This window comes from Saimiri boliviensis (assembly GCF_048565385.1).
Source record: "Saimiri boliviensis isolate mSaiBol1 chromosome 2 unlocalized genomic scaffold, mSaiBol1.pri SUPER_2_unloc_4, whole genome shotgun sequence".
In the NCBI taxonomy this organism is placed as follows: domain Eukaryota; kingdom Metazoa; phylum Chordata; class Mammalia; order Primates; family Cebidae; genus Saimiri; species Saimiri boliviensis.
Window position 1 is genome coordinate 1 of NW_027412491.1, and position 72,089 is coordinate 72,089.

Genomic DNA, 72,089 nt, shown 5'->3' on the forward strand with positions numbered 1-72,089 from the left:
CAGCATCTTCACCAGGACTAGATTCCATCTCAAGAAACCTTTTTTTTTTGGCTCTTGCATAAGAAGCAACTCCTCATGTGTCCAAGTTTTATCTTGAGATTGTAGCAATTCAGTCACATCTTCAGCTTTACTTCTAATTCTAGTTCTCTTGCTATTTCTACCACATCCTCGTGACTTTCTCCACTGAAGTCTTGAACCCCTCAAAGTTATCCATGAGGGTTGGAATCAACTTCTTCTAAATTCCTGATAATATGTTAACACATTGATCGTCTTCTGTGAATCACTAGTGTTCTTCCTGGCATCAAGAATGGTGAGTCCTTACCATAAGTTTTTCTATTTACCCAGGTCCATCAGAGGAAACACAATCTATGGCAGCTTAGCCTTACAGAATGTATTTTTTAGATAAGACTTGAAAGTTGAAATTGCTTTTTGATCCACGGGCTACAGAATGAATGCTGTGTCAGAAGGCATGGAAATAACATGAATATCCTTTTACATCTCTGTCAGAGTTCTTTTTTTGCTGAGTAGATCTCAACAATGGCCTTAATATAGTAAACTGGGCCAGGTGTGGTGGCTCATGCCTGTAATCCCAGCACTTTGGGAGGCTGAGGCAGGTGGATCCACGGGGTCAGGAGTTTCAGACCAGCCTGGCCACCACTGTGAAACCCTGTCTCTACTAAAGATACAAAAAATTAGCCAAGTATGATGGTGTGAGCCTATAATCCCAGCTACTTGGGTGGCTGAGGCTGGAGAATTGCTTGAACCTGGGAGTTGGAAGTTGTAGTGAGCTGAGATCATGCCACTGCACTCCAGCCTGGGTGACAGGGTGAGACTCCATCTTAAAAAAAAAGTAAACCATGCTATGTTGGATGACAACAGATGTGCTGTCATCCAAGCCTTGTTCCATTTATAGAGCACAGGCAGGGTAGACTTAGTATAATTCGCAGAACCCTAAGACTTTTGGAATGGTAAATGAGCATTACATTATGGTAAATGAGTCACCAGTGGCATTACATTAGTCCTTGGCAAGAGAGTTAGCCTGTCCTTGGAAGCTTTGAAGCCAAGCACTGACTTCTCCTCTCTAGCTGTGGAAGTCCTAGATGGCGTATTGTTCCAACAGAAGGGTGTTTTGTTTACGTTTGAAAATCTTGTTAGTGTCACCATCTTTTTCAGTGATCTTTGCTAGATCTTCTGGACAACTTGTGGCAGCTTCCACACTTTACCTTGCACTTAGGCTGTGGACATGGCTTCTTTTCTTAGATCTCATGAACCAATCTGGTAACTTCCAACTTTTCTTCTGCAGCTTCCTCACCTCTCAGTCTTCATAGAATTGAAGAGCCTTAGGGTCTTGCTTTAGATTAGGCTTTGGCTTAAGGGAATGTTGTGGCTGGTTTGATCTGTCTAGACCACTCAAACTTTCTCTGTATCATCAATAAGGCTGTTTGACTTTCCTATAATTTTTGTGGTTACAGGAGTAGCACTTTCAGTTTCCTTCAAGGACTTTTCCTTTGCATTCATAACTTTCCTTTTTAGTGCAAGAGACCTAGTTTTCAGCCTGCCTTGGCTTTCAACATGCCTTTCTCACTAAGCTTAATCATTTCTAGCTTTTGATTTAAAGTGAGAGACGGGTGAATCTTCCTTTCACTTGAATACCTGCAGGCCACTGTGGGATTATTAATTGGCCTAGTTTCATTAGAGTTGTGTCTGAGGGAATAGGGAGGCCTGAGGAGAGGGAAAAAGAAAGTGAAATAGCCATTTGATGGAGCTATCAGAACATATACAAATTTATCACTTTAGTTCACCATCTTATATAGGCCCAGCGTTTGGTGCCCCAAAACAATTACAGTTGATGCTTGGACATCACAGGTTTGAAATGTGTGGGTGCAATTATTTGCAGTTTTTTTTTTTCAGCGAAACATGGATGGAAAATATAGTAGTCACAGGATGCGAAACCTGTATATACGTAGGGTTGACACTTTGTTTATGGGGGTTCTGCAGGATTGACTGCAGGACTTGAATATGGTCAGATTTTGGTATATGCAGGCGTCCAGTAACTAATCCCTCTTGTATTCTGAGGGACATCTGTACAGTAGTTACGTCAAAGGTCACTGATCACAGATCACCATAACATGTATAATAACAATGAGAAAGTTCAAATTTTGTGAAAATTACCAAAATGTAACACAGACAGGAAGTAACCATATGCTATTGGAAGAATGGCACTGGTAGACTTGTGCTTGCTCCACCTAAGTTTGTCAGAAACTTTCAATTTATATGAAAAAAATGCCGTATCTGGGAAGAGCCATAAGGGGAAGTGCAGTAAAACAGAATGTGCTTGTATATCACTAGGAGAGATACTGGTTAGTGAACTGCTAGTTCAAAGGGTGTGAATATTTACAACTTTGATAGAGACTATTAAAGTACTTCTCAAATGGTGTTTCCAATGTATCTGTACACCTCTCTTCTTGTATCCTTTGCCAACATTGGATGTTATCAATCTTTTTTCTGCCAAATCAGTGGGTAAAACAATGCCATCCTGTTGTATTTCACTTCCTTAATTAGAACCTCATATTGAGCAATACCTCATGTGTTTATAGGTCAGCTTTAATATTTATTCTTCTGTCAACTGCCTTTTCATATCATTTGACTAGTTTTCTTTTTTTCTTTTTAATTGTTTTATAGGTTTTATTCCCACAGTGTGTGTTGGGTGTAATCCTTTGTTGTACATGTTTGTAATCTCCAAGTCTTTTAATTTTGTTTAGGATATCTTTTATAGTACCTGGTTCTTTTTTTTTTCTTTTTTGGCTAGTTGTGTTAACTAAACACCTGTTATAGTACAAACATGTTATATACTTGTCTCCTTATAATTTTTGGTTTAGGACCCTATTCTGTGTTCCTTTTATGATTATGAAATGTTCATTGCTGGGCCAAGAAGTATGTTGTGATAACATTTTCATTCTTAGGTAACTTTTTCCAGGAGTTAATTATTGCTTTATGGTTTTTCCTTTGTATCTAGCTTTATTTTCATTTTCTACAAGAACTCTGTAGTGTACTTTTTTTTTTTTTTTTTGAGATGGCTTTTCGCTCTTGTTACCCAGGCTGGAGTGCAATGGCGCGATCTCAGCTCACCGCAACCTCCGCCTCCCGGGTTCAAGCAATTCTCCTGCCTCAGCCTCCTGAGTAGCTGGGATTACAGGCATGCGCCACCATGCCCAGCTAATTTTTTTTTGTATTTTTAGTAGAGACGGGGTTTCACCATGTTGACCAGGATGGTCTCGATCTCTTGACCTCGTGATCCACCCGCCTCGGCCTCCCAAAGTGCTGGGATTACAGGCTTGAGCCACCGCGCCCAGCCTGTAGTGTACTTCTTAATACAGTATTTCACATAAGCAAACCTGTCATATATTATAGCATTTTTACTTTTCTGGAGAAGTACATCCTCGATCACAGCATCTTTATAGTCTGGACTGGAAGCTGTCTAGGTACAGCTATTATTTTGTACAGCTGTAATTTTTGGTCATTCCTTTCTTATCCTGGTAACTATCTTTTTATCTCTTTTATATTGGATCTGATTTTCTGAATCTCATGTTTGCCATGTTTTTGTAGGTACAGCCTCTGGTATCTGTTGGTATTTTTATTGTGATTGAGACAAATTAGAAAATTAGAGAGGAATTTTACATTTTTATGATACCAAATTTTTCTACCAAGAACATGATTAATCTTCTATATATTTAAATAAAAAGTTTAATTTTACAAGTGTTTTAAAGTTTTTCTAATAATAATTTTGTTAATTCTTGATATTGCATTCTTTTTGTTATAAATGGGGCTTTTTCATTATATAGTTCACTTTTTGTATGTAAAAATGTAAGTATTTTTATGTATGTATATTTTCCCATTTAAGTAACATACTGTACTGCATTTTAGACTATTTGTTCACATATGTATTAAGATACAATCAGGCAGGGCTTGGTGGCTCACGTCTGTAATCCCAACACTTTGGGAGTCCAAGCCTGGTGGATCATAAGGTCAGGACTTTGAGATCAGCCTGGCCAACATGGTGAAACCCCGTCTCTACTAAAATTACAAAAATTAGCTGGACATCTTGGTGTGTGCCTGTAATCCCAGCTGCTTGGGCAGCTGAGGCATAAAAATTGTTTTAACTCAGGAGGCAGAAGCTGCAATGAGCCGAGATCACGCCACTGCACTCCAGCCTGGGTGACAGAGCAAGACTTTGACTCCGGGCAGGGGGAAACACAGCATAGGTACATATCCTAATTTAGTTTGTAGCATCAATACTTTAGCAGTATATAATTGGTATGTAAGGGTGTATAAGGCTGATGCGGTGGCTCACACCTGTAATCCCAGCACTTCGGGAGGCCAAGGTAAGTGGATCACTTGAGGTCAGGAATTGGAGACCAGCCCAGCCAACATGGTGAAACCTTGTCTTTAGTAAGAATAGAAAAATTAGGTGGGCATGGTGGCACATGCCTGTAAATCCTAGCTACTCATAAGGGTGAGGTGGGAGGATCGCTTGAGCTTGGGAGGTGGAGGTTGCAGTGAGCCAAGAGTAGGCCAGTGAACTTCAGCCTGGGCAATGGAGCAAGACTCTGTCTCAAAAAAAAAAAGAAAGAAAAAAGAAAAAAATTGTTATTTAAAAATAAATGGTCATCATTTCTAATGCCAACTCTTATATCATATTACATAGATTTCTAGCTGAGATAACTGGTATGTTAGTCTAAGAAGGATATTGGAAAATAAAGTAAAATGATGGATACAGAGTGAACTATAACTGGGAAGGTATGATTGTCTGTATTTAGGAGGATGTTAAATATCACACATAAGAATTAAATATCAGACTGAGCCATAAAAGACGTGAACAATTTAGAAGAAATTTTATTTAGGAGAATTACTGTAAAAACATGAAATTAAGAAAATTTTCAATATTTAACATGTGGTTGACTTTCTGAAAGATGTCATTTCTTTTTCTTTTCTCTGATTAGGAAATTGAACTTAGCTCATTAAGGGAAGCTTTGTCTTTCGTGTCATTAATTGACGGCTATTATAGATTAACTGCAGATGCACATCATTACCTCTGTAAAGAAGTAGCACCTCCAATGGTGCTTGAAAATATACAAAGCAACTGTCATGGCCCAATTTCGTGAGTAATATAGACTTAAAAGTAAATTATATATTTACAAAGAAAAGTTAATATAACAGAGTGATACATGTATGTTTAGGAAAAAAATAGTTTGACAAATTTTTTTAAACAAAAGGCTATTTGCAATCAGATTACATAGTAATTAGAATTATTTAGTGTATAATTTACCAACTATATCCCAATCTATAATATTTATAACTTGTAGAAGTTTAAATAACATTTGTTAATCATGCCTGGGTGTGATTGATTCACTCTTGAGTGTTACTAAAAAAGACCTCCAATTTATGTTTTATTAATTTTAAAATATTGCAAAGGAGTCAGTGCAAAATTTGAAAATTCTCTTTTTTAGGATAGTCCGTCTCTTTATACTGAAAGGTGCAAACACAAGATGTATATTATGTCCACATTTCTAGATTAGTGCTATGTAGAACTTAGTGCAATGATGAAAATATTCTGTATCTGTGGTGTGTAACACAGTAGCCACTAGCCACATGTGGCTGTTTCGTATTTGAGATGTGGGTAGTGCAACCATGGAACTGAATTTTAATTTAATTTAAATTTCTTTACATTTAAATAGCAACATGTGGCTAGTAACTATCGTACTGGCTCACACAGTTGTAAATCATTACTTTAATACTAGGTAAAGCGAGTTATCATGCATAACAGCTGTTTGGCTTAAGTCCTAATGATATCTCAGCTAGGATGTGCTTTATGTTGATAACAGATTTGAATAACTTGAACAGAGGGGAAATCTGGGATCGTGAGCATATTATGTTCCTTGCATTTAACCTACCCCTAAATATTTGAGAATATAAAAACTTGATTTAATCTATGCTTAATATTTATTTAGTAATGAATATGGTTGCTATGAAAAAGCTGCACTCCTTGCCTTTATTTATGTATCCATCAATTCATTCAAACGTTCTTTTATTTATATTTACTGAGTACCTACTATGTGCAAACATTGGTTTGTATATTAGAAATAAGGTGATAAGTGAAACCAAAATGATTATTGCTTTTGTATAGATTATATTTTGATTTTCTTTCAAGATGTGCAGCTTCAGAAAACATCACAAATCTTAAAAATCAGTAGTCTTTGCCAGTTGCCATGAGTCTTCTCTTAGAATGTGTTATTATACTAAATAGTAAAATCATGCATTCAGATTTTTATGTCAGTAACTGCTATGGTAGAAGAGATGTAAGTATTTTCTGATATACTATCTGTATAGTTAAATGAAGTTTTCTGAGAGTGAGTATGGTTTAAAAAATACTAATGTTGAAATCAGTAGGCAGAAAAATCAAATGAACAGATTGTTCTTTGTGATTTTGTCTTATAATACCTTTCACTGGTTTTTAAAGCTATATAATTGCCCCATGTAGTGGTTTGAACTTACTGCAGAATAGCTTGGTACTTTGATTTTTTTCCATTGGAAGATTATTGCTAAACATATAAAGTAGAGGAGACAATTCCGACAAGTTTTAGATTTGACTTTTGATTTTTTTTAGATGACGTTTGGTCCTAATATTATGGTGCTTGCCGTATTATCATTCAGATTGCTTCTTCTTTACCTTTAGAATGGACTTTGCCATCAGTAAACTGAAGAAAGCAGGCAATCAGACTGGACTGTATGTACTTCGATGCAGTCCTAAGGACTTTAATAAGTATTTTCTGACTTTTGCTGTCGAGGTTAGTATGTCACATTTATTAGTAGTAACACTTTATTTAGTTCATTTAATTTCCTCTCCATATTGATTTACCATATTTCCTTTTTAATACTCACAATTATAGCTTTGGATATGATAACAAGTGTACTAATGCTTTATTTACCTCAGAGATTCTGCACAAATAAATAAGATGTAATTCCCAGGGTTTATATAAAAATTTAAAATAATTTATAATGTCTTTTTATTTTGCATTTATTTTATTTTCTGATGTTTTGGTGTTACCAGTGTGTCAAAAGGTATTTCATCAAGTGTCTTGATTTTTTTTTGAAAACTGGAAATCTTCACCTTATCATGTAGAACAAAATTAACTGGAAGCAAACTTTCTATTAACAGTGGTTACAGAATTAGAGAAAAATAGGGCAATAACAAAGAAACAGAAACATTAAAGTACTTTTAACTAGTGATTTTCTAATATTAAGAATATTGATGTACAATGTATGTTTTGAAGGTAAAACTGCAATGAAACCCCACTGTCAATACAGATCATCTTGGATCTTATTTATGATTATTTACTATCACTTACAAAGCAATTTCATGGTATAAATCCTAAGAAACTTTATAGCAGCTTTCAAGTTTATCTTGCTTTTTAAGAATAGAGAAAGTAAGAATTTTATTATTCAGTTATTTAAATTTTCATAAAATAGAACTTAATTTAGCATATATAGAGGGTAGATTAATTACAGAAAGTAGGTTACTCCATTACTTTACCTTTGTGTAAAACTGGTAATCTCTCCTAATTTCAACATATCTTCTTACTGTAACACATAATAGTATATTATATTCAAGTTATCAATTCAAAATATCTCTCTATATATTTTATGTTCACTGTATGTGCCAAGGCTAATGAGGGCTTTGTATTAGAGAGTTTATGCTATAGCCCTACTTTAAAGAAACTTATCTACTGGAGAAACAAAAATTTTAAAGTATACAAAAAAATTCTAAACTGAACATTGTAATTGTCTAGCATAGGCAAATACTGACAGTAACAAACAGGTTTACAATTTTTAAGAAAGGTCATTTGGCATAGGAAGGACTTGACTGACCTTGAGGTAATGGTAGATTTTATATAAATGTTTCTAAGTAGAATGAATGTGTTTATAAAATGCACCTTAAAAATAGATGAACAAGTGCATAATATAGTACATAAGACAAATATTTTAAAACTGCAAAATATTTAAAATGTTCTGTTAAAGATAATTATACAAGTACAATGGTGGTTCAGTGAAATGGCTTTTGGATGTTCACCTTTGCTTGTGCAATAAGGTAAGCATTAGAGAGGACCTCATAGAAAAAGTGGTACTTGAACTGAGTTTTGATGATTGAATGAAGGTTCACTGCACAGAAAAAGTGGGTATACATTCTTAGGTAGACAGATAGCATGAGGAGTTATCTAGGCATGAAGCAGCATAGCAGTTGCTTGAAATGATTTAAGTCATTTAATATGGCTGGAAAATAGGTTGTATGTATGTTGGCAGTGGCAGGAGCTGAGATTGGAGATGGAGGCAGAAAGCAGCTCATGGAAAGCTCTATATTGCTACATTCATTTTAGGCTTTATCTTACAAACAGTGGAAAACTATTAAAGATGGTATTATTAATTATCATTTCCTTCTTACATGCTTTTTTATAAAATCAACTTTTAAACCACTTTGACAGGCTGAGAAATTGTGAAGTGCCCTTTTGAGGAGCCAGGTACTTGTATCACTATACCGACACTGCATCAGGATTCATGGTTCAGATGTTTATTCTATTGCTTGTTCTTGTGATAGTCTTTTGTCAGAATAATCACTATGATGTCTATTGTGATTTCCTTGCCTTTCTTTATAATTAAACTTATACAGCGAGAAAACGTCATTGAATATAAACACTGTTTGATTACAAAAAATGAGAATGAAGAGTACAACCTCAGTGGGACAAAGAAGAACTTCAGTAGTCTTAAAGATCTTTTGAATTGTTACCAGATGGAAACTGTTCGCTCAGACAATATAATTTTCCAGTTTACTAAATGCTGTCCCCCAAAGCCAAAAGGTAAAATAGTTTTCCAGTTATTTTAAAATTACTGGTCATGGATTGTGTATGTGGTGTGAAGTATCTTCAGTACACTGATTTCAAAGGATATATGAAAGCAGCAGCTCTAAAAGTCAGTTTTATCTTATTCTCTTGTACAAGCATCAATCAAATAAGATTGTTTACTTTGGTTTCAGTGGTCTAGAAGTGACTTGAAGTGCAATTATTCTAAAATAAGATTTTAAGGATAATAATGGTGTGGTATAATGTCACTTATTTATGAGCTGGAAGACCTCACTACTAAATTCTCATGTTATTGTAAGTAGAATTTTTAGGATTTTAATTTGTTGTTGTTGTTGTTGTTGTTGTTTTTTTTTTTTTTTTTTTTGAGACAGAGTCTTGCTCTGTTGCCATGCGCCAGGCTGGAGTGCAGTGGCGTGATCTCGGCTCACTGCAACCTCCGCCTCCTGGATTCAAGCAATTCTCCTGCCTCAGCCTCCCAAGTAGCTGGGACTACAGGTGCACACCACCATGCCCAGCTAATTTTTGTATTTTATTAGTAGAGACGGGGTTTCACCATGTTGGCCAGAATGGTCTCGATCTCTTGACCTCGTGATCTACCTGCCTCAGCCTCCCAAAGTTCTGGGATTACAGGCGTGAGCCACAATTTCTGTATTTTTAAAGTAAAGATAGTAAAGTTGGAATCCCTTGAAATAATGAACCTTATTATTAAAAGTTATTAAAATTCCTGAAAAATGCTATGAGTTAAAGAAGTGATTATAATTTTGAATTAATAAAATAACTGGCAGGGGTACACCAAAATTCAAATTACATTAATTAAGGAAGTGATCATAATTTTGAATGCATTAAGTAAGAATAAGACATCAAAGTTCAATGAGTTAACCTTTAAAATAATCTTGTTATAAAAAAGCAGTTAAGCATTTCTTATATATAGAATACATTTCATTTTACTCTTTCATTTTCAATGTATTTTGACATGATATATATATTTTATTTTTTCAGATAAATCAAACCTTCTAGTCTTCAGAATGAATGGTGTTTCTGATGTCCCAATCTCACCAACATTACAGAGGCATAATAACGTGAACCAAATGGTGTTTCACAAAATTAGAAATGAAGATTTGATATTTGTAAGTCATTAGATACTGATTACTATCTTTTTTGTCCTTTTAAAACAACATCTGTTTTCTTGATTTACATTCAGGTGACATTTGGATCTATTTTGTTATAACGTATACAAATTTAGTTGTGATTTAAGTATTTTTCTTAGGAAAAATATACAAATTTCATGTTAGAAGTGAGCAAAATTAATTATCCTAAGAATGTAATTTAAAATTTCTTTTTGGAAATTTAAAAATGATTTTTCACAAATCTTAAATTAAAAATTAAAAATCTACAAAAATTTATATCTTAACTCTCAAGTTCTCAAGAAAAGGGAATTCAAGGGATTAAAAATGAGAACAAAATCCAGCCATCTTTCAGTGTCTTGGAGGGACTGGTTCCAGGATTATGCTTGGGTACCAAGGTTTGAGCATACTTAAGTCCTCGATTTGGCCCTGTGGAACCTGTGGATATGAAAAGTTAGCCCTCCATATATGCAGGTTTTGCATCCCATGAACACTGTATTTCTTTTTTAAAATAACTAAATATTTTCTAAAATTATTTATTTTTTTTTTAGAGGTGAGACTTGCCCTATCTCCCAGGCTGGAGTGCAGAAATACTGTATTTTCCATCTGGGTTTCTTCGCAGATGCAGAACTGCCTTGCCAGTACAGAGGGCCCACTGCATTTACTGAAGAAAAAAAAAAAAATTCACATATAAATAGAGCCGTGCACTCCAATCCCATGTTGTTTAAGGGTCAACTGTAGTACCTAAGATCTAATAATTTGGCTGCCAGCTGATTAGGGTTGGTGATTAGCCACACTTATCAAGGAGGTTAAGATTTAAAAGGCCATGTCTCAGACTTGGGCAAGGCCAGGAGTTAAAAGTGAGACTATCCCTGAATAAAACCAGGACTATTAATTAAATACATCCTCAGTAAAACAATATATACAATGTGAAAAATTCACTCACTGGCAAGCAGAGAAGAAAGGCAATGTCATCACTTTTAATTGGGCTTCTAGTGAGGAAAAGGATTCTTTCATAAGAATTTGTCATCATGAGCTTTTGAATTTGGGCTTCATTATACTACCTACATAGACTCAGAAATTCTATATTAAAAGTGGTACTCTCCTAATATTGTGTGGTTCTTGAAAGAAACAAATAAAAAATGTTTTTGGAACCATATACTCTTAACCTAGGCAACCCATGAATTCCACAGATAAAACCATTCCAAACGTGAGCTTTTAAGAGAAAATTTAGAAACATACAAAGAAGTAATGCAGGATTAAGTAAGAGTCAGCAGACCAACAAACATCAAAATTAGAACTCCAGGAACTTTCTGTCAGAATTTTCAGATACAGACTATAAAGTACATATGAATGTTTAAAGATAGAAAAGGAATTGAAAACATGGAGAAATAAGAAGACATTGTTTTAACAAACAAAAAACATTTCAGGAAAAAAAGCATAGAAATTATAAATATGCTCATTGACATTAAAACAGAATATACAGGTTGAAAAGGAAATTACTTAACAGCTGAAGCAAGAATTAGTGAATTGCAAGATAGATCTGAAGAAACTATTAAGAATGCAGCAGTTAGGGAGAAAGAAATGGAACATATGAAAGAGGATTAAGGAACATGGAAGGCATTATGAGAAAGACCAACTGATATCTGAGCTCTATAAGGAAACGATAGAATTAGCCAGAATAATAAAGACAAGAATCCTCATGTGAGTAATAGGAAACAGAGTGGCCAGGTTACTTGACTAATATTAAAAAAACTAATAAATAGTAGAGCTTGGATTTGAACAAAAGCAGCCTTACTTCAGAGTGCAGGCTTTCAACAATTACTTTATAAAGATATGCAAGAAATACTAGTGCTAGTGGTAACAGCTAACACTTAATGCACATTTACTATGTGTCAAGACTGTACTAAGTATTTTTATGTATTTATTCACTTACTGTTCATAACAATCCTATTGGAAAAAGAGTTACTATTCTCATTTTTGACATGAAGAAACTAAGACAGCTGTAGCACAGAGATAAAATAGCCTGTACAAGGTCATACAACTAGTAAGTGATAATAAGAAAAAGTCAGATATTCTGCCTCTATAGACCACACTCTGTTGCACTAGTAGGAAACGCAAACAAATGATTCTCATGTAAGCAAATATAGGTAAACAATGACTCTGTTTTTTAAAAAGTGACAATTATAGCCCATTCAGGAAATTTCAAAACCGAGTAGAGTCAAAATACACTTAATTCATCAATCCTTGTTTTCTGTCTCATTACTAATTAAGGAAGCAGAATAAAAGAATTAATTTGGAGTCTCAAATCTGGGTTTAGATTGTAAGGGAAATACTTGCTTATGGATTTAAAAAATTCTTCCTCATTGAACATATTTTCTTGTTCTGACCTCTTTCTCCATCTTTACTCATTCTTTTCTCTTACCTCTTTCTCTTGAAGAATGAAAGCCTTGGCCAAGGCACTTTTACAAAGATTTTTAAAGGCATACGAAGAGAAGTAGGAGACTATGGCCAACTGCATGAAACAGAAGTTCTTTTAAAAGTTCTGGATAAAGCACATAGAAACTATTCAGAGGTGTGTATGTTCTTTATGTAATTCATGTAGTTTATGCTGTTTAAAGATGTGCTCTCATATGTATACAAGGTACTTGTGTGTAGCTTTCCAAAATTGTAATTTTTAAATATGTCAAGGACTTTTCTGAGGATATATTCTTGTGGGCTACAGAATTACAGGGTTTTTAAATTATGGAATTGTTTAAAAAATGATAACGTGGGGAAGAATGCTGGATATAGATTGAAGGGGGAATGGAAGCAGCAAACCACCTAGTTATGTATGCACCTATGCAACAACCCTGCATGATCTGCACATATACCCCAGAACCTAAAGTACAATAAAACAATAACTTAATTCCAAACAAATTATATTTAGCATTATGTTTGGAGTGTTACTACATTTCTGCATATACTGTGGCCATGGATTTTCAAACTTAGCTCTGCAGAGCTTTCTTTATGGTTTACACAGAGGTTCTTCTATAATTTCATTTATTTTTTTACAAAAAGTGTGAAAGGCACTGTACTAAGGAACATTCTTAGTGAATCTGGATGTCTCTGGGCATCATTCAGAGATGCTAGCAGGCAGACCACGTGTGCAGTTGCCAGAGCTCTGAACATAGCAAGATATGATAGTTACAATATCTTAAAGGGTGTTAGTGGAAGATTATGTGAAAAATTCAAGCCAAAGAGTTGTTCTAATCCAGAACACCACAGTACTGGTAATCGTGATTCACTGAACAGTCATACCCAGGGGTTTTAGTCAAAGTTTAGTTGAATTAAAGTGAAGTTAAAACTATGCTAGTATCCTGACACAGATGTCGTGATATTTTATCTGCACATTCTTAATTCTTTACAAGTACTATTTAAAGCAGGCGTCCCCAAACTACGGCCCACGGGCCACATGTGGCCCCCTAAGGCCATTTATCCGCCCCCCCCGCTGCACTTCAGGAAGGGGCACCTCTTTCATTGGTGGTCAGTGAGAGGAGCACAGTGTGTGGCAGCCCTCCAACGGTCTGAGGGACAGTGAACTGGCCCCCTGTGTAAAAAGTTTGGGGACGCCTGATTTAAAGGCTGCATCCATCTACCTCAGTTCTATCTCTAATATCTACCTCTAGTTGTATGTACATCTCTGCTCTATCTCAGATGTTACAGGTCAAGCCTGTTTGACTGGCATCATTCATGGTTCCCGTACCACTCTCGTCTCTCACTTTGATTTCCGTATTTCAGGCTTACCCAGGGGTTTCTTCAGAAGGTTGATGGCAGTTGCAGGTCCATATAAGGGGACCAAAGCACTTTTATGCCTAATTATTATAGTCATACTGAGAGTAGGAGAAAGTTCATCTTTATTATGGCAGAGAAATTTTTCTGAACTATGAGTACTTGAAGACACAGTCAAACAGTAATTCTTCATACTTTTTGTTTTTCTTTTCCTTAGTCTTTCTTTGAAGCAGCAAGCATGATGAGCCAGCTTTCTCACAAGCATTTGGTTTTAAATTATGGAGTATGTGTCTGCGGAGAGGAGAGTAAGTAAAACTACAAGCTTTCTTATGCCTTTCTCAGAGGATCTGTTTTTGTTTATATAGAAATTTCAATTTCAGGATCAAAGCTAGGTATCAGTGTAAACCGTAATTTAACAGGAGTTATTTTTGAAACTGAAAACACTGCAGAACTGTTCAGTTACATCTTGTGAAAAAGGAAACCAATGAAGGAAGTTAAAAGTAGAAGGTTACAATGCCCAAACTAATAGAGTATTATAGTCAAAAAAAAGTCTAATAGAGCTAAATGAAATGACTATGTTGATATGATACTAGATATATTTTTGGCTACATTTAGATTGTTCATAGAAACTACCAAAGGTAGAAATAGTACCCATGCTTTAATAGTATACAAGCATGCCTCATTTTATTGCACTTTGCTTTATTGTTCTTCTTACTGTATTTTTTACATATTGAAGGTTTATGGCAACCCACTGTCTAGCAAGTTTGTTGGCAACATTTTTCCAACAGCACGTGCTCATTTCATGTCTCTGTGTCACATTTTGGTAATTCTGGCAACATTTCAAACTTTTTAAAAAGTATATGTTAAGGTGATCTGTGATCAGTAATCTTTATTGTTAGTATTGTAATTATTTTGAGATGTCCCAAACAAAGCAAATGTAAGAAGGCAAACTTAATAGATAAATGCAGTGTGGGCTCTGACTCCTCCATCAATTAACCTGTCCTTTGTCTCTCTCCCTCTCCTGAGGCCTTCCTGTTTGCTGAGACAACAGTATTGAAATTAAGCCACTGAATAATCCTACAGTGGTCTTTAAATGTTCAAGTGAAAGGAAGATTCACCAGTCTCTCACTTTAAATCGAAAGCTAGAAATGATTAAGCTTAGTGAGGCAGGCATGCTTTTAAAAAAATACTTTTAAAAAGGTATATTCATTGATTTTTTTGGAGATATAATGGTGTTGCACATTAAATAAACTCCATTATAGTGTAAATATAAGTTTCATATGTATTGGCATACCAAGAAATTCATGACTTGCTTTATTGTGATATTTGCTTTATTATGGTAGTCTAAAATGAAACTGGTAATATATTCGAGGTATGCTTGTGTTTTAGTGCCTGCCAAAGTTTACATTCAAGAAAATTGTTTATATAATTACCCATTTTTCAATAATAATACAGATTAAATATACATCTACACTTATATAACATTTTTTCATGTCTTTGAAAATTGATAGTCTTTTCAAAAGCAGTGGTTTGGAACCTGTTATATGGAGGTATCTGAGAGGCTCCTGTGGACCACAAAGGAATCCAGGAATATTTTTGGAAGCCAGTATTTGTTTATCTGGCAAAATATGTTTTATTTTATTTTTTTAAAGTTTTAAAGATAAAGCAGTACAAAACATTTTTGTATTTCTGCAGAATAAATTAAAAGAACAAATGGAGCTAGAACTCAAATTCTCCTTTATGTCTAAAATATTATAGACATTGTTAGTAATTTTTGTGTGTACAAGAACTTTAGGCAGGTTTGAATGTCTAAAAAGTTATGTGGAAGAGAAATCAAGTGAGAAATCTTCATTTATTTTTAAAAAGCAGCCATAATTCAGTACTAATATATAGAGGTGTGCTGGTTTATTATTATATTACACATATATGTTACCTGTAATATAATAATATATAATTTAACTCCTACTCTTGCTGTTGTAAGTAAACTAAAAACCAAAAATATAATGCTGTATATCCATTAAGTTTTCTTTAAAGCAGTGAGTTTTGTTTAATTTTCTTTACCTGTAATGTAAGTATAAATATATTTATAAAGATTTAAATTACATATATTTAATTATATTTATACTTAAGGCTAATTATTATTACTTATATTTTAATGCAGATATTCTGGTTCAGGAGTTTGTAAAATTTGGATCACTAGATACATATCTGAAAAAGAATAAAAATTGTATAAATATATTATGGAAACTTGAAGTTGCTAAACAGTTGGCATGGGCCATGCATTTTCTAGTAAGTAGTATATCCTTTTTATCAAAAGATACTGTTTTATTTTATGAAACAATATACAAATTATCTTTACCTGGAAACAAGAAATAAATCTGTACTTGGATGCCAATTCATGTAAAGTAGTCTGTGTTAGATGATGAAAGAGGTTACTTGAGGCATGTGTTTATGTATGTAAAATCACTTTTGAAAAAATAGTTTTGTCATCCTGTCAGTATCTTAGAACTACTAATAGACAATCATGATATTTTGTGTCTCTTGGATTTAGAAAATTTAACCAAAAATTATGCAGAAACATCTGCTATATTTTTGGCCCATTGTACATTATGTCCATGAGAAAGCAGTGTTGTCAGAGAAGAATACTAGAGGGCCTGCCAGTGATCAGACCCCTCAGGGTGCATCTATGTCCTGCTGCAGAACTGAAGTAATATTTCTTAATGTCAGCTCCTATCCAGAAATACAAACCATCCTAACCTTAGAATTCATGTGAAGTGTCACTTGGTAGTTTTAATTTATTCATTTCTTCACAAGTGTAGATTATTATGTTATTTAAAATGTAAGACAGCATAGTTAGGAGTCATAAATTTCCTTTTATCTCAATGCATGCCTCCAAATTAATATTTATTATACTATCTTAGATATATTTCTTCTTTAAATCTGTTTTGAGGTCTTGAACATACTAAATGCTGAAATATTTGTGGATTGATATTTGAATATATGTGTGTTTAACTCTAATAGGAAGAAAAGACCCTTATTCATGGGAATGTGTGTGCCAAAAATATTCTACTTATCAGAGAAGAAGACAGGAAGACAGGAAATCCTCCTTTCATCAAACTTAGTGACCCTGGCATTAGTATTACAGTTTTGCCAAAGGACAGTAAGTTCTGTAGAAATACATAAAATGTTACTGAGCTTTACTTGGGCAGTGGTGTAAAGAACATGTTATTAATTTTCCTTGAACTCCATTTAATTAATATGTTCCTGACTAATAATAAAGTTATCACTTTTAGCAATTTAAATTAAGTTAGTTAAATCTTAGTCTATTTTTCTTACTTATAAGCATATAACCATGGACTGTGAGGTTATTTTTTTAAAAACAGTTTTAATCTGTAATTATGTGTGAAGAGTAGGATTTTATCCATTTTTAATATGAAGTTTTCTAATATTCCTTGAGCCACAAGTAAATTTTCTAACTATTCTTCTAGTCACTAAATAAAAACTTATCTAGCCTGAGATCTTAGGGTTTTTTCTGCCCCCTGTGAAGAAATTAGTGTAATTATCCAGCTAACTGTGACTCCTTAAAACCTTAAAAAAAACCCCTTTCATTTGTATCTGTTAATCTTTACTACTTAACACTTAACGCAGTGTTAAAAATAGAAATTTCAGTCAGATAGTTGAGAGGGATTTTTTGGGCTCTAGATAATTGTAATTAAATTTGGTAACTTAGCTAATTTCTCTAACTGGATGTTCTAAATTTAGAATATAAATTGATCAATTTTTGTGCATTGATGTATCCTGTTGTAAGTCAATAGTACATAAACTTGATGCCTTATCTGACAGTGAAGACAGTGATAACTGGGCAGTAGTACAGGAGTATGGAGTATGGCAGAAAAATAGTACAGGGTCTTAAGTCTGGTATTCTGGGAAATCTTATCCTTTGGAATGGGAAGTGAAGATGGAAAAAAATGTATTCATAGGGTGAAGGTATTTATCTGTCAATCATTGTTTTTGTCTGTCTGTCTATGTCAGAATACCGGAAAGTAAAGTTATATTGCTTCCTCCTTTCTTGAATACTGTCTTTCTGGTGGAATCAAAGACCACAGAAACTTTACTTGGAAATTCCATGATTTGAGCAGAGCCCACTTGTATCAATTCCATCCCTAGAATATGTTGGTGCAGTTTAGCCATCCATCCGCCATAAATGCCTGTTGGTCCTTTTTTTGTTTTTTTTGTTTTTTTTTATCTGCAAGTGAGAATTGCCATGGCTATTAAATCATTAGGACAATCTGAATGATGTAACATTATCTTTACTACGTAAGCATTGTAAAGAAATACCAAGAAGTATCAAGGGGCAATTTTAGGATAAACTAGATAGAAAAAATTTTTTGACTATTTAGTGCAGTGGCTCATGGCTGTAATCTTAACAACTTTGGGAGGCTGAGGCTGGTGGATAGCTTAAGCCCAATAGGTCAAAGCATAGTGAGCTGCCATCATGCCACTGCACTCCAGCCTGGGTGACAGAGTGACACCCTGTCTCAAAAAATTTTTTTTTTTTTGTAAGGTAAAACTAATGGAAAGAGGTTGAGAAAGTGATATGCGAATTGAGACACTATAAGTTTAACGGAAAGAAGATGAATTGATTCAGAATTCACCGTACAGGATTCTAGTTCTGTCTCTGCTTCTAACAAATTGTGTGCCTCTGGGCAGATTCCTCAATCGTGTGTCTCCATGTTGTCACTGTTAAAGATGAGGTATTGAATTAGATAATCTTGAAGGTCCCTTCTGGCTCTTAAGTTTATGCAGTCATGTGCACGTCATGTGCACATCCCCTCCAAAATAAATAGGCCTGATTATTCAAATGAACTTTAAGCTATTTACATATAAAAGATTGGTTTACTTGCAAATTATTTAATCCTACTCTGTTCAAATCATTTAAAAGTCCTTCAGGAGAGAATACCATGGGTACCACCTGAATGCATTGAAAATCCTAAAAATTTAAATTTGGCAACAGACAAATGGAGTTTTGGTACCACTTTGTGGGAAATCTGCAGTGGAGGAGATAAACCCTTAAGTGCTCTGGATTCTCAAAGAGTAAGTTTATACAGATTAAGTTAGAATTATTCTCTCTCTGAATTTTCATAATACTTTCACATGATTTAATACTGTTTAGCCCATCTAATTTTAAAAAGAAGGTTGGTGTGGCATTATGCAATTTATTCCCAGTTTGTGGTTCTTTAATTATAGAAGCTGCAATTTTATGAAGATAGGCACCAGCTTCCTGCACCAAAGTGGGCAGAATTAGCAAACCTTATAAATAATTGTATGGATTATGAACCAGATTTCAGGCCTTCCTTCAGAGCCATCATACGAGATCTTAACAGTTTGTTTACACCAGGTATGTATTGATGAAGTGATCTCACTGATTTTCCAGGCTTCTCTCTTTATTTAATGAATCTTTACTAATTTTGTAATTCCTTTAAAAATTTTTCTTAATGTCCTTTGGACCCTCTTAGTATCTTATGTTCATATGCCTTTCATGATTTATACATATTCTAATCTTGACTGATAATTATTTTCATTTTTTAAAAAACAGGCCTTTTCCTCTTTCAGTAAATTAATTTTAGTTTGCCATTTAATGAGTTATAAACTATAGCGTTTTTGTTTTGCTTCAATTGACTTTTAAAAAGCAGTTCTTTTTAACATTTCTCATATATTTTATAATTGGTTTTCTAAACATGAGCTTTATTTGTTTTGGTTTATTTTTTCCTTTTTCAAAATACTGAGCTGATATACACGTGTTTGACCTATAGGTGCTTTCTACTCCAGTATTACTCACCTTTCTCACAATAACTTTCAGCATATTACCTTACTTTATGAATATTAAAACTTATTTTGGAAAACAAATATTTATCCTTTGTAAAATCTCTCTTGAAAGCCTGTCAGATTATGGGTAATGATAAAAGGCTTCCATTAATATAATCTAAACTATTTGAGCTTACCTGTATCATTTAGTATTTATAACTCATGATTATTTTCGTCAACTTGAATGTATATCAGTATAGTCCAGAGAATATTTTGCTAACTAAAGGTGGTAATATTCTTTATTTCTCCAGATTATGAACTATTAACAGAAAATGACATGTTACCAAACATAAGGATGGGTCTTTCAGGGTTTTCTGTTGCTTTTGAAGACAGGGATCCTACACAGTTTGAAGAGAGACATTTGAAATTTCTACAGCAACTTGGCAAGGTAAATTGTCAGAAGTTTTTCAAATACAGTATAATCATTTTATTTAGGAAAAACTTAAGAGAGTTTCTAAAGTTCACTTACTGTAACATTTTAAGGAGTACTTGTAGAAAAAAAGGTTTGGTTGTCAGATGTTGAAGTGCTGTGTTAAATAAACAGCTATCTTTACTGAATAACTTTTCAGAGGCTTTAACATGTAATGTGCATTGAGTCTTCAAGAGGATGATAAATTAGGCAGTATTACTCAAATTGACTTGACCAATAGACTGTTTCTTGATAGCAGGAGTTCATTATAAGTGATTCAGTGAAATAGAGAAAGGAACATGTATGCTTTTCTACCTGCCTTTCTGCCTGTAGTCATCTCAGGGAGAATTAATCAGACTTGCTGCTTAGGGTCTAGGATTTTGACTGTGCCATATTCACTAGCAGTCTCTGTCTATTAAAAGATCAATCATGTATAACCTACATATTCTAAGTAAGACCAGGGAATGCTCCGTTCTTAGAAGGTCCAGTCATAGTGGTAAGCTCTCTCTTTCTCCCATAAGCTTGCTAGGATAAGGTTCTATATCATGTGGCCTTAGGAATTGGATTTTGGCATGGACACAATATAAAGTTCTCACTTAGACCTTGTAATTAAGCTAAATATTTGAATCCAGTTTTACTAGGGTTATATTAAGTATTGGTTTAGTTATCTTAATACTTTGCTGTTGTTTCCTGTTTGTAACATATTCTTGGAATATTTTATTCTTTGAAGGGGGTTGTAGCAAAGCCAACAAAACATACCAAGTCCAGGTCTTTGGGTGTATTAGTTATCTCTTGCTGTATAACAAATCACCCCAAAACTTACAACTGAAAACATTTATTTTCTCCACTTGCTGTGAGTCAGGAATTTGGGAGCAATTTAGCTGGGTGGTTCTAGATTAAGGTCTCTCACAAGACTGTAATCAAGGAGTTAGCCAGGCCTTACATGTCATCTTAAGGCCTGACTGAGGGATGATCTGCTTACAGTCTCACTCTACATGGTTGTTGACAGGACTCAGAAAATCTGCTTCCAGGGTCACTTACATAGGCATCTCCATAGGACTGCTCACAACAGGGTAGCTGAGAGCAAACACCCAAAGTGGAAGCCATGGTCCTTTTATAACCTAATCTTAGCAGTAGCACCTTATCACTCTTGACATATTCATTTCATTATAAGCAAGTCAATAAAACCTGCCCATAATCAAGAAGAGGTGATGATAAGAGCATGACTGCTAGAAGGTAGGAAATATTGGGAAATATTTCAGAGGCCACATGCCTAACTGGCTGACCTTGGTGATAATTCCATGTTGATAGCTTCAAATTCTCAGTAGTATGCAATATGTCCAAAATTTATTAAACCATAGAAACATTTTTACCCTTCATTAACTATGGACATTGCATGGAAAGTTATTCTCTAGAGCAGTTTGCTAAATGATACTTTAGACTTAAGAGTAATCTCTTCATTTTACAATTAGAAAAACTGAGGTCTAGAGATACTATGTAATTGCCTATGGCCACAGCTAGATATTAGCAGATGTGAGATGAGGACCTTGTTTCTGTACTCCTACTTCCACACTATTTCCACTGTTCTATATACGTATTTGATTGTGTTTGTGTGAGTATGCTTCAGTTGCATTATCATCTTCTATTGTCTTTATAGGGCAAATCATGTATTTTGCCATTAAGACATAAAGAAAGTAATTTTTGTATTCCCACATAGGGATACATTGTGATCACAAAGCAAACACTCATTTTTTTAATAGAAAAGGCAAAAATTAGTATAATATGAATTATTCATGGGTTTCTGGTTGAAATCTGTTTTAATTTGTTGTTAATTATATGCCAATATTTTCATGACTAGAAACACTAATCACTGGATTTATGACTATAAATAATGGCTCAAAAATCATGAAAACCTTACAAATTACTTTCTCTGTGATCTTAAATAAACCACTTAATGTTTCTAGTCCTTAGATCCAACCTTTAGTAGATAGTATGGTATTTCTCAGAATTTGTGTTTGTGTGTCTGTGTGTGTGTGTGTGGACTATAGAGAGTGTTTTAGAAAAAGTCCAACTTGTTTGACATAAAAGGAAGGAGGATAGTGAAATTCCATTATCTTCAGTTGACATGGATATTTTCACTTAATTTTTAATTTTCTTCCTATGTTTGTATCTTTTCTCAACTTTTTTTCTTTTTTTTAATTTTACTTTAGGTTCTGGGGTACATGTGCAGGTCTTGCAGGATTGTTGCATAGGTACACACATGGCAGTGTGGTTTACTGCCTCCACCCCCATGTCACCTACATTTGGCATTTCTCCTCATGTTATCCCTCCCCAACCTCCCAGATCCCCCACTGTCTCTCCCTTGGACCCCTGCAACAGACCCCAGTGTGTGATGCTCCCCTCCTTGTGTTCTCATTGTTCAACATAGCCTGTGAGTGAGAACATGTGGTGTTTGATTTTCTGTTCTTGTGTCAGTTTGCTGAGAATGATGGTTTCCAGATTCATTCATGTCCCTACAAAGGACATGAACTCATCATTTTTTATGGCTGCATAGTATTCCATGGTGTATTTGTGCCACATTTTCCTTGTCCAGTCTATCATTGATGGGCATTTGGGTTGCTTCCAGGTCTTTGCTATTGTAAACAGTGGTGCTATGAACATACATGTACATGTGTCTTGATAACAAAACGATTTATAATCCTTTGGGTATATACCCAGTAATGGGATTGCTGGTTCAGATGGAATTTCTATTTCTAGGTCCTTGAGGAAGTACCACACTGTCTTCCACAATGGTTGAACTAGTTTACACTCCCACCAACAGTGTAAAAGTGTTCCTATTTCTCTGTTTTTCTACATCCTCTCCAGCATCTGTTGTCTCCAGATTTTTTAATGATCGCCATTCTAACTGGTGTGAGGTGGTATCACAGTGTGGTTTTGATTTGCATTTCTCCAATCATCAGTATGATGAGCATTTTTTCATAAGTTTGTTGGCCTCATATATGTCTTCTTTTGAAAGGTGTCTGTTTATATCCTTCTCCCAGTTTTGGATGGGTTTGTTTTTTTCTTGTAAATTTGTTTTCTTGTTAATCTGTTTTAGTTCTTTGTAGATTCTGGATATTAGCTCTTTGTCAGATGGGTAGATTGCAAAAATTTTTTCCCATTCTGTTGGTTGCTGGTTCACGCTAATGATTGTTTCTTTTGCTGCACAGAAGTTCTGGAGTTTAATTAGGTTCCATGTGTTTATTTTGGCTTTTGTTGCCAATGCTTTTGGTGTTTTAGTCATGAAGTCCTTGCCTATGCCTATGTCCTGAATGGTTTTGCCTAGGTTTTCTTCTAGGGTTTTTATGGTGTTAGGTCTTATGTTTAAGTGTTTAATCCATCTGGAGTTAATTTTAGTGTAAGGTGTCAGGAAGGGGTCCAGTTTCTGCCTTCCGCACACTGCTAGCCAGTTTTCCTGACATCATTTATTAACAGGGAATCCTTTCCCCATTGCTTGTTTTTGTGAGGTTTGTCAAAGATCAGATGGTTGTATATGTGTGGTATTTCCTCCAAGGCCTCTCTTCTGTTCCATTGGTCTACATCTCTGTTTTGGTACCAGTACCATGCTGTTTTGATTACTGTAGCCTTGCATTATAGTTTGAAATCAGGTAGCATGATGCCTCCAGCTTTGTTCTTTTTGTTTAGGATTGTCTTGGCTATGTGGGCTCTCTTTTGGTTTCATATGAAGTTTAAGGTGTTTTTTTCCAGTTCTGTGAAGAAGGTCATTGGTAGCTTAATGGGGATAGCATTGAATCCATAAATTACTCTGGGCAGTATGGCCATTTTCAGGATATTCTTCCTAACCATGAGCATTGTGTTTGTCCATCTGTTTGTGTCCTCTCTTATTTCCTTGAGTAGTGGTTTGTAGTTCTTGAAGAGGTCCTTTACGTCCTTTGTTTGTTGTATTCCTAGGTATTTTATTCTCTTTGTGACAGTTGTGAATGGGAGTTCGCTCATGATTTGACTCTCTGTTAGTCTGTTATTGGTGAACAGAAATGCTTGCGATTTCTGCACACTGATTTTGTATTCTGAGACTTTGCTGAAGTTGCTTATCAGCTTAAGGAGATTTTGGGCTGAGACGATAGGGTCTTCTAAATATGTAATCATGTCATCTGCAAATAGTGACAATTTGACTTCTTCCTTTCCTAATTGAATACACTAAATGCCAGGTACTCTGTTGGTCACTATAGATATGGGTTATAGTCACTGGCTCTGAAGAGCTTACAACTTAGTAGAGGTGGATAGCCAACTAATTATAGAACAGTATGATAAGTATATACCGTATTTAAACTTCACACATGGTGTCTAAGAGTTTTGTAAGATGTGAATTGGAACAAATGTCAACATTATACTTAACGTATATTTGTGAATTGTTTATATATTGATTTTTGAGATAGCAAAACATAATTACGGGTTTCCTTTTCACACAAAATTCCATTAATGTGTTTGGTTATAGATTTAATTATTTAAAAAAAACAGAATGCAACAGGATGCAACAGTATTGTTATTCAGTACTTAACTGGGAATTTCTTTAGCATTATTCATAAAGTACCCCTAAGTTAAATGGTAACACAGTAAATTATAGTATATGTTTCTGTATCAACGTAACCAACATTGGTTAGGCACTTAGGCTCACTGGTTTTATTAGTCTGTTCTGATGCTGCTAATAAAGACATACCTGAGACTAGGTAATTTATAAATGGAAGAGGTTTAATTGACTCAGTTACCCATGGCTGGGGAGGCCTCAGGAAACTTGCAATCATGGCAGAAGGCACCTCTTCACAGGGCAACAGGAGAGAGAATGAGTGCCATCAAGGGAAATGCCAGATGTTTATAAAACCATCAGATCTCATGAGAACACACTCACAAAACCACCCCTGTGATTCAACTGCCTCCCACCAGGTCCCTCTGATGACACATGGGGATTATGGGGATTACGATTCAAGATGAGATTTGGGTGAGGACACTGCCAAAGCATATCACTGGTAGTTCTTTTACTCTCTCACTTGATTTCTGTGTTCCTATCTCAAACCCTTTTCTCTAGTCCTATCTCAAACCCTTCAGGTTTCCTATCCTAAATCCTGCTTTTTGTTACCAGTAATTTTCTTCATGCTCTTCTTCCATAAGAAAAATAGAGGCATTCCAAATTAAAAGGGAGACTGATTTTTGCCTATCAAAGTGACAAAGATTTAGAAAAAGTATAATGACCATTGTTAGTAGGGATGTGATAAAGTACACATTTTCCCACTGTTTATTGGAACATCAAATAGTAACTAATTCGAGAGAGCTTCTAATGCAGTGTGTGTTAAGGGCCTTTGAAATGTTTGTATCTTTTGAACAGCTAATTGTTAATATTAGCTTATAAATACTTGTGTACGTCTTAATAGAGATGTACACAAGTATTTAAAGAATATTGCAATGACATGACTATTAATTTAAAAATTTTTCTTAATGTACATTTGTTTTCAGTGTTAAAAAATTAGTGCATTTGTGTGACAGTATACCACAGTTAAAAATCATTAATTTCAAGGAATATATAGTGGCACTGGAAAATAAATTTTATGGATACACTGTTTAGTAGAGGAAAAGAAGATAAAATTCTTCCTACTTTTGGTTTCTAAAATATGTTTTGGAATAATTTCTCACAACAGCCACATGAGACAGACATTTTATTATACTCCACTTTAAGGAAGAAAAAAAGCCTCCTGTTAGGGAGAGGTGAATTGTCCAAGGTCAGAGCGACAGCAAGTTATGCATCAAGATTCCAATTCCCATCTGACTCGAGAGTCCTGGGTCTACCCACGTTGTTGTGTGGCCTTTTAAACTGTGTACAGATTTAACTTTGAGCCTACGTATGGTCTAGGTTTGTTTTTTTTTTTAATTGACTTCAAGTATGTAATTGAAAATATAATCACTTAGAATTTTGTATTTCAAGAACTACATTGTTTTATCCTTTAAGAATGCAGTAATATCCAAATACACTAATTTGATTAATACCAAAAACCTATATTTTAAGTTATTGCAACTTACCAATTCTATGTAGTTAATGAGTCTTAGGTAAAAAGAATGGATTTCTTTAAAGATAACTTTAAACAAAAAAAGTAGGGCCATCCACAGGCTAAAAGTTTCTTTCTTCTTAATCTGCTGAAATTAACAAAATACCATAGACTATGTAGCTTAAACATCAGACATTTACTTCTCAATTCTAGAGCCTGGAAATTCTGAGATCAAAGTACTGGCAGGGGTTGGTTTCTGGTGAGGGCTCTCTTCTTGGCGTGCAGATGGCCATCTTCTTGCTATGTCCTCACATGGGAGAATGATTGCTCTAATGTCTCTTCCTCTTCTTATAAGGGCACTAGCCTTGTCACGTTAGGATTCCATCCTTATAACCTCATTTAACTTGTATCACCTCCTCACAAGGCCCTATATCCAAATACAGTCTCCACATTCATCATATAAATTTTTTTTTGGCGGGGGGGGGGCAGTCACAGACATTTAACCCATAACAGACACATTCCATCAAGATCACTGAAAGTGATATCAAGATATTTTGCAGAAGAGGAAAATCCTTTCTGGAAGTTAGTGACAAAAGTTTAGGAATTCCTCAGCATGTCCCTTGGCTTATTGTGATAATTAATGTTCATCATTTATTTAAATGTTTTTTTGAAATAATTTATATTTTGGCCTGTAATTTGTCCAGAAGAAGTTAAATTTATAGGTTTACTACCCACCAGTTGAGATAGTATTTTCTTATCTTGTTCTAAGAGTTAAAGATGTGTCTACTAATTCTAGCTACTAGAATATTCTATAAAATTTATTTGTAATTTGCCTTGAAAACTTGTTATTTCCATCGTAATGTGACGTGTCATTTAGGGTAATTTTGGGAGTGTGGAGATGTGCCGATATGACCCCCTACAGGACAACACTGGGGAGGTGGTGGCTGTAAAAAAGCTTCAGCATAGTACTGAAGAGCACCTGAGAGACTTTGAAAGGGAAATTGAAATCTTGAAATCACTGCAGCATGACAACATTGTAAAGTACAAGGGAGTGTGCTACAGTGCTGGTAAGTTGACCATTGAAACCTATTTTATATTGAAGGTATGGGCCAGGCACAGTGACTCAGGCCTGTAATCCTAGCACTTAGGGAGGCTGTGGCAGGCAGATCATGAGGTCAGGAGATTGAGACCATCCTGGCCAACCTGGTAAAAACCTGTCTCTACGAAAAATACAAAAAATTAGATGGGTATGGTGGCATGTGTGTGTAGTTCCAGCTACTAGGGAGGCTGCGGCAGGAGAACTGCCTGAACCTGAGAGGTGGAGGTTGCAGTGAGCCGAGATTGTGCCACTGCACTCCAACCTGGCGACAGAAAAAAAAAATTCAAGGTATGCTTGGCATCTTGTGTAACAGAAACGTACAGTGTCTAACAATCTGGACTTATGCCAATGCCCAGAGGGAGAAATATTCTATAATGACTGGAGATTGTGTTTGGTGATCATGGACGTAACTAGAGGAAGTATTTGGCTAGTTAGGCATTCTTTTCACCTCTTAAGTTTACCAAGAGAGTATCATTTTTAAAGAAATTGGTTTTGCTTACATTTTCTATAAAAATATTTTTGAATTTGATGATTTTTGTTTTGTGTAAATGAAGAGAAAGGAAATAGTCTCATCAGTTTATTTTGTTTTGCCTAAAGAGTTACAGAAAACAAACACAAATAGTTTTAAAGCTTTTATTCAAAACGTTTTGTTTTTATTCAAAAGTTTTTGATTCATAAAGCTTATATTCTTAACAACTATATCACCTTTAATGTATAATAGTTTTGTCATCTTAGATTTTATATATGTTTGAGTCATTTATGATTTCAGTATAATATGGCAAAGTAAAACGTTGTTTCCATCTCTGTTAAAAGGTCGGCGTAATCTAAAATTAATTATGGAATATTTACCATATGGAAGTTTACGAGACTATCTTCAAAAACATAAAGAACGGATAGATCACAAAAAACTTCTGCAGTACACATCTCAGATCTGCAAGGTACCTAATATCCTGATTGTTTGCTGTAGCTGAAGCAAGCATGTTGAAGTAATTGTTAGGAAATCATCTAGACTTTTTCTTAGATAATAAAGGGAATAGGAGTAAGACAATTTAAATTGTTTATGTTCATAAAACTAACTGAAAGAAAAATGTTTTATCCATAGGGTATGGAGTATCTTGGTACAAAAAGGTATATCCACAGGGATCTGGCAACAAGAAATATATTGGTGGAGAATGAGAACAGAGTTAAAATTGGAGATTTTGGGTTAACCAAAGTCTTGCCACAAGACAAAGAATACTATAAAGTAAAAGAACCTGGTGAAAGTCCCATATTCTGGTGAGTACATTTCAGTGTAAGTGAAATTTTAGAGCACAGATTTCAAACTTTGTTATTAATAGTTTGTCATTTATATTTACAATAACAGTGAACATTTACTCTGCTTACATTGGGCTAAATGCATTTTATAATCTCATTTAACCTTTATAACAACCCTTGAAGAACATGAATGATTATTATCTCCATTTTAAGCATGGAGAACTGAATAGCCTACCCAAGGTGAGATGACTAGTAAATCACTGAACCAGGATTCAAACCCAGGAAGTCTGATCCCAGAGTTCGCTTGTAAGCCTTCCTAAACATGATAATGCTTTAATCTGGCATTAATTGAATATTTTAATATGTTGCAGCAATTTGAAGCTAAAGGTGTGTGTGTGTGTGTGTGTGTGTGTGTGTGTGTGTGTGTGTGTGTGTGTTTTTTGAGATAGAGTTTCGCTGTTACCCAGGCTGGAGTGCAATGGTGCGATCTCGGCTCACGGCAACCTCCGCCTCTTGGGTTCAAGCAATTCTCCTGCCTCAGCCTCCCGAGTAGCTGGGACTACAGGCACGCGCTACCATGCCCAGCTAATTTTTGTATTTTTAGTAGAGACGGGGTTTCACCATGTTGGCCAGGATGGTCTCGATCTCTTGACCTCGTGATCCACCCACCTTGGCCTCCCAAAGTGCTGGGATTATAGGCTTGAGCCACTGCACCCGGCCGCTAAAGGTTATTTTTGATATGAATTAATTGTGAGGAGCATTCAAACCTAATTTTTTATGTGGAATATACTGTTTCTTTTTATCTGTGCTTTGATGGAAGATTTCCTTTTTTATGCCTTCATTCATTTACAGTGCATTTTCCTTTCTAGGAATGATTTGGTGGAATTATATTAGAATATTTTGGTTTTGCATACATTCTAATAGGCTTTCATTCTGATTTATTCATCTGCTAAAATACTTTTAAGACAATGTTATTTGAGTCAGATGTTAGTGTTAAAGGAGGGGTTTTTATTTTGGCTAAGTATGTTTTATTTACATTCTTGATATTTAATTTGAAAATCAGAATTACTGATTCAAATAATATAACTGCCAGTTTATAAATATTTTTCTGTGGATCATCAGAATGACTAGAAATGTATACATTATTCAGTTTGCTGCTGCCATGTTCACAGATCATCTGCATGTGCTAGCTATCTTTATTTTGTATGTGTAAATTTTTCAACTAATTCCAATGATTGCAAATTATTAGTCTGGAAATAAATCAGGTAAGAAAGCACAAATGATTTAGAACGGATTATTTCCACAGGTGGGTAACTTATAATGCTATTATGAATGTGTTTTAAATTAAGAGTCTTTTATCTTTTAAAGATACATCTTGAAGTAATTTATGATTGAAATACTATGATGTTTGAGATTCACTTTATATAAATTCACTGGGGTGACTGGGGTGGAGGTGTGGAGTAATACATGAAACAAGAGGGGCAATGAGTTTAGCTGAGTGACAGGTACATGGTTGTTCATTGTTGTCTAATTTGTGTAAGTTTGACATATTTCATAATATTAACAATACTTTTTGAGGAATGTCCTCCTGCTAATCATTAGAACTGCTTTCATCTAATTATTTTTAGGGTATTAGTTAAACTGAAAAGTAAAACTCATCTAAAAATAATCATCTGTTTTGGTCATATCCCCAGTGGTATATGAATTTCTTTTTATTATTTTCAGAATGAGAAATTAAAGAGGTTAAATAAAACTAGCTGGCAGTCAGTAAATATTAGTTATATGAAGATCCAGAGATATGGATATACATACTCATTATGTTAATAAACATTTATTAATTCTCTACAGTGCTCCAAATACTATATAGGGACCTAGGGATATGAAGATAGGATTAGCATAAGAAGAGATGGACTGTCCCTTAGCAGGAAGGCTGAACTAAAAGGAAAAGTTGGATGTGGTAGGCAAATTTAACTGACAGCTCTGCTACCCATAGCCCCTTCCCTTTAAGGCTTGTAATCAGGAAAAGTCAAACGTATAATCAAATCATTGCAACCATTTTTTTTTCCCTCCAGGATTCATCTTTAAATGCATCTTTGCATCTTAACTTGCAAAGAATAGCTTATTTTCACTTCTTAGAAGGGACTCTGCAGTTAACCCTGGTATTGTCTATAGAGACAGAAATAAATTTATTTGGATTTCTGTATCAGAGGTTCCCAAGACCACCCCCATGTTGACAATTTGCTGGGAAGACTCACAGGACTCACAATATATCCATATTCATAGTTATGATTCATTATAGGGAAATAATACAAAGCAAAGTTAGCAAGGGGAAAAGGCATATGGGACAAAGTCTGGAGGAAACGAAGCACAAGCTTCCAAGGGGCCTATTCCAGTGAAGTTGTGTGGGACACATTTAATTCCCCCAGCAATGAATTGCAACAATATATGTGAAATACTGTCTATCGGGGAAGCTCATTACAGACTCACTGTGCAAGATTTTCACTGGGACTGGTCACATAAGCACTCTTTGCCTGGCACATACTAAAATTACAGACTCCCAGAAGAAAAGCAGATGTTAACATAAACCGTATTGTTTGTACAAACAATCTAGGCATAGTGAGTCACTCTCATTTAGGGAACTGTGGAATCCCTCCTGAAATCTAAGTTCACAGGTGCCAGGCAAAAAGGCCCTTCTACTCATGGAAGCCTCAGGCCTGCTGTGTTAACTTTTTTCTCTACCCCCACCCCCTTTTTTTAATACAATGATTTTGCAGGTAAAATCAAGAGTCCACATATTAAATAACTGTCTTTTAAATGTTCTTCATATATTACAGGTATGCTCCAGAATCACTAACAGAGAGCAAGTTTTCTGTGGCCTCAGATGTTTGGAGCTTTGGAGTGGTTCTATATGAACTTTTCACATACATTGAGAAGAGTAAAAGTCCACCAGCGGTCAGTGTGCTTTTTATTTACTTTCAGTTTTCTGTTTGTTTGATTTGTATAAATTTATGGGGTACAAGTATAATTTTTCTACATGCATGCATTGCATAGTGGTGAAGTCAGAGCTTTTAGGTATCCACCACCTTAATACAATGCATTATACCCCTTAAATAATTTCTCAGCATCTACGCAGCCAACTGCTCACCCTTCCAAGTCTCCACTGTCTGTCACTCCACATTTACGTCCATGTGTATACATTATTTAGCTCCCACTTATAAGTAAGAACATGTAATATTTGTCTGTGACTGATGTGTTTCACTTAAGATAATTACCTCCATGCATGTTGCTGCAAAAGGCAAGATTCATTTTCACGGCTGAATAGTATTCCATTGTGTATGTGTATCACATTTTCTTTATCCAGTTATTCACCGATGGACAGACACTTAGGTTGATTCCATAACTTTGCTTTCGTCAAGAATGCTGTAATAAACAAAAAAGTACAAGTATCTTTTTGATGCAGTGATTTCTTTTCCTTTGGGTAGATACCCCATAGTGGGTTTGTTAGATCTAGTGCAGGCGTCCCCAAACTTTTTACACAGGGGGCCAGTTCACTGTCCCTCAGACCATTGGAGGGCCACTACATCCTGTGCTCCTCTCAGTGACCGCCAATGAAAGAGGTGCCCCTTCCTGAAGTGCCCGCGGGCCGTAGTTTGGGGACACCTGATCTAGTAGTTCTATTTTTAGGTCTTTGAGAAATCTTTTAATGTTTTCCATAGAGGTTGTACAAAGTACATTCAGCATTTCTCCAACAGTGTATAATAGTTCCCTTTTCTCCACATCCTCCAATATCTGCTATTTTTTCTTTTCATTCTGACTGGAGTAAGACATATCTTACTGTGGTTATTTTTTTTCTCTTTTTTTTTTTGTAATTCTGACTGGAGTAAGACATCTCATTGTGATTTTAATCTGCATTTCTCTGATACTAGTGATGAACATTTTTTCATATGTCTCTTGGCCTTTTGTGTGTCTTCTTTTGAAAATGTCTATTCATCCATCTCCTTTGCCCACTTTTTAACAGGATTATTGGGGTTTTTGGTTGAACTGTTTTGAGTTCCTTATAAATTATGGAGAGTAGTCCCTTGTCATATGCAACGTTTGCAAGTATTTTCTCCTATTCTACAGGTTTTCTGTTCATTCTGATTATTTTCCTATGTAGAAGTTTTTAGTTTAATGAAGTCTCATTTGTCTGTCTTTGGTGTTGCTTTTGAGGTTTTTGCCATGAATTCTTTGTCTACATCATTTCCACGTAGTATTTTTAGAGTTTTAGATCTTACATTTAAGTCTATAATCTGAGTTAATTTTTGTATATGGTGAGAAATATAGGTCCAGTTTCATTCTTCTGCATATGACAATCCAATTTACCAGCACCACTTAGTTAAAAGGGTATCCATTGGCTGGGCGTGGTGGCTCACACCTATAGTCCCAGCACTTTGGGAGGCCGAGGTGGGTGGATCACAAGGTCAGGAATTCAAGACCAGCCTAGCCAACAGAGTAAAACGCCGTCTCTACTGAAAATACAAAAATTAGCCAGGCCTGGTGGTGGGTGCCTGTAGTCCCAGCTACTCAGGAGGCTGATGCAGGAGAATCGCTTGAACCTGGGAGGCAGAGGTTGCAGTGAGCTGAGATTGCGCCACTGCACTTCAGCCTGGGTGACAGAACAAGACACTGCCTCAAAAAAAAAAAAAAAGGTATCCTTTCCCATACTGCCCAAAGCAGTCTGCAGATTCAATGCAGTTCCTATCAAAATACTAATGTCCATTTTTTCACAGAATTAGAAAAAAATCCTAAATAGCAAAAGTGATTCTAAGCAAAAATAACAAAGCTGGAAGCATCACATTACTTGACTTGAAATTATACTGTAAGGCTACAGTAACCAAAGCAGCATGGTACTTACATAAAAACAAACATACAGATCAGTGGAACAGAATAAAGAACCCAGAAATAAAGCCACATATCTTTGACAGAATCGATTAATATATGTTCTTTATATGTTCTTTATGTTCTTAAGTTTTTTTTTAAATGAGAAAAGATTTATCCAAATAATAGTAAGTGTAGGATTCATTTTAAAGCTCTTATTGCTTAATTTTGAGGCAATATGCAACAAAATAACCTCAAACTTAAAAAAGGGGTTATTCAGAAACTAGTTAGTATATTCTCTTAATATTATTTTTATTAAATTCAGTAAGCTCGTTCATTCTAGGAATTACTGCGTGAGTCAAAATAAACCTTCTAAAGTAATTTTTCTCCTAGTCATCTTATAATTTTTTTTAATATGGAAAAGTATGAAAAAATAAAAATAATCTCTAATGCAATTAGTCTGAGATGACCACCTTAATATTGTGGTATGTTATCTTTCAGGCTTATTTTTATTTTTTGTATAAAAGTATATAAAAAAAGGTATATAAAATTTTTATAAATTTATAGAATTTCATTTTTATATATAAATATATAAAATATATTAAATATATTAAATATAAATATATAAAATATATAATATAATATTAATAAATATATAAAAATATGTAATTTTATAAAATTAAGGTCATACTGTACAGTTTGCTCTTCTATTTCATGAAGTATTACAGCATGGGTAAAGTTTACAATATTAGAAAAATGTAGATCCGACTTTCAAGATGGCCGCCTAAGAACAGCTCAGGACTTCAGCTCCCAGTGAAAGTGCAGAGGGTGAGTGGACGCCGCATTTCCAGACGAACTCTTATTGCCCACAGACCAGGAGATACCCAGGCAGAGGGGTCGCCAGCGTCGCAGTCCCAGCCGGTGCGGCTGTTTTGGCCCCCGCGGGGCTGATTCCGCCCGCGCGGCTGCTGTGACCACTCCCTGTTGCTGCGGTTCTCCGTACAAAAGCCACTGGTCTGGGAGCCCTCTTAGCTGGCGAGCAGAGCCTTGAGATGGCAGAATAGCCCATTCATCTGAAATAGCGAGCCAGGCCAGGAGATTCCTAGGCAAAAAATCCGCCAGGAGCCGGCGCCGCGGGTCGAGCCGACTCCGTGAGTCGCAGCACGGGAGATCCCGGCGCCTTTTCAACAAGCGACCAGAACGCGGGGTCGTTCAACTTAAAAGAAAAGACTCTGAGTCAGGGAGCCAGGTGATCAGGCTCGGTTGGTCCCACCCCTCCACCCCCAACAACAACGAAAACAAAAACAGTAATTGGAAACCCTCTGGGTTGAGCCCTTCAAACCAAGCACAGCTGAACGGGGACGGTCCGGCTCCGTGGGGGAGGGGCTTCCGCCATTACTGAGACTCTCCACCGCTACGGAGGCAGGCTGCCGTTGCCGAGGCAACCCGCCGTTGCCGAGGCAACCTGCCACAACAGAGAGAGTCCGCCATAACAGAGGCGGGGCCACCATTGCCCAGACAGTTCTAACTACGCCCATATAAAAAGGACTACAGGGAAGAGCTCAGGGCAGCTGGGCGGAGCCCACAGCAGCTCAGCAAAGCCCCTGCGGGCAGGCAGAGGCTAGGCGTGCTGCTAGCTGGGCGGGTCCGACCTGAAAAAAAAAAAAAATCAAAAAAGGCAGTAGTGCAACGGAAACTCATAAAGCTCCAACTCCCTGGGACAGAGACAGACAACAGGTGGATAAACCCACAAAAATGGGTAGAAACCAGCGTAAAAAGGATGAAAACTCCCGAAACCAGAACACCTCTCCTCCTAAAAGTGATCACAACTCCTCACCAGCAAGGGAACCAGACCGGATGGAGAAGGAGGGTGATGAAATGACAGAATCAGACTTCAGAAGATGGGTAGTAAGAAACTACAATGAGCTAAAAGAACATGTTCTAACCCATCGCAAAGAAAATAGGAACCTTGAAAAAAGATTGGCCGAACTGCTGACGAGAATGGACAGCATAGAGAGGAGAATAAGTGAATTGATGGAGCTGAAAAACGCAACACGAGAGCTTCGTGAAGCATGCACAAGCTTCAACAGCCGAATTGACCAAGCAGAAGAAAGGATATCAGAGGTCGAAGACCAACTCAATGAAATAAAAAGAGAAGGCAAGAACAGAGAAAAAAGCGCAAAAAGGAATGAACAAAATCTTCAAGAAATGTGGGACTATGTGAAAAGACCTAATCTACGTCTGATAGGTGTACCTGAATGTGATGAAGAGAATGAATCCAAGCTGGAAAATACTCTTCAGGATATTATCCAGGAAAACTTCCCCAACCTAGCAAGGCAGACCAATATTCAAATCCAGGAAATACAGAGAACACCACAGAGATATTCCTCAAGAAGAGCAACCCCAAGGCACATAATCGTCAGATTCACCAGGGTTGAAATGAAAGAGAAAATGCTAAGGGCAGCCAGAGAGAAAGGTCGGGTTACCCACAAAGGGAAGCCCATTAGACTCACAGCAGATCTCTCAGCAGAAACCCTACAAGCCAGAAGAGACTGGGGGCCAATATTCAACATCCTTAAAGAAAAGAACTTTCAACCCAGAATCTCCTATCCAGCCAAACTCAGCTTCATAAGTGAAGGAAAAATAAAATCCTTTGTGAACAAGCAAGCACTCAGAGATTTCATCACCACCAAACCTGCTCTACAAGAACTCCTGAAAGAGGCTCTACACATATAAAGGAACAACCAGTACCAGCCACTCCAAAAACACACCAAATGGTAAAAAAGCAGCAACACAATCAAGAATCAGCATCAACTAACCAACAAAACAGCCAGGTAGCATCAAAATGACAGCATCAAATTCACACATAACAATACTATCCCTAAATGTCAATGGACTAAATGCCCCAATCAAAAGACACAGACTGGCAAATTGGATAAAAAGCCAAAACCCATCAGTGTGCTGTATCCAGGAAACCCATCTTACATGCAAGGATACACAAAGGCTCAAAATAAAGGGATGGAGGAAGATCTACCAAGCAAATGGAGAGCAAAAAAAGGCAGGAGTTGCAATTCTCATCTCTGACAAAATAGACTTTAAAGCAACAAAGATCAAAAGAGACAAAGAAGGACATTACATAATGGTAAAAGGATCACTGCAACAAGAAGAGCTAACGATCCTAAATATATATGCACCCAATACAGGAGCACCCAGATACATAAGGCAAGTTCTTAATGACTTACAAAGAGACTTAGACTCCCACACAATAATAGTGGGAGACTTTAACACCCCATTGTCAATATTAGACAGACCAACCAGACAGAAAATCAACAAGGATATCCAGGACCTGAACACAGACCTGGAACGAGCAAACCTAATAGACATTTACAGAACTCTCCACCCCAAATCCACAGAATATACATTCTTCTCAGCACCACATCACACCTACTCTAAAATTGACCACATAATTGGCAATAAATCACTCCTCAGCAAATGCAAAAGAACAGAAATCATAACAAACAGTCTCTCAGACCACAGTGCAATCGAGTTAGAACTCAGAATGCAGAAACTAACTCAGAACCGCACAGCTTCATGGAAACTGAACAACTTGCTCTTGAATGTTGACTGGATAAACAATGAAATGAAGGCAGAAATAAAGATGTTCTTCGAAACCAATGAGAACGAAGACACAACATACCAGAATCTCTGGGACACATTTAAAGCAGTCTCTAGAGGAAAATATATAGCAATGAGTGCCCACATGAGAAGAAAGGAGAGATCTAAAATTGACACCCTATCATCAAAATTGAAAGAGCTAGAGGAGCAAGATCAAAAAAACTCAAAACCTAGCAGAAGACAGGAAATAACTAAGATCAGAGCAGAACTGAAGGAAATAGAGACACAAAAAACTCTTCAAAAAATCAATAAATCCAGGAGCTGGTTTTTTGAAAAGATCAACAAAATAGACAGACCACTAGCCAGATTAATAAAAAAGAAAAGAGAGAATAACCAAGTTGATGCAATAAAAAACGATAAAGGGGATATCACCACAGATTCCACAGAAATCCAAACCATCATCAGAGATTATTACAAACAACTCTATGCACATAAACTAGTAAACCTGGAAGAAATGGATAAATTCCTGGACACCTGCAACCTCCCAAGCCTAAACCTGGAAGAAGCCGAAACCCTGAATAGACCAATAACATGGTCTGAAGTCGAGGCAGCAATAAAGAGCCTACCACCCAAAAAAAGCCCAGGTCCAGATGGGTTCACAGCTGAATTCTACCAGACATACAAGGAGGAGCTGATACCATTCCTTCTGAAACTATTCCAGACAATCCAAAAAGAGGGAATCCTTCCCAAATCATTTTACGAGACAAACATCATCCTGATCAAAACCCGGCAGAGACTCAACAAGAAAAGAAAATTTCAGGCCAATATCCATGATGAACATAGATGCAAAAATCTTCAATAAAATACTGGCAAACCGATTGCAACAGCATATCAAAAAGCTCATCCGCCATGATCAAGTAGGATTCATCCCGGGGATGCAAGGCTGGTTCAACATACGCAAGTCCATAAACGTAATTCACCACATAAACAGAACCAAAGACAAAAACCACATGATTATCTCGATTGATGCAGAGAAGGCTTTTGACAAAATTCAACAACCCTTTATGCTAAAAACCCTCAATAAACTAGGTATTGACGGAACGTATCTCAAAACAATAAAAGCTATTTACGACAAGCCAACAGCCAATATCATACTGAATGGGCAAAAACTGGAAGCATTCCCTTTGAAATCTGGCACTAGACAAGGATGCCCTCTCTCACCACTCCTATTCAATATAGTACTGGAAGTTCTAGCCAGAGCAATCAGGCAAGAAAAAGAAATAAAGGGTATCCAAATTGGAAAGGAGGAAATCAAATTGTCTCTATTTGCAGATGACATGATTGTATATCTGGAAGACCCCATCATCTCAGCCCAAAATCTCCTGAAACTGATAAACAACTTCAGCAAAGTCTCAGGATACAAAATCAACGTGCAAAAATCACAAGCATTCCTATACACCAGTAATAGACTTCAAGAGAGCCAAATCAAGAACGAACTGCCATTCACAATTGCTACAAAGAGAATAAAGTACCTAGGAATACAACTAACAAGGAACGTAAAGGACCTCTTCAAGGAGAACTACAAGCCATTGCTCAACGAAATAAGAGAGGATACAAACAGATGGAGAAACATTCCATGTTCATGGTTAGGAAGAATCAACATCGTGAAAATGGCCATACTGCCCAAAGTAATTTACAGATTCAATGCTATTCCCATCAAGCTACCAATGACCTTCTTCACAGAACTGGAAAAAAACACCTTAAACTTCATATGGAACCAAAAGAGAGCCCGCATAGCCAAGTCAATTCTAAGCAAAAAGAACAAAGCGGGAGGCATCACACTACCGGACTTCAAACTATACTACAAGGCTACAGTAATCAAAACAGCATGGTACTGGTACCAAAACAGAGATATAGACCAATGGAACAGAACAGAGGCCTCACAGGAAATACAACATACCCACAACCATCTGATCTTCGACAAACCTGACAAAAACAAGCAATGGGGAAAGGACTCCCTGTTTAATAAATGGTGTTGGGAAAACTGGCTAGCCATGTGCAGAAAGCAGAAACAGGACCCCTTCCTGACACCTTTCACCAAAATTAACTCCAGATGGATTAAAGACTTAAACATCAGACCTAATACCATAAAAACCTTACAAGAAAATCTAGGCAAAACCATTCAGGACATAGGTGTAGGCAAGGACTTCATGACCAAAACGCCAAAAGCAATGGCAACAAAAGCCAAAATAGACAAATGGGACCTAATCAAACTCCACAGCTTCTGCACGGCAAAAGAAACAGTCAGTAGAGTGAATCGGCAACCAACAGAATGGGAAAAAATTTTTGCAGTCTACCCATCTGACAAGGGGCTGATATCCAGAATTTACAAAGAACTAAAGCAGATCTACAAGAAAAAAACAAACAAGCCCATTCAAAAATGGGCAAAGGATATGAACAGATACTTTACAAAAGAAGACATACAGGAGGCCAACAAACATATGAAAAAATGAAAAAATCATCATCACTGGTCATCAGAGAAATGCAAATCAAAACCACATTGAGATACCATCTCACACCAGTTAGAATGGCGATCATTAAAAAATCGGGAAACAACAGATGCTGGAGAGGATGTGGAGAAATAGGAACACTTTTACACTGTTGGTGGGAATGTAAATTAATTCAACCATTGTGGAAGACAGTGTGGCGATTCCTCAAGGACTTAAAAATAGAAATCCCATTTGACCCAGCAATCCCATTACTGGGTATATATCCAAAGGATTATAAATCATTCTACTACAAGGACACGTGCACACGAATGTTCATTGCAGCACTGTTTACAATAGCAAAGACCTGGAACCAACCCAAATGCCCAACGATGATAGACTGGATAGGGAAAATGTGGTACATATACACCATGGAATATTATGCAGCCATCAAAAACGATGAGTTCACGTCCTTTATAGGGACATGGATGAACCTGGAAACCATCATTCTCAGCAAACTGACACAAGAGCAGAAAATCAAACACCGTATATTCTCGCTCATAGGCGGGTGTTGAACAATGAGAACACATGGACACAGGGAGGGGAGCACTACACACTGGGGTCTGTTGGGGGGAAATGGGGGAGGGGCGGGGGGTGGGGAGGTGGGAAGAGATAGCATGGGGAGAAATGACAGATACAGGTGAGGGGACGGAAGGCAGCAAAGCACACTGCCATGTGTGTACCTATGCAACAAACTCGCATGTTCATCACATGTACCCCAAAACCTAAAATGCAATAAAAAAAAAAAATGTACTGCAAATATGATTTCTAATTGCTGAGTAGCATTCCATCTTAAGGGTATATATATCTGAACAATCATTTTCCATTCTTCAGTCTTTTAAGTAACACTTCAGTGAACATATTGAACATCCTTATAGATAAATACTTATCTCTGGTACTTATCTTTGAGTAAAAGTGTAAAAGTTAACTATTTTTAAAGTTTTTTTTTTTAATTTCAAAATGCTTTTTAGAAAAGCTATACCAGATTGTATCTCAACATGCATAGGGATGTACATGTCATCATTTGCCAGTATTGGTCTTTATATTTTTATGCAGTTTTGCCAAGTTGATAAGGGAGAAGTTAAATATATTTTTATTTACATTTCTTATTAATGTGATTGAGTATATATTTATTGGGTGTTTATGGTGAGCTATGCACATGTGTGAATTATCTCTTCTGTGCTTTGCCTCCCTTTATGTCTATAATTTTGGCCAATTTATAAGAACTCTCTCATGAAAATAAGTAAATGACATTTAAGTATTTTCCTAGCTTATAATTCAGACTTTAATTTTATAAACTTTTGATATATGAAAGTTTTCTGTGTTACATTTATGCTTATTCATTCTTCCTTTTTTCTTATATTCTTTTATATTATATAACTTTATTTCAATTGAAATGTGATAGGATGTGTTTATGCAATAAAAAAAAACTCAACGGAAATATGTTTTCAGTTCATGTGCTTTGAGCTCTTCTCAAGGGATTTGTGTTGAGTTTATTATAGGTATGGAAATGGAAATTATAGAGATTCTGTATTTAACAATCTTATGTTTTTGATCCTTAAAAATAGTCTGTTTTAAAAAGGTTTGAAAACATATAAAAGCATACATAAACTGAATTTTTTCCCATTCACTGGAGGAAACTGAAAAAGAATTTTACTACAAATTAGATGTACAAAAAATACTGAAAGTGGATTTGTTTTAGGAATTTATGCGTATGATTGGCAGTGACAAACAAGGACAGATGATTGTGTTCCATTTGATAGAACTGTTGAAGAATAATGGAAGATTACCAAGACCAGATGGATGCCCAGATGAGGTAACCCATTTTTTAATCCGTGATAATCATCCATTTTCTTTTTCTGTTTACTCAAGGAATTCAGTTCACTTCCTGAAATTTAATTTGCAGAGCTTCCAGATAAACAGCATAATCAGATGACTGTGAAACAAAGCACAGTTATGACATGTGCCCTGTATTGAAAATTAATGTTTCCCACCAATTATAGATGGTCCTTAGTGTTCACTGTAATTTTGGTTTATTTTCTCCTTTACAGATTTATATGATCATGACAGAATGCTGGAACAATAATGTAAATCAACGCCCCTCCTTTAGGGATCTAGCTCTTCGAGTGGATCAAATAAGGGATAACATGGCTGGATAAAAGAAAAGACCTTCATTCTGAGACCAAAGTAGATTTATAGAACAAAATTTTCTATTTCACATTGCTGTGGACTATTATTACATACATCATTATTATGTAAATCATGATGCTAGCCAGCAAAGATCTGAAAATATCTGCTGAAAACTTTCAAAATTCAGTAAGTTTTTCTTCATGAGGCTACCAGTAAAAGACATTAATGAGAAGTCCTTAGCAAGAAATTTTGTGAGAAGTTTCTTAAACGTTGGCAGTTAACATCACTCTTCTCTGGCAAAACAAAAACAGACTTTTCAGTTCAGCTTTTTGAGACGTGAAAAAATTATAATGTAAATTTTGCGATGTTAAACATGCACAGAATATGTATGTACAGTTTTTACCACAGTGGATGTATAATACCTTGGCATCTTGTGTGATGTTTTACACACATGAGGGCTAGTGTTCATTAATGCTGTTTTCCAATTTTTCCATACTTTATCTATAATTACTTCACTATACAAATTAAGATGTTCAGATAATTGAATAAGTACCTTTGTGTCCTTGTTCATTCATATCACTGGCCAGCATTATAAGCAGGTGTATACTTTTAGCTTGTAGTTCCATGTACTGTAAATATTTTTCAAAGTGAAGGGAACAAATGTCTAGTTTTATTTGTATAGGACATTTTCCTGACCCTAAAGAATACATTTCGAAATGAAAGAAGGTTACAAAGATAAAATCTATTTTCTTATGGTTTCCCTTGTATCTATTTGTGGTGAATGTGTTTTTTAAATGGAACTATCTCCAGATTTCTCTAAGACTACTATGAACAGTTTTCTTTTAAAATTTTGAGATTAAGAATGCTAGAAGTATTGTCATCCTTTGAGCTGTTTACTGCCAATAAGATTCTTTAATCCCTGGGATCTATGCTCATGAATTAAATTTAAGCCTAAGCCGTACAACAGATTGTTTTTAAAATGGATAGCTTCTTAAGATGTGTAGCAGGTTAAGAATTTTTTCCTAAAGACTGTGTATTTGAGGGGTTTACAGAACTCTGCATTGCAGTCATAGATTTTCTTTTATTAGAGGGGAAATGAGGAAAATAAGTGAGAAAGTATGCTTGTTAATTTTATTCAGGAAGGCCAGTGGAAAATTCATAGTGTGTATCTTTAAGAAAAATGAGAGCATACATCTTTTTAATTAAGTATAAGGGGTTGTTTATTGTTGTGTTTTGTTATATTGCTAATCCACTTTAGATAACATACCTAAAATAAAATATAGTGGGTTTTTCTTGTGTGTGTGTGTGTGTGTTTGTTTATACAAAACTAAAAATACTTGGTATTTTGATTAAAAAGAAAATATTTTTAGTAGTACAGTCTACTTTTTTAAAACTTGTACTGAAGACTTCTGATTTTGGGTTGAAGGGAAGGAAAAGGAAGAAATATTTTTTACCTTCATTATATTTAAGCATTTTAGTAGTTACTGGATGTAGAAATCATCTAAAATGACAATGAATTAGATTTTTAAAGAAATTTCAGTAGCTATTTTAATGAAAGTTTCATATAATTAATTTGTAAAGACTCCTCAAGGATTATATGAAATACAATTATGAGATCTTCCATTTTATTACTTTTCAAGTGAAAAATAACCTGTCATAAAATATGCTTGATTTTACATTTTGATACTAAAACTTGAGTACATACTTAAAAGTATGTTCTTTTCAAAGGTCTCTAACATTGTTTTTTCAAACAAGATGTGAACTAACTTTTCTTAAACTTTTTAAAAAATGCTTCATCTTTAGTTTTATATAAAGAATCTCACATGTACATTCTTGCTTTTAGAGTGGGATCACTACCTTATTATAAAATACGAAGTTTCCAAGAGACTTCTTTTCACTGAGGCTTTGTAAAGTTTTCAGTTTTGATTCTGACTATACATAAAAATAAGCTAACCCTGCAGCTATTAAGTTGGTTTTGTACAAGAAACAGGTAAGTAATTATGGTACCACATAATGCCAAAATATTTTTTCACATTAATATTCTTCAGAAACAAGGGTAAAGGTATTCTTAGAATTATGTAATTATGTAATATTCTAGTATAGTAAGTTACACAGTCTTTATGTAAATGATTTTCTTCTTCCATGGGTACTTGCTTGGAAAATAGTCACTTTCTCATTCTATTTATATATGCTGCCAGTAACACTATAATTTGCTATGGAAGAGTGTTCTTTTAACCTAAGACTTATACTTTAATGGAAGAGTGTTCTTTTAACCTAAGACTTATACTTTAAAGTCAAGTGTAATTTTTATTACAACTATAACTTCTGGTATTTAAAGTTTACTTAAATAATTGTAGGTATTTTCTAACTCTTCTCTGTTAGAAAAAAGTGGAGCCAATCTCCATTGGGGGAGTGGCATTATGTGCTTAATTTATTGAGACTATGTTAATTTCTTTAGCATGTTCCCCCCAAATTGAAATACTGATGCAGTAAATATTTAAAAGTGATTTTCTTTTGTATTGTCACCTAAACAAGGAAATGGTTTAGGGATGTTATGATAACTTACATTGGTTTAGGAATGGTATGATAGCTTACCTTCCAGTTTTTAAGAAATACTTCCTACAACTGCTATCAATCACTGTATCGTCTTTAATGAACAGTGTTGTATCCCACCTTAATTCTGGTATTCAAATTATTTCTCAGGAAAGTTTTCTAATATTTGTAATAAAAGTTTCTCTAATTTGGGGGCATAATTTACTAAGAATCAGTTTAACAGGAAGTCAGCAGGATTAACCAAACAAAAGACTAGGTTTTATGAGATAGATAAGCTTGATTTAAGAAAAAAAAAATTAAATAAGATTATCAGAAATACTGCATGTTTACTCTCACATTTTAGTTGGTTGCAGCTACCTACTAAGTGTTTAATCCTAACAGTGATACTAGCTTTCAAAATGACACTCAGAGAACTGAGAAACTACATTAGTCAAATTCATACATGTGTATCATAGCCTTTAAGTTTTTGCATTAATCAGATTCTTAGTAAAATGCACATTATATACCTAAATGTTAAAATCCTTCTTAGGTTAAAAAATTAATTTCAGTTGTGTTTTTGCCAGATGGCATTGCTTCGTTGGGGCAGGCCCTCAATATGTTTCATTGTTTTTTATAATCTTTCACATTTCAGCTGAGACACCAGTCTTACTAACATGGCTTTAAAAGTTGTTAATGATCATTATCTATTACAAGTCCTTTATTTACGTAGCAAATTGCTTAACATTTTATTTTGAATTTAACAAATTTTAAAAATGAGACCTTTGAAAGAGCTTTAAGAGTCCCTGTTCTAGTTATTTGTATTATAAGGTTCTGTGAATGTTTTAATTTTAATACCCATAGTAGGAATATATACGGCAGCAGAAGCACTCATATAGGTGCTATTTATTGAGGTAAACTCAAGAGTGTGAATTTTGTAGGAGCATGCAGTATAAGATTGTGAGTTGGAATTTACTGAAATGAAAAACACAAGTTAAAGAAATCAAAAATACTGAAGAGGGAAAAAATTAATAAACCAACATAATATAAAAATAAAATGCAGGAAAGAGGAATAGAAATTAAATCTTTCTTCCATAAGCAAACTTCCCTGAGTCCTTTCCCCCTCCCATAGAAGTATATCCTGCTTTCCAAGTTTTGTAAGTTTATAAATTCTTGTATTCTTGTTCTCTACAGCTGATAACTAAGTTTTTGTAACACAGCAAAGGTCATAAGAAATGCCCAAGCAGCCTTCTAGGTGCTGTATAGCAGAGAGCAATAGATAAGGCCTATGTTAGAATCCTTGAGCTCTATAGATAGTGAACACGTAGGTTGCATAGCAACAGTCGTATGTAAGCCTAAGTTAGGTGCCGGTCATTGCTGATAAATTGCCTTTCTTCTGCACCTGCAAACTTGTTTTTAGCGCCAGTGTACTTCATGGATAAAAGTCAAGCCCTGTCTTCGTTAGGGGCTCAGCCAAAATTTTCGATACGAATCGAACTGAGCCAGTATACACCTAAAACTCCTTCTGCAACCTCAACGGTCTCTTCAGTGTCTGAAATTCTACAACATTTCTGGGAGCTCATCTGGGAATGGAGATGACAGGTTTGCTGTCTCCTTTGCCCGTGCAGCCAGGGCCCAGGGCTGAGGGAGAACCGAGACCCTAGGCGCCACCGGGAGGCTTCTCCCAAGAAGGAGATCAGCTCTCCCGAATCCTGGAGCTCTCCCTGCACAGCGCAACGGAACCAGTAAGAGGCTACGGAGTGATGTTAGGATCAGCACGCTTCAGGAACCGCGGTAAGACGTTTGCGGCTTGAAGAAAAGGAAAGGAAGTCCAGAGCTTCAATCACCTTCCGGGGAAGTGACTAGTAACCCGACCTATTAGGGTTAGGGGAAGCCAGAGCAGCTAGTCATTCGAGTGAAACTGACCTAACTGGAACCTGATCAGTTCCAGGGAAGTGATTATTAATCCAACCCAGTAGGAATGGGGGAGGTGAGGGCCACTCGCGATTCGGATGAAACTCACATACCCACCAACAAAGAAAAGGAAAGGCAGAAACTGGGAAGGGGGGACGTGTGAAAATGTGTTATAGACGGTTCCAGGAGGAACCAACGCAGGAAGTGACTTGGGGAGACACAGATCCGTTAGGGTAGACTGTGTGCTCCACAGTGTGAAATTAACCAGCTGTAGGGCAATTCCACCTGTGGCCACTAGGAGCTGCCCTATGACTGCAGCTGTCATAGAAAGATTAAGGTACTTTCCTGGCTAAGCAGCACAAGAAGGTCCTGTAGTGGAACCCAATTTGGTCTGTCTCGAACCAAAAGGCTGAGTGACTGTGCATCATAAGGGAAGAGATGGGAAGAAAAGCATTGAAACCAACTCCATTAGAAAGCACCAAGAAAAATTTTGGAGGAAATTACAGGGTTAAACTAACTCCTCAAAGGCTAAGAAATCTCTGAATTAGAATGGCCTTTTTTCAATGTTGGGTGGCCAGCTGAAGGGACAATAGATCATGATGTGGTTGGCGGTATATATATAGTAGTGACTGGGGTCAGAGTACAACCTGGACACCCTGATCAGTACCCATATATTAACTCCTGGCTAAATGTGGTACAATTAAACCCCAAGTGGCTACAGCCCTGTCAGGCCGTATACTGTAAAACTTTAGTAGCCCAAGCAGAACCCAGTGCAGTAAAGGGAATCACAGTGCTTTCTACCCAGAACATGGAGAAGAGAGAAAAAGGAAAACAGGAAAAACCAGTCCTACAGCCCCCTCCAGAGGAGAGAGAATATCCACCTCCCTATGTTCCAGTATACCCTTCACTGGCTAATCCAAGGCAAGGCGAAGGACAAGCAGAAGGAGAATCAGACTCTGATAAAAGTGACACTCCAGTTTCACCCCTTGGCAAGGAATGGAATCCCGCAGAAACTAAGGAAATGGAGAAGGACAGTTCTCCTAGTAGACTCCGGTCTTTACTCATCAGTAAAGAGCCTTTACTGATCTCCTAAATTGGAAACAACACACTCCCTCCTACACAGAGAAGCCCCAAGCCATCACTGATTTAATGCAGTCCATTTTCTCAACTCACAACCCCACATGGGCAATTGCCAGAAGCTCCTGTTAATGGTGCTTAACACAGAGGAGTGACACAGGGTAACCCAGGCAACCCTCCAATACCTGGAGAGAAATGTCCCAGCAGGCATAGTTGATGCTCCCAAGGAGCATTACCTGTTGACAGATCCCCAGTAGGACCCCAATGAGGCAGAAAGGTTACAATGCCTGCAGGCATTCAGGGAGGCACTTCTAAATGGAATCAAGGCTGGAGGGAAGAAGGCCCTGAATATGAAAAATTTCTGAGGTCCACCAGAAGGCAGCTGAAAGCCCAAGTGAGTTCTATGAAAGGCTCCATGAGGCATACTGACTCTACACTCCATTTGATCCAGAAGCAGGAGGAAATTAGTGCATAGTGAACACAACCTTTGTTAGGCTCCGAGAGATATTAGGGGAAACCTTCAGACATTGGAAAGGTTTGAAGGTATGACTGCCACTCAGCTCATACAAGTGGCTCACAAATTGTTCATCAACCAGGAGGAGGAGGCAAAAAAGGAGGCTAGAAAGGAAGCGGATCAGAAGCTTAAACAAAAGGCCAATCTGCTAGCGGCAGCCTTTACAGAAAGAGGGGTAAATGCCAAGAAGGGTCATAGCTGTGGTCAAGTAAGAGAGAGAGGTTTGACACAGAATCAAAAAACAAATCACTGCACTCTACATGATCAGGATGCCGACCCAATCGGTCTGGCAGGAGCTGAATGCTATGAGGACTGATACAAACCAGGCTCCACTTCTTTAGGCTCCCAAGAGCCTATAGTCAACATAGAAGTAGGGGGCCAAGAAACAGACTTCATGGTACATACAGGTGCTGAACACTCAGTAGCAACTCCCCCAATTAGACCATTAATTAAGTCATATGCTAACTATAATTGGAGCCATGGGAGTGGCAGAAAAAAGGTCTTTCTGCCAATCAGAAACGTGTGTTACTGGGAGATAAGAAGTCCAGCATGAATTCTTGTATCTCCCAAACTGCCTGGTCCCTTTTTTAGGGAAACACCTGCTTCAAAAACTATAGGCACAGATCCCCTTTACACGGGAAGGAAATGTAACTTAGATCTCACCACATGGTGCTAGCCCTAACTGTGCCACAGGCTGAGAGGAATGGAGATTGTACACTAACATGATGTAGATGCCAAGCTGTCCCATATCCCTGAAGGAAGAAACTCTGTTGGCTAGGTTCATAGATGAATAGGTCTAGGCTGAAAGTAACCCACCTGGGTTAGCTCCAATCATGCTCCAATTGTAGTACAAATAAAACCAAGCACCACCCCTGTCCAACTTCACTAACACCCCTTGCCTCATGAAACCATCAGAGGTATTCAGAAACACACAGAATGACTTAAGAACCACAGCATTCTGGTGCCATGCCAGTCACCCTAGAACACTCTGCTCCTACCGGTGCAGAAGCCAACAGAAAAACCTAATATGCCAGGAGTAACAGAGGAGTGACACAGGATAACCCATGCAACCCTCCAATATCTGAAGAGTACTGACTACAGGTCAGGACAGGATTTGCAGGCCATCAACGGGGCTATAGTCACTATTTATCCAGCAGTGCCAAACCTCTACACCTTAATAACCCTTACTCCAGTGAGCACGATTTGGTTTACTGTGCTAAGTGTAAAAAATGCCTTTTTCTGCCTCCGCCTAACACCCATAAGCCAACCACTATTTGCCTTTCAGTGAGGCAGTTTTCAGCTAACTTGGAACAGACTTCCACAAGGATTTAAAAACTCTCCTACAATCTTTGGAGAAGCATTAGCAACAAACCTTAAAGCTTGCACTCCCCCCAACAAAGAATGTGTCCTATTACAGTACATGGATGATCTTCTCCTAGCAGCCCCAACCCTAGAAGACTGCTACCAAGGGACGCAGAGTCTGATCCACCTATTATGGAAGGCAGGATACAAAGTGTCTGGAAAGAAAGCTCAAGTCTGCCTAAGAAGTGTTAGGTATTTAGCATAAGCCAAAGGAAGCACAGTCTAGGCTTGCCCCAAATCAAAGCTGTCTGCAGCTTTCCAACCCCCACCTGAAGGTGTCACATAAGAGAATTTTTAGGGGCAGCAGAGTTCTGCCATATCTGGATTCCAAACTTTTCATTTAAAGCAAAGCCCTTATATGAAGCCACAAAAGGAGTGGGGGAAGGAACCCTTCCTTTGAGGAAATGAACCCGAAAAGGCATTTAAACAAGTTAGGCAAGCCTTAACTGAGGTTCCGGCTCTATGACTACCAGACATGACCAAGCCTTTCTTCTTGTATGTACATGAACAAAAAGGAATGGCCATTAGGGTCTTAACCCAAGTCCTCGGATCTTGGTACAGCCCGGTGGCCTACTTATCTAACAATTGGATGCAGTGGCACAAGGATGGCTCCCTTGCCTTAAGGCACTGGCTATGGTGAAAGCAGCAGATAAACTAACCTTAGAAAGCATTTAACTGTGTGAGTACCACACTCAGTCCTAACCTTAATGGATCAAAGAGGACACCACTGGCTGTGTAATCCAAGAATGACTCAATACCAAGGGCTCCCGTGCAAGAACTCTCGCATAACTCTAGAGACTGTAAAGACCCTCAACCCAGTCACCCTGCTTCCCATAGAACCAGGGGCCCCCTTCCATGACTGCATAGAAACAATACAGTGTTCTCCAGCTGGAAGGATCTTACAGATTGCCCCCTCTAGGATCCAGATGTAGAATACTTTACTGATGGGAGCAGCTTCATAGAGGCAGGAAAATCAGCATGCTGGGTATGCAGTAGTAACTTTGGACTCACTAATAAAAGCCCAATGCTTGCCAACAGGAACATCAGCCCAGGGAGCAGAATAGCTTTAACCAGATCATTGTTACTGACAAAGGGCAAAAGAGCCAACATATACGCTGACTACAAATATGCATTTGCCACCCTGCATGTGCAAAGGAGCATCTATAAAGAAAGAAGGCTCTTAACAGCCCAGGGCACAAAGTATCCAGAAGAAAATTTCCAGCTTTTAGATGCAGTAGAGGCACCAAAAGAAGTAGCCGTTACACACAGTAATGGCACCAAAAGAAGTAGCTGTTAAACACTGTAAAGGTCACCAGAAAGCAGCAACACTGGAAGCTAAAGAAAACAGAAAAGCAGACAAGGAGGCCAAGCGGGCAGCCCTGGGTGGTACCTACCACTCACACAGAGGCTAGAAGACTGCCTGTGCCATGAGCCTCCTACCAGAGACACTGTGTTCAGAGACTCCAAATGACTCTCGAAATGAGAAAGCCTGGTTTGCTCAGGAAGCTGGAAGCTATGCTAAACAAGGATGGCGGAAGTTTGCAAATGGGAGGTTAGCCATTCCCGAAGTAATAGCACCTACATTTGTAAAGCAAATCCACCAAGGAACTCATATAGGAAAGATAGCATTAGAGACACTGTTCAGATGCCACTTCTATGTGTCACTGCTCACTGTCATCTCCCAAGCTGTTTGTGAGCAATGCTTAACCCACGGCAGGGGCCAACCTGACCCCCAGGAATTCAATAGTAAAGGTAGCACCTTGTGAAAATTTGCTTGTGGATTTTACAGAGCTGCCCCGGGCAGATGGCTATCTCTATATGTTAGTGTTTGTCTGTACGTACTCAGGTTAGGTAAAGGCTTTCCCCACCAGGACAGAAAAAGCACAAGAAGTAACTAGAATATTACTAAAAGATATTATTCACAGATTTAGGCTACCTTCAACTATAAGATCCAATGGCCCAGCATTTGTAGCTGAAATTGTTTAAGACCTAACATGGCTATTAAAAATAAACCAGAAACAGCCTACTGCCTATTGCCCACAGAGCTCAAGAAAGCTTGAGTGTATGACTCAAATGCTCAAGCAGCTGTTAAAGAAATTCTGCCAGGAGACCCATATGCGGTGGGATCGGGTGTTGCCCATTGTCCTCCTCCGAGTCAGGTGTATACCCACCAAACAAACTGGGTATTCACCCTATGAAATGCTGTTCAGCCAGCCACCCCCAATTAAAGGAGAATTAACTCTGAGAAAGCAAATGCAGACCTTAGGCATGACTATGCAGGAAATACAAGGTTAAGTTCAAGAAAAATTACTCATGAGTTTAATAGATCCCTTGCATCTCTTTAAACCTGGGAATTCAGTCTAGGTCAAAAAGTGGAACCTAACCACATTAAGGCCAATGTGGGATGGGCCCCACATTGTAATGTTGTCCATCCAACTGCTGTTAAAGTTGCAGGCATCAGGCTGTGGATCCACCACAGCTGGCTAAAGCCAGCAGCAGCCCAGAAGTGGACCAGCAAGCAGGCTCCAGAGCACCCTACCAGGCTGATCCTGCAACGAGACCAAGCTGCCAGCAGGAACAACAGCCCTGTTCTAGTCACACAACTGGAGGCTGACTTGTCCATGCATGGCTGAAGCTTGGGGAGGCATCAAAAGTAAATGTGGATCAAAAATTAAGCCTAATTGCGATCTCAGTATTGCTAACTATTCTATTACTATGTTGTCATCTTTGCCAACCTGTATGTCCAAGGAAAGATTAAAAAGATTCATCCTGTTCCTGCATAGTGGTATAAAAATGTTAATTTTCACTTTATCATTGTTAACTCCAGTATCTGTACAAAAGGAAAGGCAACTGGTAGAAGAATGTACTTACTGCCTGAGGACTACTTAGATTAAAAATACACTAGTTAAAACTTGCTGTATCAAATATATTATCAGTGTACAAGGACACAGAGGCTGGTACTTACAAACAACTTATTCAGTTTGTGACCCAGGCAATGAGCAACCTTATGTATGTAATGATCCCAAGTTCATGACTGGGACTTGGTTTGAAGTCTGAGATAAGTCAGTAGAAGGGGATCTTCTAAACCAAACTAAAGTCCCCCTTTCCCCTGAAAGAAATATAAATCTATAATTTCTGTCACACAACATTCACAAGGACAACCTGGCCCAGTAAAGTCAGCGATAACGTAGGATATGACATTTACTGTTACAGACCCGATTGTCCACCTTCTACTTGTTGAGAGATATGCTGCTGGAATTGCCAAACACAGATCCACATCCCAACTGCCAAGAAACCACCACCAAAGGAAGTTATGTTTATGAAAATATTAAACAAACTAAATCGGAAGGCAGACAACTGCCATCTTGTAATCCTTACAATCCTCGAACCAAACCTGCCTATATGGATCACAGGCTATTGTATCACAATGCATTTAAGCGATAGGAAAACAGTTATCTTATATATTACTAAAAAAAACTCTTGAACCATCTGGCTCAGCAACATTTCTGAGTTTTCAAGTCATTTTATGAAAACTATAAAAAGACTAAGAGCTACTTGAATCCCCTCCAGGAGCCAGTAACTTGTTCATGCAGCTGGCTGACAGTATAGCTACACTAGGTGTTTCTTCTTGTTATGTCTGTGGAGGTACTAACATAGATCAGTGGCCATGGGAAGTGAAGGAAATAATGCCTCAAGAAAATGTTACCTTAATCCTCACCTCCCCCAGGCCAATGCCCAAGTGCTTAAGCATTTGGCTCTTACAGACTTCCACTGTCAGTAAGTATTGCATTGCCTGCCGAGGAAACACTTTCACCAACCCAGTAGGAGAACTGGCTTGCTTAAGGCAGCAGTATTATAATAAAACAGTAAGAAAAACCTTACAGCAGAGCAAAAACAAGCAAGGTAAAAAATACTTCCAAGTCACCATGCTACAAAACATTCTTTCGCCTCCCAGCTTTAAACCACTCCTGGTATCAACGTGAAGCACCCACTAGCAGGCAGGCACTTCATGGCCTGTAGTGGATTTGCAGGCAGTGAGCCTATTGGCAGTTACCAATCAAATGGACAGAAGCCTGCGTACTAAAGACAATCTCCCTTTGCAGCTAGTAGAAACTCTAGGATACCCTGTTTATGATGAAGTGAAAAATAAAAGTAAAAGAAGTGTAGACATCAGAGGAGGTATAAAAACAGGAAACTGGAAAGACACTGATTGGCCCCCTAAAAAAATTACTCAATTCTATAGGCCAGCTACCTAGGCACAGAATAGGTCATAATGTTACCAAACTCCTATTTATATGCTCAACTGCATTATAAGGCTACAAGCAGTGCTTGAAATCATTACTGACGAAACAGCACAGGCTTTAGATCTGCTGGCTGTGCAATCCACAAAAATAAGAAATGCTGTTTACCAGAACAGGCTAGCTTTAGATTATCTCCTTGCCCAAAAACGGGGGTATATGTGGAGAATTTAACTTAACTAATTGTGTTTAAAAATTGATAATAAAAAATCTGTCATTGAAATAACTGCAAAGATGAGAAAGCTGACCCATGTCCCAGTTCAAACTTGGAAACCTGGATGGTCACCAGACTCCCTCTTTGGTAGGATAGGTTCTCATCTTTTGGAGGATTTAAAACATTGATAGGAAAGTTCGTGCTTAATCTAAGTAGGTGCTTAATCCTTCCACGTCTTCTGCCTCTCTTGTTGAGAAGCACAGAATCAACAATAGAAGCAGTGGTAGCCAGGCACACCACCACCCAAATAATGGCCTTACCTAAGTATCAACCTGTACCTCAGAAAGAGAATCTATCACTGCCTGATGAGCTGCCTGGAAGCAATGGACTCATCGAACTTACGTAAATCTTGCCTTAAGTTTAAACCAAAACAAGAACCAGAGTGACTAGGTAAAACAGATTAGATTAACTCAGCAGCACCTCAATAAACAGAATGTTAAAGTAATGCCTGTTTGCACAAGTAAGTAATTCAAAGGTGTATCAAGGCAAAGCTCTCAAAAGCTTGCAATCAGCTTTGAAAAATTCTATCTAAACTTCCTCGTCAGGACCACCATGGCATCCTACCTAGACCCAGAAGATGGCTGGCTAGCCAATGATGGGTAAGATTCCTCAAGGCAGGAAAAACCTGAGACAGACGGAGTCACACAAGAACATAAAGACCAGGGCGAAAAAAAAAAAAAAAAAAAAGGCCCTGGCACTACACTTGACTGGAGGTACTAAAGCAAGGCATCCACGGAGCATGCCTATCCTCTATTAGTCATCCTAAAGTAAAAGAAAGTAAAACTCTGGCCTAAAGAATCAAGATGCAACCTACATAGAAGGCAATTAAAATACCTGTCCTACCCAGGTACTCTCTCCTACATATAATTTAGTACTATCTTCAAAGAGGAGGCCATTATGGTGGTGTGCTCTATTTAAAGTATTACTTACACAGAGAATGCACCAAAGGGGCAGATGAAGAGGGAAAAAATAATAAAACAACATAATATAAAAATAAAATTAGATCCAAGTAGAAGATGGCCGATAAGGAGCAGCTCTGGATTGCAGCTCCCAGCAAGAGCACTGAGGGAGAATGGACACCGCATTTCCAGATGGATTTTTTTATTGCCCACAGACCAGGAAATTCCCAGGCAGAGGAGTGCCACGGGTGACCAGCGCGGCTTTTTCCACCTGCATGGCAGCTCTCTGCACAAAAAACTCACATGAATCCAGGCGCCCTTTCAGCTGGTGACTGGAGCACCAGGGAGACAGAGTCGCCCATTCAACTGATATAAAGAGGATGGAAACAGGGAGCCAGGTCAGGAGATTCCCAGGCGAATAAGTGCCACAAGTCTCCAGTGTGGCTGTTTCAGCCGGTGCAGTGGGTCTCCGCACGAGAAATCACAAAGTTCCAGGTGCCTTTTCAACAGGCGACTGGAATGCCTGGGAGACAGAGTCGCCCATTTAACTGATAAAAAGGGAACTGAAACAGGGAGCCAGGTCAGGAGATTCCCAGGTGAAAAAGCACCCCGAGTCTCCAGCACCCGGTGCAGTGGGTCTCCACACAAAGTCTCTCAAAAATCCGGGTGTCTTTTCAACTGTCAACTGGAACGCCTGGGAGACAGAATCGCCTGTTCAACTGAAAAAAAGGGGACTGAAACGGAGCCAGGCCAGGACATTCCTGGGCAAAAATATGCCACGAGTCTCCAGCGCAGCTGTTTCAGCCAGCAAGGTTGTTTCAGCTAGCACAGCGGGTCTCCACACAAGAAATCACATAAATCCGGGTGCTGTTTCAACTGGTGACTGGAACGCCTGGGAGACAGAGTCACCCATTCAACTGGAAAAAAAGGGGTCTGAGGCAGGGAGCCAGGTGACCAGGCTCAGCTATTCCCACCCCCACAAAAACCAGCAATCTGAAACGCTCTCGATTGAGAGTTTCACAGCAAGCACAGCTGAACCCAGGATGGTCCGGCTTTGTAGGGGAGGGGCATCTGCCATTACCAAGGCAGTCCACCACTACCAAGGCAGCCCACCATTACAGAGAGAGTCTGCCATTAAAGAGGTGGGCCGCCATTACCAAGGCAGTTCTAACTATATCCCTCTAAACAGGACTGCAGAGAAGTTCACACAGCAGCTGGGTGGAGCCCACAGCAGCTCAGCAATGCCTCTGCTGGCAGACTGTGACTAGGTTGCCTCCTAGCTGGGCAGGGCAGCCCTGAAGAAAGGCAGCAACATGACAGAAACTTATAAATAAAGCCCAACCTTCCCAGGACAGAGCACCTGTGGAAAAAAAGGCAGTTTTGAATTCTGCTGCTGTAGACTTAAACGTACCTGCCCAGCAGCTCTGAACAGAGCTCACAGCTCAGCACTTGAGCTCATATAAAGGACAGACTATCTCTTCAAGCAATTCCCTGACCCCCATATATCCAGAGTCACTTCATAAAGGATAGCTCAGACTGACAACTAGCGGGTATCCTTCTGGGACAAAGATAACAGAAGAAGAAACTGGTAGCAACCCTTACTGTTCTGCAGCTGCCGCAGGTGATCCCCAGGCAAGCAGGGCCTGGAGTGGACCTCCAGTAGTCCTAGAACAGAGAGGCTGTTAGAAGGAAAACTAAGAAGCAGAAAGAAGTAACTTCATCAGCAACAAACTGGACGTACACTCAGAGACCCCATCTGAAAGTCACCAACTACAAAGACCACAGGTAAATAAATCCACAAAGATGATAAGAAACCAGAGCAAAAAGTATGAAAACACCAAAATCCAGAAAGTCTCTCCTCCTCTAAGGGATCACAACACCTCACCAGCAAAGGAACAAGACTGGATGGACAATGAATCTTATGAATTTACAGAAACAGGCTCTAGAAGGTGGGTAATAACAAACTTCTCTGAGCTAAAAGAACATGTTCTAACCCAATGCAAAGAAACTAAGAACCTTTAAAAAAGATTTGACAAAATGCTAACAAGAATAAACAGCTTAGAGAGGAATATAAATGAATTGATGGAGCTGAAAAACAGAAGAACTCCACGAAGCATAAATAAGTTTCATTAGCCGAATTGACCAAGCAGAAGAAAGGATATCAGAGGTCGAAGGTCAACTCAATGAAATAAAACAAGAAGGCAAGATTAGAGAAAAAAGAGTAAAAAGAAACTAACAAAGCCTCCAAGAAATATGGGATTATGTGAAAAGACCTAATCTACATTTGATAGGCCTACCTGAATGTGATGGAGAGAATGAATCCAAGCTGGAAAATACTCTTCAGGATATTATCCAGGAAAACTTCCCCAACCTAGCAAAGCAGGCCAATATTTAAGTTCAGGAAATACAGAGAACACCACAAAGATATTCTTCAAGAAGAGCAACCCCAAGGCACATAATCATCGGATTCACCAGGGTTGAAACAAGGAGAAAATGCTAAGGGCAGCCAGAGAGAAAGATCAGGTTACCCACAAAGGGAAGCCCATCAGACTCACAGAGGATCTCTCAGAAGAAACCCTACAAGCCAGAAGAGAGTGGGGGCCAATATTCAACATCCTTAAGGAAAAGAACTTTCAACCTAGAATTTCATATCCAGCCAAACTAAGTTTCATAAGTGAAGGAGAAATAAAATCCTTTAAGAACAAGCAAGTACTCAGAGATTTCATCACCACCAGGCCTGCTTTACAAGAGCTCCTGAAAGCACTAAACATAGAAAGGAACAACCAGTACCAGCCACTAAAAAAAACATACCAAGGACTTTCAAGATGGCCGCCTAAGAACAGCTCAGGACTTCAGCTCCCAGTGAAAGTGCAGAGGGTGAGTGGACGCCGCATTTCCAGACGAACTCTTATTGCCCACAGACCAGGAGATACCCAGGCAGAGGGGTCGCCAGCGTCGCAGTCCCAGCCGGTGCGGCTGTTTTGGCCCCCGCGGGGCTGATTCCGCCCGCGCGGCTGCTGTGACCACTCCCTGTTGCTGCGGTTCTCCATACAAAAGCCACTGGTCTGGGAGCCCTCTTAGCTGGCGAGCAGAGCCTTGAGATGGCAGAATAGCCCATTCATCTGAAATAGCGAGTCAGGCCAGGAGATTCCTAGGCAAAAAATCCGCCAGGAGCCGGCGCCGCGGTTCGAGCCGACTCCGTGAGTCGCAGCACGGGAGATCCCGGCGCCTTTTCAACAAGCGACCGGAAGGCGGGGTCCTTCAACTTAAAAGAAAAGACTCTGAGTCAGGGAGCCAGGTGATCAGGCTCGGTTGGTCCCACCCCTCCACCCCCAACAACAACGAAAACAAAAACAGTAATTGGAAACCCTCTGGGTTGAGCCCTTCAAACCAAGCACAGCTGAACGGGGACGGTCCGGCTCCGTGGGGGAGGGGCTTCCGCCATTACTGAGACTCTCCACCGCTACGGAGGCAGGCTGCCGTTGCCGAGGCAACCTGCCACAACAGAGAGAGTCCGCCATAACAGAGGCGGGGCCACCATTGCCCAGACAGTTCTAACTACGCCCATATAAAAAGGACTACAGGGAAGAGCTCAGGGCAGCTGGGCAGAGCCCACAGCAGCTCAGCAAAGCTCCTGCGGGCAGGCAGAGGCTAGGCGTGCTGCTAGCTGGGCGGGTCCGACCTGAAAAAAAAAAAAATCAAAAAAGGCAGTAGTGCAACGGAAACTCATAAAGCTCCAACTCCCTGGGACAGAGACAGACAACAGGTGGATAAACCCACAAAAATGGGTAGAAACCAGCGTAAAAAGGATGAAAACTCCCGAAACCAGAACACCTCTCCTCCTAAAAGTGATCACAACTCCTCACCAGCAAGGGAACCAGACCGGATGGAGAAGGAGGGTGATGAAATGACAGAATCAGACTTCAGAAGATGGGTAGTAAGAAACTACAATGAGCTAAAAGAACATGTTCTAACCCATCGCAAAGAAAATAGGAACCTTGAAAAAAGATTGGCCGAACTGCTGACGAGAATGGACAGCATAGAGAGGAGAATAAGTGAATTGATGGAGCTGAAAAACGCAACACGAGAGCTTCGTGAAGCATGCACAAGCTTCAACAGCCGAATTGACCAAGCAGAAGAAAGGATATCAGAGGTCGAAGACCAACTCAATGAAATAAAAAGAGAAGGCAAGAACAGAGAAAAAAGCGCAAAAAGGAATGAACAAAATCTTCAAGAAATGTGGGACTATGTGAAAAGACCTAATCTACGTCTGATAGGTGTACCTGAATGTGATGAAGAGAATGAATCCAAGCTGGAAAATACTCTTCAGGATATTATCCAGGAAAACTTCCCCAACCTAGCAAGGCAGACCAATATTCAAATCCAGGAAATACAGAGAACACCACAGAGATATTCCTCAAGAAGAGCAACCCCAAGGCACATAATCGTCAGATTCACCAGGGTTGAAATGAAAGAGAAAATGCTAAGGGCAGCCAGAGAGAAAGGTCGGGTTACCCACAAAGGGAAGCCCATTAGACTCACAGCAGATCTCTCAGCAGAAACCCTACAAGCCAGAAGAGACTGGGGGCCAATATTCAACATCCTTAAAGAAAAGAACTTTCAACCCAGAATCTCCTATCCAGCCAAACTCAGCTTCATAAGTGAAGGAAAAATAAAATCCTTTGTGAACAAGCAAGCACTCAGAGATTTCATCACCACCAAACCTGCTCTACAAGAACTCCTGAAAGAGGCTCTACACATATAAAGGAACAACCAGTACCAGCCACTCCAAAAACACACCAAATGGTAAAAAAGCAGCAACACAATCAAGAATCAGCATCAACTAACCAACAAAACAGCCAGGTAGCATCAAAATGACAGCATCAAATTCACACATAACAATACTATCCCTAAATGTCAATGGACTAAATGCCCCAATCAAAAGACACAGACTGGCAAATTGGATAAAAAGCCAAAACCCATCAGTGTGCTGTATCCAGGAAACCCATCTTACATGCAAGGATACACAAAGGCTCAAAATAAAGGGATGGAGGAAGATCTACCAAGCAAATGGAGAGCAAAAAAAGGCAGGAGTTGCAATTCTCATCTCTGATAAAATAGACTTTAAAGCAACAAAGATCAAAAGAGACAAAGAAGGTCATTACATAATGGTAAAAGGATCACTGCAACAAGAAGAGCTAACGATCCTAAATATATATGCACCCAATACAGGAGCACCCAGATACATAAGGCAAGTTCTTAATGACTTACAAAGAGACTTAGACTCCCACACAATAATAGTGGGAGACTTTAACACCCCATTGTCAATATTAGACAGACCAACCAGACAGAAAATCAACAAGGATATCCAGGACCTGAACACAGACCTGGAACGAGCAAACCTAATAGACATTTACAGAACTCTCCACCCCAAATCCACAGAATATACATTCTTCTCAGCACCACATCACACCTACTCTAAAATTGACCACATAATTGGCAATAAATCACTCCTCAGCAAATGCAAAAGAACAGAAATCATAACAAACAGTCTCTCAGACCACAGTGCAATCGAGTTAGAACTCAGAATGCAGAAACTAACTCAGAACCGCACAGCTTCATGGAAACTGAACAACTTGCTCTTGAATGTTGACTGGATAAACAATGAAATGAAGGCAGAAATAAAGATGTTCTTCGAAACCAATGAGAACGAAGACACAACATACCAGAATCTCTGGGACACATTTAAAGCAGTCTCTAGAGGAAAATATATAGCAATGAGTGCCCACATGAGAAGAAAGGAGAGATCTAAAATTGACACCCTATCATCAAAATTGAAAGAGCTAGAGGAGCAAGATCAAAAAAACTCAAAACCTAGCAGAAGACAGGAAATAACTAAGATCAGAGCAGAACTGAAGGAAATAGAGACACAAAAAACTCTTCAAAAAATCAATAAATCCAGGAGCTGGTTTTTTGAAAAGATCAACAAAATAGACAGACCACTAGCCAGATTAATAAAAAAGAAAAGAGAGAATAACCAAGTTGATGCAATAAAAAACGATAAAGGGGATATCACCACAGATTCCACAGAAATCCAAACCATCATCAGAGATTATTACAAACAACTCTATGCACATAAACTAGTAAACCTGGAAGAAATGGATAAATTCCTGGACACCTGCAACCTCCCAAGCCTAAACCTGGAAGAAGCCGAAACCCTGAATAGACCAATAACATGGTCTGAAGTCGAGGCAGCAATAAAGAGCCTACCACCCAAAAAAAGCCCAGGTCCAGATGGGTTCACAGCTGAATTCTACCAGACATACAAGGAGGAGCTGATACCATTCCTTCTGAAACTATTCCAGACAATCCAAAAAGAGGGAATCCTTCCTAAATCATTTTACGAGACAAACATCATCCTGATACCAAAACCCGGCAGAGACTCAACAAGAAAAGAAAATTTCAGGCCAATATCCATGATGAACATAGATGCAAAAATCTTCAATAAAATACTGGCAAACCGATTGCAACAGCATATCAAAAAGCTCATCCACCATGATCAAGTAGGATTCATCCCGGGGATGCAAGGCTGGTTCAACATACACAAGTCCATAAACGTAATTCACCACATAAACAGAACCAAAGACAAAAACCACATGATTATCTCGATTGATGCAGAGAAGGCTTTTGACAAAATTCAACAACCCTTTATGCTAAAAACCCTCAATAAACTAGGTATTGACGGAACGTATCTCAAAACAATAAAAGCTATTTACGACAAACCAACAGCCAATATCATACTGAATGGGCAAAAACTGGAAGCATTCCCTTTGAATTCTGGCACTAGACAAGGATGCCCTCTCTCACCACTCCTATTCAATATAGTACTGGAAGTTCTAGCCAGAGCAATCAGGCAAGAAAAAGAAATAAAGGGTATCCAAATTGGAAAGGAGGAAATCAAATTGTCTCTATTTGCAGATGACATGATTGTATATCTGGAAGACCCCATCATCTCAGCCCAAAATCTCCTGAAACTGATAAACAACTTCAGCAAAGTCTCAGGATACAAAATCAACGTGCAAAAATCACAAGCATTCCTATACACCAGTAATAGACTTCAAGAGAGCCAAATCAAGAACGAACTGCCATTCACAATTGCTACAAAGAGAATAAAGTACCTAGGAATACAACTAACAAGGAACGTAAAGGACCTCTTCAAGGAGAACTACAAGCCATTGCTCAACGAAATAAGAGAGGATACAAACAGATGGAGAAACATTCCATGTTCATGGTTAGGAAGAATCAACATCGTGAAAATGGCCATACTGCCCAAAGTAATTTACAGATTCAATGCTATTCCCATCAAGCTACCATTGACCTTCTTCACAGAACTGGAAAAAAACACCTTAAACTTCATATGGAACCAAAAGAGAGCCCGCATAGCCAAGTCAATTCTAAGCAAAAAGAACAAAGCGGGAGGCATCACACTACCGGACTTCAAACTATACTACAAGGCTACAGTAATCAAAACAGCATGGTACTGGTACCAAAACAGAGATATAGACCAATGGAACAGAACAGAGGCCTCACAGGAAATACAACATACCCACAACCATCTGATCTTCGACAAACCTGACAAAAACAAGCAATGGGGAAAGGACTCCCTGTTTAATAAATGGTGTTGGGAAAACTGGCTAGCCATGTGCAGAAAGCAGAAACAGGACCCCTTCCTGACACCTTACACCAAAATTAACTCCAGATGGATTAAAGACTTAAACATCAGACCTAATACCATAAAAACCTTAGAAGAAAATCTAGGCAAAACCATTCAGGACATATGTGTAGGCAAGGACTTCATGACCAAAACGCCAAAAGCAATGGCAACAAAAGCCAAAATAGACAAATGGGACCTAATCAAACTCCACAGCTTCTGCACGGCAAAAGAAACAGTCAGTAGAGTGAATCGGCAACCAACAGAATGGGAAAAAATTTTTGCAGTCTACCCATCTGACAAGGGGCTGATATCCAGAATTTACAAAGAACTAAAGCAGATCTACAAGAAAAAAACAAACAAGCCCATTCAAAAATGGGCAAAGGATATGAACAGATACTTTACAAAAGAAGACATACAGGAGGCCAATAAACATATGAAAAAATGCTCATCATCACTCATCAGAGAAATGCAAATCAAAACCACATTGAGATACCATCTCACACCAGTTAGAATGGCGATCATTAAAAAATCGGGAAACAACAGATGCTGGAGAGGATGTGGAGAAATAGGAACACTTTTACACTGTTGGTGGGAATGTAAATTAATTCAACCATTGTGGAAGACAGTGTGGCGATTCCTCAAGGACTTAAAAATAGAAATCCCATTTGACCCAGCAATCCCATTACTGGGTATATATCCAAAGGATTATAAATCATTCTACTACAAGGACACGTGCACACAAATGTTCATTGCAGCACTGTTTACAATAGCAAAGACCTGGAACCAACCCAAATGCCCAACGATGATAGACTGGATAGGGAAAATGTGGTACATATACACCATGGAATATTATGCAGCCATCAAAAACGATGAGTTCACGTCCTTTATAGGGACATGGATGAACCTGGAAACCATCATTCTCAGCAAACTGACACAAGAGCAGAAAATCAAACACCGTATATTCTCGCTCATAGGCGGGTGTTGAACAATGAGAACACATGGACACAGGGAGGGGAGCACTACACACTGGGGTCTGTTGGGGGGAAATGGGGGAGGGGCGGGGGGTGGGGAGGTGGGAAGAGAGAGCATGGGGAGAAATGACAGATACAGGTGAGGGGACGGAAGGCAGCAAAGCACACTGCCATGTGTGTACCTATGCAACAATCTTGCATGTTCATCACATGTACCCCAAAACCTAAAATGCAATAAAAAAAAAAAAAAGAAAAAAAAAAAAAAAAACATACCAAATGGTAAACAGCATCGACACAATGAAGAAACTGCATCAAGGAACAGGCAAAACAACCAGCTAGCATCAAAATGGCAGGATCAAATTCATACAACATAACAGTATTAACCGTAATGTAAATGGGCTAAATGCCCCAATCAAAAGACACAGACTGGCACACTGGAGCCAAAACCCATCGGTGTGCGAGGAAACCCATTTCACATGCGAGGATACACATAGGCTCAAAATAAAGGGTTGGAGGAAGATTTACCAAGCAAATGGAGAGAGAGAGAAAAAAAGCAGAAGTTGTAATCCTAGTCTCTGATAAAACAAACATTAAACCAACAAAGATCAAAAGAGACAAAGAAGGGCATTACATAATGGTAAAAGGATCAATGCAACAAGAAGATCTAACGATCCTAAATATATATCCACCCAATACAGGAGCACCCAGGTACATAAAGCAAGTTCTTAATGACTTACAAAGAGACTTAGACTCCCACACAATAATAGTGGGAGACTTTAACACTCCACTGTCAATATTAGAAAGATCAATGAGACAGAAAATTAACAAGGATATCCAGGACTTGAACTCAGACCTGGACGAAGCAAACCTAATAGACATTTACAGAACTCACCACCCCAAATCCATAGAATATACATTCTTCTCAGCACCACATCACACCTACTCTAAAATTGACCACATCATCAGAAGTAAATCACTCCTCAGCAAATGCAAAAGAATGGAAATCATAACATTAACAGTCTCTCAGACCTCAGTGCAATCAAGTTAGAACTCAGAATTCAGAAACTAACTCAGAACCACACAGCTTCATGGAAACTGAACAACCGGCTCTTGAATGCTGACTGGATAAACAATGAAATGAAGGCAGATATTAAAATGTTCTGTAAAACCAACGAGAACAAAGACACAATGTACCAGAATCTCTGGGACACATTTAAAGCAGTGTCTAGAGGAAAATATATAGCAATAAATGCCCATATGAGAAGCAAAGAAAGATCTAAAAGCAACACCCTATCATCAAAATTGAAAGAGCTAGAGGAGCAAGATCAAAAAAAAAAAAAAAAAAAAAAAAACAAAAAACTCAAAAGCTAGCAGAAGACAAGAAATAACCAGATCAGAGCAGAACTGAAGGAGAGACAGACATAACCCTTCCAAAAATCAATAAATCCAGGAGCATGTTTTTTGAAAAGATCAACAAAATACACCACTAGCCAGATTAATAAAAAAGAAAAGAGAGAATAATCAAATAGATGCAATAAAAAATGATAAAGGGGATATCACCACAGATTCCACAGAAACACAAACCACCATCAGAGACTATTACAAACAACTCTATGCACATACACTAGCAAACCTGAAAGAAATTGGTAAATTCCTGGACACTTGCATCCTCCCAAATCTGAACCAGGAAGAAGTTGAAACCCTGAATAGACCAACAACAAGGGCTGAAGTTGAGGCAGCAATTAATAGCCTACCAACCAAAAAAAGCCCAGGTCCAGATGGGTTCATAGCTGAATTCTACCATACAAAGAGGACCTGGTACCACTCCTTCTGAAACTATTCCAAACAATCCAAAAAGAGGGAATCCTCCCCAAATCATTTTATGTGACCAACATCATCCTGATACCAAAACCCAGCAGAGACTCAATAAGAAAACTTCAGGCCAATATCCATGACGAACACAGATGGAAAAATCTTGAATAAAGTACTGGCAAACTGATTACAACAGCACATCAAAAAGCTTATCCACCACAATCAAGTAGGCTTCATCCCGGGAATACAAGGCTGGTTCAACATACACAAGTCTATAAATGTAATCCACCACATAAACAGAACCAAAGACAAAAACCACATGATTATCTCAATAGATGCAGAGAAGGCCTTTGACAAAATTCAACAGCCCTTTATGCTAAAAACTCTTAATAAACTAAGTATCAAAGGAACATATCTCAAAATAATAAAAGCTATTTATGACAAACCAACAGCTAATATCATACTGAATGGGCAAAAACTGGAAGCATTCCCTTTGAAATCTGGCACAAGACAAGGATGCCCTCTCTCACCACTCCTATTCAATATAGTATTAGAAATTCTAGGCTGGGCGTGGTGGCTCATGCCTGTAATCCCAGCACTTTGGGAGGCTGAGGTGGGTGGATCACGAGGTCAAGAGATCGAGACCATCCTGGTCAACATGGTGAAACCCCGTCTCTACTAAAAATACAAAAAATTAGCTGGGCATGGTGGCGAGTGCCTGTAATCCCAGCTACTCAGGAGGCTGAGGCAGGAGAATTGCCTGAACCCAGGAGGCAGAGGTTGCAGTGAGCTGAAATCGCACCATTGCACTCCAGCCTGGGTAACAAGAGCAAAACTCCGTCTCAAAAAAAAAAAAAAAAAAAAAAAAAAAAAAAAGAAAGAAAGAAAGAAATTCTAGCCAGAGCAATCAGGCAAGAAAAAGAAATAAAAGGTATTCCATTAGGAAAGGAGAAAGTCAAATTGTCTCTATTTGCAGAGGACATAATCATATATTTAGAAGACCCTATTGACTCAGCCCAAAATCTCCTAGAATTGATAAGCAACTTCAGCAAAGTCTCAGGATACAAAATCAATGAGCAAAAATCAAAGCATTCCTAGACACCAATAACAGACTTAAAGAGAGCCAAATCAAGAACGAACTGCCATTCACAATTGCTACAAAGAGAAAAAAATACCTAGGAATACAACTAACAAAGAATGTAAAGGACGTCTTCAAGGAGAACTACAAACCACTACTCAACAAATTAAGAGAGGACACAAACAAATGGAGAAACATTCCATGCTCATGGTTAGGAAGAATTAATATTGTGAAAATGGCCATACTGCCCAAAGTAATTTACAGATTCAACACTATCCCCATCAAGCTACCAAAGACCTTCTTCACAGAACTGGAAAAAACACCTTAAACTTCATATGGAACCAAAAGAGGGCCCGCATAGCCAAGTCAATTCTAAAACAAAAAGAACAAAGCTGGAAGCATCATACCACTTGACTTCAAACTATACTTACTACGAGGCTACAGTAATCAAAACAGAATAGTACTGGTACCAAAACAGAGATGTAGATCAATGAAACAGAACAGAGGCCTCGGAGACAATGCCACACATTTACAACCATCTGATCTTTGACAAACCTCACAAAAACAAGCAATGGGGAAAGGATTCCCTGTTTAATAAATGGTGCTGGGAAAACTGGCTAGCAGTGTGCAGAAAGCAGAAACTGGACCCCTTCCTGACACCTTACACTAAAATTATCTCCAGACAGATTAATGACTTAAACATAAGACCTAACACCATAAAAACCCCAGAAGAAAACCTAAGCAAAACCATTCAGGACATAGGCATAGTAAAGGACTTCATGACGGCCAGGCACGGTGGCTCAAGCCTGTAATCCCAGCACTTTGGGAGGCCGAGGCAGGTGGATCACAAGGTCAAGAGATCGAGACCATCCTGGTCAACATGGTGAAACCCTGTCTCTACTAAAAATACAAAAATTAGCTGGGCATGGTGGCGCGTGCCTGTAATCCCAGCTACTCAGGAGGCTGAGGCAGGAGAATTGCCTGAACCCAGGAGGCGGAGGTTGTGGTGAGCCGAGATCGTGCCATTGCACTCCAGGCTGGGTAACAAGAGCGAAACTCCGTCTCAAAAAAAAAAAAAAAGGAAAGGACTTCATGACTAAAACACCAAAAGCACTGGCAACAAAAGCCAAAATAGACAAATGGGACCTAATCAAACTCCTCAGCTTCTGCACAGCAAAAGAAACAGTCATTACAGTGAAATGGCAACCAACACAATGGAAAAAAAATTTTTGCAATCTACTCATCTGACAAAGGGCTAATATCCAGAATCTAAAAAGAACTAAAAAAGATTTGCAAAAAAAAAAAAAAACAAACAAGCCCATTCAAATGTGGGCAAAGTATAGGAACAGACACTTTTCAAAAGAAGACATATATGAGGCCAACAAACATATGAAAAAATGCTCATCATCACTGGTCATTAGAGAAATGCAAATCAAAACTACACTGAGATACCATCTCACGCCAGTTAGAATGGCGATCATTAAAAAATGATGCTAGACAACAGATGCTGAAGAGGATGTGGAGAAATAGGAACACTCTTACACTGTTGCTGGGAGGGTAAATTAGTTCAACCATTGTGGAAGACAGTGTGGCAATTCCTCAAGGACCTAGAAATAGAAATTCCATTTGACTCAGCAATCCCATTACTGGGTATATATCCAAAGGATCATAAATCGTTCTATTGTAAGGACACATGCACACGAATGTTCACTGCAGCATTGTTTACAATAGCAAAGATCTAGAACCAACCCAAATGCCCACTGATGATAGACTGGACAAAAAAATGTGGCACAAATGCACCATGGAATATACTATGCAGCCATAAAAAACAAGGAGTTTGTGTCCTTTGTAGGGACATGGATGAACCTGGAAACCATCATTCTCAGCAAACTGACACAGGAACAGAGAATCAAGCACTACATGTTCTCACTCATTGGTAGGTGTTGAACAACGAAAACACATGGACACAGGGAGGGTAGCATCACACATTGAGGTCTGTGGCAGAGGGACTAGGGGAGGGACAGTTGGGGATAGGGATTTGGGGAGGGATAACATGGGGAGAAATGCCAGATATAGGTGATGGGGATGGAGGCAGCAAACCACATTGCCATGTATGTACCTATGCAACAATCCTGCATGTTCTTTACATGTATCTTAGAACCTAAAATGCAATAAAATATATATAGGTATAAAATTATTAAAAATATAATTTTTAAAAACTTAAATTGGAAACAAACATTTGTTGGAACTCCTAAAGCATATCTTAGAGTTCCTTGAAACACTATTTGCAAACCACTGCTCTGTCGTCTTTTCCAGGCCCAACAGTCTTTGGCTCTGGTTAAGGGTGAGGTTGTAAAGAAAATTCTCAGTGGCCTTACTTTTTCAAAAAAAAAAAAAAAAAATTAATACTGCATGGTATTAAGTAGCTTGCAAAAGGTCTCAAGCTATAAATTCTGCCACCAACTGGCAAAATACTTACAAAGTGTTTTCCATTTCCCAAATGACCTTGCTTATATAAAAAAAAACAACCATCTGATCTTCGACAAACCTGACAAAAACAAGCAATGGGGAAAGGACTCCCTGTTTAATAAATGGTGTTGGGAAAACTGGCTAGCCATGTGCAGAAGGCAGAAACAGGACCCCTTCCTGACACCTTACACCAAAATTAACTCCAGATGGATTAAAGACTTAAACATCAGACCTAATACCATAAAAACCTTAGAAGAAAATCTAGGCAAAACCATTCAGGACATAGGTGTAGGCAAGGACTTCATGACCAAAACGCCAAAAGCAATGGCAACAAAAGCCAAAATAGACAAATGGGACCTAATCAAACTCCACAGCTTCTGCATGGCAAAAGAAACAGTCAGTAGAGTGAATCGGCAACCAACAGAATGGGAAAAAATTTTTGCAGTCTACCCATCTGACAAGGGGCTGATATCCAGAATTTACAAAGAACTAAAGCAGATCTACAAGAAAAAAACAAACAAGCCCATTCAAAAATGGGCAAAGGATATGAACAGATACTTTACAAAAGAAGACATACAGGAGGCCAACAAACATATGAAAAAATGCTCATCATCACTGGTCATTAGAGAAATGCAAATCAAAACCACATTGAGATACCATCTCACACCAGTTAGAATGGCGATCATTAAAAAATCGGGAAACAACAGATGCTGGAGAGGATGTGGAGAAATAGGAACACTTTTACACTGTTGGTGGGAATGTAAATTAATTCAACCATTGTGGAAGACAGTGTGGCGATTCCTCAAGGACTTAAAAATAGAAATCCCATTTGACCCAGCAATCCCATTACTGGGTATATATCCAAAGGATTATAAATCACTCTACTACAAGGACACGTGCACACGAATGTTCATTGCAGCACTGTTTACAATAGCAAAGACCTGGAACCAACCCAAATGCCCAACGATGATAGACTGGATAGGGAAAATGTGGTACATATACACCATGGAATATTATGCAGCCATCAAAAACGATGAGTTCACGTCCTTTATAGGGACATGGATGAACCTGGAAACCATCATTCTCAGCAAACTGACACAAGAGCAGAAAATCAAACACCGTATATTCTCGCTCATAGGCGGGTGTTGAACAATGAGAACACATGGACACAGGGAGGGGAGCACTACACACTGGGGTCTGTTGGGGGGAAATGGGGGAGGGGCGGGGGGTGGGGAGGTGGGAAGAGATAGCATGGGGAGAAATGACAGATACAGGTGAGGGGACGGAAGGCAGCAAAGCACACTGCCATGTGTGTACCTATGCAACAATCTTGCATGTTCATCACATGTACCCCAAAACCTAAAATGCAATTAAAAAAAAAAATTCAGATTTAATTTTATGTGCAAAAAGATTAAAGTACTGGAGAAGAATACTGATCAAATCGATACTATTTTTCAAGTGAAAAATATTTACACTAAACTTAAAAGTCACTCTTATTAGTCCACTTGAGAAAGGAAAGAGTCTGGTTCAGACACTACAAAAAGTAACTGGCATCATCACTTCCTTTATGTCAAAAACTTGACTCAATCTGTACGTGAGAGAGAATATGTGTTTCATTGCTTATCCCCTACATATGCCAGGGTTAGTACCACTCCTCTGATTTCAACTAAACAATTGTATTTGTTGATTTTGATAAAAGTACTGAATGTCTTCGTGTACATATTGTGCTAGGTGCTGAAGCAAACAAAAATTAACTAGATAGGCTCTCATAGGACATGAACTACAGCCAACTACAGTAAAAGCAGAATCTGAAAAGTTCAAATAGGTTTTGACTGCTTTCCTTCTTCATATGCATAGTAACTGATTTAAAGCAAATAATTTTATGAATAGTTCACTACTGATCAAATAAGCTATGATCCTACTGATTACCTATGACTCGTACCGCTAGTTGACTTAGTATGGTAACACCCTTCTCCAACAGTACCATATTCCAAACTCTGTACGTCCTTCAAGATTAAGTTGTACCTTCTCTTGAAATTATTTCCTCAGTTACTAACTTACCTGAATAAACATTTACCTCTGAGTAAAAATAATAATAATAATAATAATAATAATTTGACCATAGCTTAATAGGTGTAACACTGAATCTGTAAATTGCTTTGGGCAGTAGGGACATTTTAACTATATTGATTCTTCTTATCTATGAGCATGGAATGAATTTCCATTTGTTCATGTCATCTCTGATTTCTTTAAGCAGTTGTTTGTAGTTCTCCTTATAGAGATCTTTCACCGTCTTAGTTAACTGTATTTCTACATATTTTATTCTTTTTGTGGCAGTTGTGAATGGGAGATTGTTCCTGATTTGGCTCTCGACTTGAGTGTTGGTATAATGAAATGCTAGTGATTTTCTGCACATTGATTTTGTATCTTGAGACTTTCCTGAAGTTATCAGCTTAAGAAGCTTTTGGGTTGAGACTACAGGGTTATCTAGATATAAGATCATGCCATCTACAAAGGTAATCTAACTTCCTCTCTTACTATTTGAATACTCTTTATTTATTCCTCTTGCCTGATCACCCTGGCCACAACTTCCAATACTATGCTGAATAGGGGTGCTTAGAGAGGGCATCCTTGCCTGCTGCTAGTTTTCAAGCAGAATGTTTCCAGTTTTTGACCATTCAGTATGACATTGGCTGTGGGTCTGTCATATATGGCTCTTATTATTTTCAGGTATATTCCTTCAATACCTAGTTTATTGAGAGTTTAACATAAATGTATGTTAAATTTTCTTCAAAGCCTTTTCTGCATCTATGGAGATAATTATGTGGTTTCTGTCTTTAGCTCTGTTTATATGGTGAATAACATTTATTGATATGCATATGTTGAACCAATCTTGCATCCCAGGGATAAAGCCTCCTCAACTGTGATTGATAAGCTTTTTGATGTGCTGCTAGATTCCGTTTGCCAGTATTTTGAGGATTTTTGTATTGACACTCATCAAGGATATTGGCTTTTTTTTTTTTTTTTTTTTTTTTGCTGTTGTTATTATTAGGTCTTTTGGGCCACAGGCCTCACTTGGGAAGAGGTCAGATAGGGAAATATGCCACACCCTTTCAGGACCAGCCTTGTGAAGGGAGGCATGCCTAGGCCCCAAACATGTACAACTCATCTGCTTTCTTAGAGTGTGGGATCCTTCCCAATTCGAGTGTCCAGCAGTTCCCTGCTTGGCATTCCTGAGCTGTAGACTGCAGCCCTGGGGCACCAGGACCTGCTCGTGGTGCCCTTTTTCAGACATTTAGGGTTGGGTGCCCAGTGTAGTGGGAGATCCAAAGGTTTCCCCGGCTGCCAGAATGTACTCAGGTAGAGCAAAGCATCAGGCTGTGCAGCAAAGACTACACTGAATACACTACATACTCCTACAGTATGTAGGGCAGCCTGCAGGGACCCTGGGAGGGGCTGATACACAAGCTGGCCTGCAGGACAGACATGCTGCAGTCCAGTGGAGAAGCATGCCCTGTTCTTTACCTAGCAGTCAGCTGGGGCCAGACCCTCTCAGAGGGAGACAGGCAACCTTGAGGAATAGGCACTTATGGCCAGTCTTCGCCAGAGCTGCCCCAAACT

At 38.2% G+C, this 72,089-nt stretch overlaps 1 protein-coding gene across 2 annotated transcripts; it reads left to right on the plus strand.

The window, feature by feature from the left end:
- Positions 1–8: 8 nt before the first annotated feature.
- On the plus strand, positions 9–42,915 carry LOC141583109 (tyrosine-protein kinase JAK2-like). Of its 2 annotated transcripts, XM_074392488.1 has the most exons (17): positions 9–5,158; positions 6,734–6,845; positions 8,723–8,909; positions 9,912–10,039; positions 12,477–12,611; positions 14,025–14,112; positions 15,969–16,096; positions 16,829–16,967; positions 18,750–18,901; positions 19,055–19,205; positions 19,924–20,060; positions 26,994–27,183; positions 28,029–28,153; positions 28,318–28,490; positions 31,304–31,421; positions 41,190–41,303; positions 41,539–42,915. In XM_074392488.1, exons 1-17 carry the CDS (start codon positions 5,115–5,117, stop codon positions 41,644–41,646), a joined length of 2,229 nt encoding a protein of 742 aa, XP_074248589.1. In that variant the 5' UTR covers positions 9–5,114; the 3' UTR covers positions 41,647–42,915. The 2 variants fall into 2 exon arrangements, with proteins under 2 accessions (XP_074248589.1, XP_074248590.1); XM_074392489.1 differs by lacking the exons at positions 9–5,158; positions 6,734–6,845 and adding an exon at positions 9,086–9,206 and having other exon boundaries at positions 8,822–8,909.
- Positions 42,916–72,089: the final 29,174 nt, after the last annotated feature.

Bases quoted from the DNA above. Each gene is read 5' to 3' on its own strand.
- LOC141583109 (XM_074392488.1), top strand. From the start codon at position 5,115: ATGGTGCTTGAAAATATACAAAGCAACTGTCATGGCCCAATTTC. The intron at 10,040-12,476 runs GTAAGTCATTAG...TTTCTCTTGAAG, and splicing joins GAAATGAAGATTTGATATTT to AATGAAAGCCTTGGCCAAGG. The intron at 27,184-28,028 runs GTAAGTTGACCA...CTCTGTTAAAAG, and splicing joins GGGAGTGTGCTACAGTGCTG to GTCGGCGTAATCTAAAATTA.